This window comes from Amblyomma americanum, chromosome 1, assembly GCF_052857255.1.
Source record: "Amblyomma americanum isolate KBUSLIRL-KWMA chromosome 1, ASM5285725v1, whole genome shotgun sequence".
NCBI lineage: Eukaryota > Metazoa > Arthropoda > Arachnida > Ixodida > Ixodidae > Amblyomma > Amblyomma americanum.
Window position 1 is genome coordinate 215,820,670 of NC_135497.1, and position 70,914 is coordinate 215,891,583.

At 48.1% G+C, this 70,914-nt stretch overlaps 1 protein-coding gene and 2 non-coding genes across 3 annotated transcripts; 2 read left to right on the forward strand and 1 right to left on the reverse strand.

The window, feature by feature from the left end:
• Window positions 1-27,602: 27,602 nt before the first annotated feature.
• Window positions 27,603-51,277, forward strand: LOC144095111 (lysosomal aspartic protease-like). The gene is made up of 8 exons (XM_077628913.1): window positions 27,603-27,765; window positions 30,435-30,561; window positions 33,890-34,013; window positions 40,010-40,167; window positions 43,435-43,739; window positions 44,793-44,934; window positions 47,857-47,955; window positions 51,079-51,277. The coding sequence occupies exons 1-8, from the start codon at window positions 27,695-27,697 to the stop codon at window positions 51,238-51,240; spliced, it is 1,188 nt and encodes a 395-aa protein (XP_077485039.1). The 5' UTR covers window positions 27,603-27,694; the 3' UTR covers window positions 51,241-51,277.
• TRNAP-CGG (transfer RNA proline (anticodon CGG)) lies at window positions 38,880-38,953 on the reverse strand. The gene has a single exon. It is a non-coding gene; the product is annotated as a tRNA-Pro (tRNA).
• On the forward strand, window positions 39,215-39,288 carry TRNAP-CGG (transfer RNA proline (anticodon CGG)). The gene has a single exon. It is a non-coding gene; the product is annotated as a tRNA-Pro (tRNA).
• Window positions 51,278-70,914: the final 19,637 nt, after the last annotated feature.

Below are 70,914 nucleotides of genomic sequence, written 5' to 3' on the forward strand. Positions count from 1 at the left end.
ACACGTATACTTATGAAGTTTGCTCGTGAACAGAGTTCCGAACACAGATATCACAAGAGCTTCTGTTACAGTTTCGAACTGTTTAAAGCAAAGAAACCGATCCTGCATATACATTCACCGTCAGCTGTAACCTTATAGCAAAAATCAGAGCTGATGTGTGTTTTACTGTCTAATATTTTAATGTTTTTAGGAGCGTAGAAAAGCAAACTTGTTGTTATGTAACTATAGATGACTACTGCTGTAATTTTGAACGCTTTTGATTCGCAGAGGGCAAAATAATTCAAGTCAGACTTCAAAAAACGCCCTTTCGCAATCACTGCCCCCTCCGTGCTTTCTTTTATTTTCCCCGCTGTCAGAGACGCTAAGACAGGTATTTCTAAAACCTTTCTTTTTTCTTGCTTTCAATTCTTGGCCGTCGACAGTCCCAAAAACTGCCAAGGTAACTAAACCGGAAAAAGTGTCAACAGATCTCTGTAAAGTCATGGGCATTTGTACAAATGTGATTTGAGCAAATGAGTATGTTTTGCGCATACTTCATATTTCCTCCAAAAAGGCTTCAGATTACGCCACGACGTAGGCACTCCTTCGGAACACATACACTGGAAGGAAATGTTTTTTTAACCTGAAATTCATGGAGATACAGTTATGGGTCCACATAACTTTAATTCAAACCAAATATCGCTCAGGGAAGCGGCATAAACTCCAACTGGAAGGTCTAGCTATAGCCTCCTCTATTAGGAATTATTGCTTCACCTTTCAGCAGTGCCGTACTGTAGCCTCCTAATAGAGGAGGCTATAGTCCATACCTGCTGAAAGGTGAAGTAAGGTTTCTCTTGAGCGGAAAATAAAAAAACAAAAGTAAGGTTCTCGCGCAAGTTATACTTCTCTGTTGAAGCACCTTGCTGGTACACAGCATATGCGAGCAATCAAGAGCATGCATTGCTTTATTCATTGCAGTAACAAGCAGCTACAGCTCATCCCACATTGCGGCGCGCGCCTGTAAACACTCTTTGCAGCGCTGTAGGCGCGTTCGTGGATGATCCGCCCTTTGCTTACTTCTGCGATTAGGAATCCAAAGCCGAAGCCAGAAGCCAGCTGTGAATCGAAGGAACAAATGGGCCAATTAACCTGTTCGGGTGGGGCGCGCAGGCGCTGCATCTCCTCCGCATGTATACGACCCAGAAAACTCACAACCGAACGGCTAATTGTTACGACCCGCCCGCGATACCACGCCGCGGGTTGCCGTGGCACTAATTCGGTCATTACGTCTCATGCGGTTAATTAAGGGCACGTCCCTTTCAGATTCGCCTATGCAATTTCGACTTGGGCGGGCTCGAGCGCTGCCGGCCGCTCCCTGCGTGAGGCCAGTCTATAAAAGCGGGTGAGGTCCTCCGGTATCTCAATAACACGCGCTTTGACGGCTCGGCCTATTCCTAGTTGTTGTTGTTGTTGTTGTTGTTGTTGTTGTTGTATTATTGTAGTCACTGCCGTACCTAAAATTTTGTTTTCTTTGTTCAAAAACCAATGGCCAAAAGTTTATATATGTTGAGAGACGCAGAACTTCAAAGCTCAAGGGGTGTGTATATATATATATATATATATATATATATATATATATATATATATATATATATATATATATATATATATATATATATATATATATATATATATATATATATATATATATATATATATATATATATATATATTAGCAGACAAGGTAAAGTAAATGAGGGGCCGTTTGACAAACTTATGAAGGGAGCTAACAGTCACCGAAACCAAGGTCCATAGGGGAAATTTTTTTTATGTGTTGTGCTTATCAGTGGGATAATATTACTTAGATTAATAAATCGCTTAAAGAAAATTACTTATAAAGCAGCAGAAAAAACAACCATGCCGCCGGTGGGATCCGAACCCACGAGCTCCGAATATCGCGTCCGGTGCTCTGCATGGTTGTTTTTTCTGCTGCTTTATAAGTAATTTTCTTTAAGCGATTTATTAATCTAAGTAATATTATCCCACTGATAAGCACAACACATTAAAAAAAAAACGTTCCCCTATGCACCTTGGTTTCGGTGACTGTTAGCTCCCTTCATAAGCATATATATATATATATATATATATATATATATATATATATATATATATATATATATATATATATATATATATATATATATATATATATATATATATATATATATATATATATATATATATATATATATATATATATGGACAGCGGTCGTTCCGTAAAAAAAGCGTATATTGTGCGTTTGCATAGACGTATGACGAACAAAAAAAATTAACAGTAGGATTCAAGGTACAAAAATAAATAAAATATCCACTTTAATATGCTAAGCAATCTGGCAACATTCTTTTTCCAAGCATTTCACCCCAAAAAAGCCTAGCGCCAGGCCAGGGGAAATCTTGTATACCCGTTAGAAAATCGGTGCGTATCCGGCGGCACTGCAGATCGAATCCAGCACCTCCCGGATGCGAGGCGGATTCCTCTGACCACTAGGCCACCGCTTCGGTACTGAGAATGCCTGGGTACCCGCCGGTTTCCGTATATGTGTGCAAGCCATGGTACGGTGTGGTGCTCGGCTTTTCTGCATGCATGACTTGGAAAAGGAGCCTGCGCGTCTTCAACTCACAGCGACCGGTGGATCTCGCCGCATGTCTTAACTGAGCCGTAGCCCAGCTTCGCCATTTTTTCTTTAACGACTGTCGCGGATGCTTTGCGACATCAGTATCGGATTTTATTCCCACATTCTTCATGTACATTCTTATTTGCTTACGTAGTAGGGTGGCTTAATTGTAGTGGCCGGTTCGCAGGCGTAGCAGCAGCTTCAGCCCTGGTGCTCACCACTACATACACGCTACACGCTATACAGAAGGGAGTAAAAAGCGGAATAAGTTGACTTCTAGCACCCTACCTTTTATGAAATGGAGTGGGCTAGAGGACAGTTTACTCCCTTCTTACTCTTATATAGGCGTATTCATGTTTGTAACGCAGGAAGTCAACGCCGGTATGTACACGTTTGGTCAAAAGCATCCAGGACACGTTTTTAACTTTTGGGCCGTATTTTCGGGCATTTATGGCAGGCACCCTTGAAGCTAGAAGAGTTCCTTACGGTAAGGACAATTGTTTTCCTCGCCTTCTGGTAACTGGAGCACCTGGCGTGCTGTAGCTGCCCAACTGCGAGGCTAAAAAGGCAGTCCCTATGGCCTGAGAAATTTTGACCAAGGCTGTACGTCTCAGCGTTTCAGGCCAACGGCTGCCCACAGACTGAGGAAACGTAAGCGCTCGCAATGATGCTCTTGTTGTCGATTCCTCTTCTCATTTTCGTATAACATGTCTGCACGCCGTGACCATGAACGAAAAGAAAAAAAAAAAGCCTGCCCGTGCGCATCAACGACCTTGCAGTCGCAGTGCACGTGTTCTCGTCCGCTCGACTGCTCTTCAGAACCGATTTACAAAGCCGCAGACGGGTCCGAGGCCTGGCGCTGAATCAAGGAGGTAAGGGAGCGGCTCACAAAAGAGAGCCGGCGTCCTCGCACGTCACGAGGCGGCTGCCGCGATCGCGAAATGAACACGTCGCATTCACGCCTCATGTTCCGGGAGGCGCTTCGTGGCTGCGTCTTTGTTGCACGTCTTTGGCCGCCTCAGTCTCTTCCTGTTGCTGACCCGCTCGTGCTTTGAACAAACTAGTTCCGAGCGGACAGCGGGAAGCTGAATCCGAATCACCAGGCCGGACGCGTTACAACGGCGCGTCACTACGCTGCCGGCACCGGCCACACCCTGTTTCCAGTATATATCCGCTGTTTGCCCCATATTTTACAAAAGCTGCTAATCTTTCAAGTTGGGAGAAGCTCGAACAGGAGATTTGCGCTGAGAATCGGCAGTAGAAGGGCGCCAGCGTATTTAATGCTCAGGCGCAACTAAAGCTGAGTGCGCCAAATGCCCAGCAATGTGCTGAAAGGTTTCCTTCTCTTCACAGGCCCCACAGCCTGCATAGTGCCGGGCATTTCGCGGCTATAGGACGCTTTAATCATAGGCCGCTTTGTGCAGCGCCAAAGAAGCCGCTTGTTTATTTGTCGTTTTCTCTATTTACAGCACTCGCTTTTGATAGCGTTGCATGCAACAGCTGTTAGGCGCACCCGCAATGGTGCCGGGCAGACATTCAGTCTGGACGACGGGCTAACCCTGGCCGCCCCCTTCTCGCCCCTTTTCCTTGCCCCGTTCGTTTAGTGCAGTTGTGTTAACACGTTGTTGCTGTTCGCTGACCTCATTTCAGCCTCCCCTGTCTGTGCGTCTGCAAGCGTGCACGCCATCAATCATTCGCCCGGCGGGAGACCTCAATGCCACTAGGGCTTTGTCTTGAACCTCGAGCTCAGGCGAAACGGAGACCGTGCAGGAAATAAAAAAAAAAAAGATGGCGAAAACAACCGTACGAGACTGTGCAACCGTACCTTCAGTCCCATGTTTGCTACGCCAGCAAGCTCGCGACAATTTATTTACAATGGCGGTAGTGCTCATTAGAAGCATGGATTGATCGCCGCCGAGCACTGGTACGCGCAGACCTCTTTTCTCAAGGATTTTAAAGGGCGGGCGTGCTCAGACAATATGCTAGCTGATTCAATTCGTGATCGTGAGCTCTGGGAGTTCAGATGACGCGATACGCCTCACCTGAACCTTGGAGCAAAAAGGAAACAAACACAGCACTGAAAGGGCGAAACAGCATGGGGCAGGCAACGACAATGAGGGGGAAGTTGCTGGTGTGCACACAACCAACGTTGTCGAAAATATAATTTAACACAAGAGAGAGACTAAGTTGACTGGGTCACTGCCACTGGGAGCATAAAACAGACACCTTTCGAATTTCTGATGATGAAGGGCGCTTCTACGTTGCCGTGACTCTTCTTTCTATCCTTTTTTTTTTGTTCTTGCAGCTTCGCAGCTAGCTTACTATCTGGCACTACGCAGTTAGGCACGTCGCAGGTCGTATGCATTCCTAGAAATCCTACGGATGCTCTCATCCCTATTTCCTACTCTAGCATTTGCTTTCCTGCATGACGTGAACCTGCGAGGATAGGGTTGCATCGTGTGACCGCATTTGCAAAACATTTCTGCGTAAAGATGCTTCGTTATCCGTCTGCTCACTAAAGCAGAGAAAGCACGACAGAAAACGAGAGACAATCTGGACGCACTTTATAGGGGCACTTACGCAGGAAACGTTTTGTAGATGTCGCTTCTCGTTCTTACCGAGCTCAGGCAGTTCTACTTTAGATGAGTACTAGCGTCTTCCTCCTCTCATGCTGGTTCGACCTTTAATTCTCAATATTGTGCACGTTGACAGCACGGGCTCCAAAATCTCACGCTTCGTCATGCTGTACTATTCTGCTGAAGAGTCGGGGAAGTGCCAGTGCGTATCTGTGCACTGTTCTCCGATCGAGGTAAGTGACGAACCCTCGGATAGTACCGTTCGTGGTATCACGAAACTTCGTTTCTGTAGAGAACGACAGAGTATCTGAGTAGCGTCAATGCAATGGTGGCGTGGAAGTTGATAGAGAGATAGCAGACTGCATGACACTTCTGCTTTACCGACTGTGCAGTGCTTTACCGACTCTAACTCCATCAGCCTTTTGAACTGTTTTCTGCAGTGGCGATGGTGCATTAGCTGATAACCGCTCACGCGAAGCTGCACGCAGACACTGTTCGCACGCCTGCGTACAAAACATGCTCTGCTTGTTCGCTGTTCGCAGACAGCGGGTGCAGCTTCTTTGGCACTGGTCCGCGACACTAGCCATGGTGAGACCTCGACACCTCCGTACACCGTTCGGTCACTGCCAGGTTAGTCGTACGCACCCAGTGACGAAACTACAGCATCTGTGTCCATTCCGTAAGGATCACCTTAGGTTGAGAAGCACCTTGAAACAAAAATGCGTTGCGCTTCCTACAAGAGGTTGATGCGAGCTCATTTCGAACGTGATATCAAAATCGATTACCCAGTACAAGTACTAAATGCAGGAAGTTCAATTCAGTGGCATTACTGGTGTCTTTGTTTTTGTGGTCTTCCCTCGGTTCATTTTCACAGCGCCTGCTACTTTAAACACCGTCTCAGCCTTGCTTCCCCTTGTACTATCTTCTCATTAATCTACTCAGTGGCATGCTATCAGTTCCACGCAACCAGCGTTGAGTCGAAGAACGCAAGGGGATCAGCGCGAGCGCTAGCTTCCAATCACTCCTCAACGAGGCATCGAGAGCACGCCAGAGCCCACGGCGGGAAGCGCAAGCGAGCTGCTGCTGGCGCGTTCACTGCCGCCGAAACGAGGGCAGCCGTTTGCGCAGCTGTTGTTTTCAGAAGGGCTCGCGTATGTACTCGGAGAGTGGCTCAGGTCGGCGTCACTATTGACTTTGCCCGCTCTCCCTTTCGCGCTCTTTTTGTCTCTCAACTCTTTCCGGCGGAGTCCTTGAAAAACGATCGCTTCCCGTACGGCGGCATGCGACGGAGATGTGGTGCGGCTGTGCGTGCGCCAGGCGCGTTTGCCGGGTTCGCCGAGGGGTGGCGTCCGACCGGCGAAACCGCTCTTGCGGGGAAGACGAGGAAACCTTGGAGCTTATGGAAAATGTAATGTAAACATAACAGCCTTAAAGAGGCGATATAGTTACACCTGCCAAAAGGGTTTAAAAGTTAAGGTGTTCTGCAACGCGAAATGAGCACACTGAGACCGGAGAGGAGAAGCGCTACATGTTTGTGCCCCGCGGTAAGGATGTCAGGCTGAGGACAACTTGATGGATATTCAGAAATTAGCCCAACAAAGCGTGTTTCTTGACTGGGGTGCAAAAGTAATCTGCTCGCAATAAATAGTCCGCCAATCAAAATTAGAGGTGGTTTCAAAAAAGTGGCAATCTATAACTAGGCCGGGTATGGCAGATGTCTAGTGAACGCCTCCGGATTTTCGTTCCAAACCATCTGACCAGCTCCTGACCACCTGAGCTTCTTTAACATGAACTTAAATCTCGTCGCAAGGGTGCTTTTGCCTTTTGCTTCCATCGAACTGTGGTCAAGGTTCCAGGAGCATTGTGAGGTTAGGTACTTTTTTTGTAAACGTGACTACTCTTCCGCTACATTAAGCTACTAAACAGTCGACTATCCACTTCATTGCAAGAGCTGGTGTTCAGTTCCGTGTAGTGTTTCTCAGCGAAGCAACCTTTCCTTTTGTGTCATGTTATTCATTGACAACTCTCGCTCAAACATTTTTCTTTTAAAAAAAGAACACAAGTACAGGACGATGTCCAGATCCCTGAAAATGCTGAAAAACCTGGCACACTCAGCCCCGATACTACCAAAATCACATATTATCACTATGTCGCAGCCATCGGCACAGACAACAGCCAGTGTACTCATTTCAGAATCAGGTTCTTTTGAATTCAGCGTATTCATGATTATGAAATCGAAAACACTTCCTCCCGACCAGTAAGCTGGCGCTGTTACTTTTCACCACATCAGTAATATCAGTTTTTCCTCTTCCGTAAAGAAACCCCCTCTATCCTCTCATTTTAAAGCACTCTTGCTTCCTCATGCGGCCTAACCACAAACTGGCCCCATGTGCAAGCACTGTGTTCGCATGAACTCGGATACACTTCATAACCTAGGCACATAACCAGTTTATCGACCTCCAGGACGCCGGAACCTTCTCGCACCGAAGCTACTTGACGGCACCGTCGGCAATCTTAAGGCTACAACACACCGATAGCCATCTTCTAAGCCTCCGCTGCCAAAGCCTCACGTATCGAATAGCTGGTAACGGCCCCGCGCATAGTAATCTGTGCCACGTGTGGTCCCGGTGGTAGACGTTGCCGCCCACACGCACACCTCAGCTCGGACCGTGTGAAAGCACCGCGACACACACGCGCCACGGCCCAGCAGGGCTCCGCTACAACTCTTATCGCCAACGAAAATAGAGGCCGGCGTGTCCAGTGGGGTGTTGAACAGCGACACTGCGGCATTCAGACAGGGAGCCCGACACAGCAAAACGCGACTCAAACATGTCACTCTAAACGAACCAAGGAAAAAACTGAACAACGGCTAATTTCCCGCTTTTTCGAGGAATTATATCTGCCTCTAGCCGTCCAGAGACGCCGACATGCCACATCGTCAGAGAATGTGTTCGGTCACAGCGACCACAATCTTTTTCTTCTGCTGTCGGCACAAAAGAAAAAAAGAGATTCTGAGACCAACACCGTGGGCGCAAAAACACGCGCGATGAACATGGCTCTTGGACACCGGGCGCTATCTGTGCAAACCGGCCATCGCTGAAGACATGTTCTCGCATAGGCAAGCTTATTCTTAAACATCGGTTCTTTTTATACAGTTTGCAATTTTTTTTCGAGCCCAGCTGAGCACCGGGCACTGAAGAGTGCAGCAAACCACACAGACTAACGATAACCACTCGTACAAATATTCGCTTTATTCACAACGCACGGCCGTGGCTTGTATGCGCACCTGTATACTACCTGCGGTTAACGTGAACGTATGATTGCGGATGGCCGCTACGGAAGCGTCAAGCAGTAAACGTGCCAAGAGTCTGAAAAATTGTGGGATGGCCGCATCTTCCCTCTTGCAACGCATACAAGGGAAGAGCGAAGTTCGGCGCGAATGAATGGGTCAAATGAGAGACGGTTACAACGCCAGGTGTGCACCGACTCTTGCTCATAATGAAAAATAACACAATGGTAAGACGAGCAGAAACGTGTGAAACCCTCTCGCTATACTTTATACAATGAACGTTTATTAGCTCGCCTAGCCTTCCGTATTAATCAACGTTTCTTTTTCATGGCCCCCCTTCGCTTTTCGCTGAGAAAAACCTTGTCGTGACACACTGCTCTGCAGCGGGAGCATTGGAGCAAGATGCCTCCGAAAACCAGCATTCTAGGCGGGGCTGCTTTTCACGGCACTTGAAAGCGCCTTCTTGGTGGTTATGCCACGTTCTTGTACAATGCAAGTTGGGAGATGCTGCTGTCTGACGCCAGGGGAGAAGCCGTACGCAGCGAAATCAGCAGGTTACTCTGCGAAAGCCCGTCCTATGAGCCGGCATGGAGTAGCCTGATTGCACCACACTGTCTAGCCGGTCGGCAGGCGTGGATGCCTGAAATTCTGCAACAGCCCCAATTTGAGAAACTGTGGGCGTCAGTCTGCACTGAGTGTGGGAGCTTTTGTCGGGGCATAACGTACATTCGCAACGGTGACCTAAATCTAGCTAATTGCCGCGTGGGACCGAAGGGAACCAAGCAGCGGCTAGAAGACTAGAGAGTCCAATTTTTTTTAAAAAGATTTAGCGAAAGGAGGAATTGTGACCAAAAAAAAACTGCGCCATATTTTTTACCGTTATTGTTAGCCTTTTTTTCGCATACAGTTTTTTTCCCAGATAGTGACACCACCCAGTGCATTTCATATTTCACCCGTTAAACAATCGTCGCATTGTGTATCGCTCAGCACATGATAGCATATGTATAGCACGCGACGCGAAAATAAAAAGCTGAAGCTGTAGTGTGGGGAATTAGAAGTTGACCGATCATGCTGTTCTGCTCGACTGTACATAGACGCGATTAAATAACTGTGCGAAAATGCACGCACTTTGGCCTCGTTGATCCCTACAATGGCCATGCTCAGAGGCCATTGGGCAGGACCTGTGCGATGCACGAAGCGCGGGCCGTTCACCCTCACCTCATGCAACAGGCTGCGCAATTTGCCCTGATCTCACCATGTGAGAACACTGGCGCCGGACATTACTAAGCTTTTTTTTCGTATAATTTCGAAGGTTGGCTCGGTAACTGGTCAAGTAATTTTATGGTAATCATGGAAACATCTTTTAGCGCAAACATATTTCTAATGCTGTCAGGGCGAAAGTCGGACGCGTCAATAACCGCGGTATTTATTCAGAGACCGCTATAAACCGCCTTCCGCATAAACCTGTAAGCGAAATAGCGAAACGGATCGAATAGGTGAAATCAATGATGGCGATCGTACGTCAAAAACAAGCGAATAATGAAATAGCAAGGAAGTGTATGCTAATTAAGCTTCAATCGATGGGCCTTAAGCAAAAGTTGTAAACGCCCTCATTTGACGATCTCCTGGTGGGCCTAAAAAAAAAAACGAGGTAACAGCCCGCGAATATGTCCCTCGAAACGCGGGCAGCTGCATTCACTAGCAACCAATATTTATTGTTTCGGGCTAGGCAGCAATAACGTAGGAGAAAGAAAGGTATAAAAAAAGGCCGCACTAAAGTTCGCCGCAGGTCACTTTTAATACAGGTATGCATTAAACGTCTCCGCCCGATTGTTCTCGTTCGTGCGCTCGGGTCAGCGATGGCGCCATTTTCACGCGACTTCGCGAGGCTTCTGCGTCCGTCCACGTCGCTCCTAATGAAATCGACCAGTAGAAAAATCTACGAGAACTTCGGCCTCACAACGGGACTCGAACCCACGCCACTCCGAGGCGCAATCGGAAACATATGCTTCCCTGACGCCCTAAGAGGGTCACGCGCCAAATAAAATGGAAAATTTGGTCAGTTTTTTTTAAATTTTTCAGTTGTTTTCTCGTGGTCCTCATATCTCCATCTGTGACGTAGCAGAAATTAACAGCGAGATATAGCCGCCGCGGTGGCTCAGTGGTTATGGCGCTCGGCTGCTGAGCCGAAAGACGCGGGTCCGGTCCCGGCCGCGGCGGTCGAATTTCGATGGAGGCGAAATTCTACAGGCCCGTGTACTGTGCGATGTCAGTGCACTTTAAAGAACCCCAGGGGGTCGAAATTTCAGCTCTTCACTACGGCGTCCCCCATAGCCTGAGTTGCTTTTGGACGCTAAGCCGAAAAAAAAAAAAACAGAATAGGGAGATATGAGGCAGAAATTTAGAAGTCAATTTTTTTTACATGCGGTTGTCGAATCCCGCTACTGGTGTTTTTATTTTTATATCGGATACCTCAGGCCTTTGGATGAGGGCTTTACATGAGGGGCGCATAGCGGAGCGCCGACATTTTAGCATCGCTATGCATGAGCGTGAAAAGTAGAGATCAGAGCTTCCGCTGGTCTCGATGTCGCATTTCTCTGACCAAAAGCAAAAGAGCGAACGAGACGATAAACGAGGCAAACGACGGAATGAACTTAATATAAGGTTGACTTTTCTCAGCTGTCACTTTTCTTGCGTTTGCTACTGCTCATCCCTTCGGCATTTCGTAACCAACGACAGTTGAATGATTGTTCTTGTTCCGCATCAATGCTGAGACGTTGAGGAGTGCAATAAAGCTCTCGATTTTTCCGCGTCTACGTTTAATAGCTTTTGCAGGTTATTTTTTAAAGAAACGTTTACATGTAAATATGCATGTAAGAGATTAACTTTTTTATTTTCATGAGTATTGTCTGCGTAAAACAAAAGCAAACTAGGAGATTGATTGCACACAGCAGGGCTTTGTAAAGATACAGATCTCAAAAAAACTTCTGCGATATCTTATTGGTAATTACCGCCCTGGGGATGGCTTTACGAGAATGCTAATTGTAATTAAAGTTATACTGCTGCATTAAATTTGGTTACATTTCATATGTATATAGCGAAAATAGTTTTAATTACCGCGTCCCTTTAAACAACTCGGTCTTCGCCTCAACGTTGCGACCATCGTTTCTAATTAGTATTGTGTCCGAGCGCAGGCTGCAAGCGATGTTGCTGATCGGTGTCTCGTCCAAGCCTAGCAACAAACATAGGCCCAAACTTGCAGGCAATAAAAATATGTCCGCGACTGGCGAACGAGACGAGACAACGTATGTTCTGCATACACTAACCAAAAGCAACCATCTCTACTGTTCACGGAATAGAGAGAGATTGACACAGCGCAAAGGAACGATGACGAGAAGAAGAAACACAAGACAGCGCCCGTCCTGTGTTTCGTGTTTTTTCTCGTCCTCGTTCATTTGCGCTGTGTCAATCTGTTTCGCAGAAAGTATGAACCAACTGGCCCACACCAGAATCCTCTTAGCACGGAATAGAGAAGGCATACTGGTGTCATATGTTGCAAGCAGGTATGAACTCGACCATTGTGAGCGAATAGAGCGGCCGATATTCGACGGCGTGCAGCTGAGAGCACCACGTGGGCGATGGGGCAGCACATTCCCCTACAGCATTGACAGGCAGCCCTGAAATTTCTCCCGGCGTTGGCTGCGACAGCGAGAGCGGTCGCCATCATGCGATAAGCAAAAAAGTTGCTCGCGGCGTACCAAGCTAAAGAACGCCCAACCTTCTGCCACCGCACGCGACGCCCGCGGAACGGGCGTGCCCATCGGCGCGGCGACCGGACCATCGCGACCAGACCGGTGAGAAACTTGAATCGCTGCGAACCCGCGGCGCGCCTAATTCTCGAAAAGCTCGGCACAACGGCACACCACGGTGCAGCGCCCCCGTTGGTGCATGCGTGCACGCACGCATCCGGTGCCAGCAGTGCACGCATTCCAGCTCCGCAGCACACACGCGCGCGCGGCGACTGCGGAAGCGGCGGCGGCCCGCAAAGCGCACTGTCGCCGCCCGCGCAGCCCTTCGTCCTTTTTTTCTTCCCTCTCTCAAAGTCCGCACGCGGCTGCTTTGTTCGCTCGAGCACTGCGGCCGCTTCCTTCCTGCTGCGGCGACGTCGCGGTCGTGAGCGCGCACTCGCGCTGCCGTCGTCCGAAACTAAAACTCGCAAAGGAACGAAAATGAAGAGGGGGCCAGCAGCCATCACCGCGAGGGCAGCGCCATGGCTGGCTTCCTCTTTTAAGTCGGCGGTCCTGTGCGCTCGACCGCCCCATACACCGCAGAGTACATGGCCGACGTCTTCTTCGCCCCCATCGTCATCACGGCGCTCGCTGAGAAGCAGAAATGGCTCCGGTCGCCACTCTCCCTCCGTTCTGGGCTCCCCACTCGAAGCGTCCGCCGACGCCAACAAGGGCAGCAGCAAGAACAACAAATCGCCGAGATTAACCGAGAGCAATACGGGGGGAAAAAGAATGGGAGGCGGAGAACAAGGATCGCTCTCGTCCCTCTTTTGTTTCGGCGATGTGTGTGCGCGCGCTCGACGTTCACGCATAGCGTGCGTCTTTCGTCCGAAACAGGACCGACGGCCGCTCTCGGCCAGATGCGCTGCGGAGAAGGCATTCTTCGAGCGTGCACTACTCTCGCTCTCTCCTTCACAGTTTATTTTCATTCAATGTTATGTCACTGCCCCCTACCTCGAGCATGCACACACCGGAGGGCGGTAACGTGCGGGGTCGCTTTAACTCGGCGTGTCACACGTATACGGAGAAAACCTACACGAGACAGATAAACATTTGCTGTCCGCCGATTGCCCACTCCCTCCCTCCCTCTGAACAGACAAGTAAATTGAAATTCCCGTGTGTTCTCGTTTAGGTGGGGGTGAAGCTGTGTTTCAGCCTTGCTCGAAGCATTAAAACGAGCAGCGCAATCAGCCCGCGCAGCATGAGCCTGATCGTTGTCAAGGCCTCTTGACGCTTCGTTGCGCTAACAAATTTTTTTTCCCGTCCTCAATCAAAAAGGCAAGCTCAATATATTGCATCCCTTAAGAATTCCGGGTGGCACGCACTCGCGCGCATGAAAATGACCCTTCACACTTGCTACACACGAGCCCGTGCGAGCGTTCTTGCGAACATGGAATGGCATTCCTCGGGCACGAAGAATGCCGCTTACACCGATCGACCGCGGACAAAAGGCGTGCTTGTTCTTTGTTAGTGTGAACCACGTCCCAATCTGCAGTGGTCTTCCCACACGCCAAGTGTATACAAGTACAGTATTGCTAGTGTCATCCGAAGATGAGAACATCCCACTTCGTGCGTTCAGATGAAAAAAAAATAAGAACACACCAAACGCTTCCACCCTTTTGTCTCGTCACTGTTCCGCCGCTCAACCAGACCGCTTTGAATACGTTTTAGACACGCGTCCATTCGGTAAGCTATAAGATGAGTGCTCATTTTGTGCTTATAGAGGATTGTCCAGCGCCCCTTGTTGTGACGGACGAAAGCCGGGTGATTCATGAACCGTTTCAGCAATGACGCCCGAATACAAACCTCAACATCCAAAGTACGGTGTGCGATATACTTCCCTGGCGTATTTTCTGCGTTCCTGTCATACATATTTCGTGGTTCAAAAGAAGGGCCAAAATTCACAGGCCTGCGCGTATGCCGCCACAGGATACACGCTGAAGGCGCTGGCGGATGGCCAGTGACTTCGGTGAGGCCCCCACGTATCGCGTGATTTGCTACCGCACGGGTGCTAGCCGACCACGAAATGACCATATGTACTGTGCTTAGCATAGACTCGAAGAGGGAACGGAAGAAGCTAGTGAAGAGGAAGACCATCAACGAGTTAGCCGCAAAAGGGAAAGTACAGGAGTTTAGGATAGCGCTGCAAAACAGATATTCGGCTTTAACTGAGGAAGACGATCTTGATGTTCATTCAATGCACGATAATCTGACATCAATAATTACGGAGTGCGCAGTAGAAGTAGGCGGTAGGACAGTTCGACAGGATACCGGCAAGCTATCTCAGGTGACGAAAGATCTGATTAAGAAGCGCCAAAGCATGAGGGCGTCTAACCCTACCGACAGAATAGAACTAACAGTGCTATCAAAGTTAATAAATAAGAGCAAGGTAGCCGACATAAGGAAGTTTAATATGGAGAGAATCGAGCATGCTATAAAGAACGGAGGTAGCCTAAAAACAGTGAAGAGGAAACTAGGCATAGGTAAAAACCAGATGTATGCATTAAGAGACAAGCAGGGCAATGTCATTAGCAATATGGATAAGATAGTTAACGTAGCCGAAGAGTTCTCCACAGACCTGTACAGTAGCCAATGTAATCAGAGCGTTAATGAGAAAGACAGCAGTGCACAGCAATGCGTCATCCCGCCAGTAACGAAAGATGAAGTAAAAAAAGCCTTAGAAGCAATGAAAAGGGGAAAAGCAGCTGGGGAGGATCAGGTAACAGCAGATCTGTTGAAGGATGGAGGGGACATCGTGCTAGAAAAACTAGCCACCCTGTATACGCAATACCTTATGACCTCGACTGTACCAGAATGCTTGGAAGAATGCAAACATTATCTTAATTCATAAGAAGGGAGACGTCAAGGACCTGAAAAATTACAGGCCGATTAGCTTACTATCCGTTGCCTACAAAGTATTTACTAAGGTAATCGCTAATAGAGCCAGGACAACCTCAGACTTTAAGCAACCAAATGATCAGGCAGGCTTTCGTAAAGGATATTCCACAATAGATCATATTCACACTATCAATCAGGTGATAGAAAAATTCGCAGAATATAACCAACCTCTATATATAGCTTTCATTGATTAAGAAAAAGGATTCGACTCAGTGGAAGCCTCAGCAGTCATACAGGCATTGCGTAATCAGGGGGTAGAAGAGCCCTATGTCAAAATACTGGAAGATATATATAGCAACTGCACAGCTACTATAGTCCTCCATAAAGTCAGCAATAAAATTCCAATAAGGAAGGGCGTCAGGCAAGGAGACACGATCTCGCCAATGCTATTCGCCGCCTGTTTACAGTAGGTATTCCGAGGCCTGAATTGGGAACAGTTGGGAATAAGAATAAATGGCGAATACCTAAATAATCTGCGATTCGCTGATGACATCGCCTTGCTGAGTCACTCCGGAGGTGAACTGCAAACCATGATCAATGAGTTAGGCAGGCAGAGCAGAACGCTGGGTCTAAAAATTAACATGCAGAAAACTAAGGTAATGTTCAACACCCTAGCAAGGGAACAACAGTTCACAATTGGCAGCGAGAGCCTGGAAGTTGTGAAGGAATACGTCTACTTAGGGCAGGTAGTGACAGCTGATCCGGATCATAAAAGGGAGATAACTAGAAGGATAAGAATTGGGTGGAGCGCATATGGCAGGTTCTTGCTGATCATGAGTGGCAGTTTACCAATTTCCCTCAAGAGAAAAGTGTACAACAGCTTTATCTCATCTTACCGGTACTCACCTACGGGGCAGAAGCGTGGAGGCTAACGAAAAGAGTTCAGGTTAAGTTAAGGACAACGCAGCGAGCCATGGAAAGAAAAATTATAGGTGCAACGTTAAGAGATCGGAAGCGGGCAGAGTGGGTGAGGGAACAAACGCGGGCTAATGACATCCTAGTCGAAATCAAGAAAAAGAAATGGGCTTGGGCAGGGCATGTAATGCGAAGGCAAGATAACCGCTGGCCCTTAAGGGTAACGTAGTGGATTCCAAGAGAAAGTAAGCGTAGCAGGGGGCAGCAGAAGATTAGGTGGGCGGATGAGATTAAGAAGTTTGCAGGCAAAGGGTGGATGCAGCTGGCAAAGGACAGGGTTAATTGGAGAGACATGGGAGAGGCCTTTGCCCTGCAGTGGGTGTAGTAAGGCTGATGATGATGATTATGATGATGATGATGACTGTGCTTTACGAGTCCGGGCGCAGAAGGGGCATATATCCGTCAGAAATTAGGAAGTACGATTCAGCATGACGTCGCGCTAAACCACGCACCTCCATAAAACGACTTCTCAATCCGGAACCAGATTCGGCTGTTCATGCTATGCACGATGCAAATACAGTCGTCTCTAACTTACCGATAAAATTCTGAATCCAGCTCCCTCCCCTCCCAAATGAAAGTTGATGCGGCCTCTCATGCTCATTCCTCCAGCCTGCAGTTTTCGCCGCAGCAAGGGCCATGTCCTCGTTCAGCTGGGCTGTCCCTGGCGGCTTGCACTACGCTTTACAGTGCGTTTGATTATGACAACATTCTGTGCATAAACTTTCTTTGGCAAAATTGTGGCAGATAGCTTTAGCTTTGTCTAGCTATAGTGCGACATGTCCAAGGCACATGAATTGCATGCATTCCTTCCGTTTATGAAGAAACCTTCTACACCGATGCTTGCACAGTCGCATAGCTCGCCATGCTGGGTTATAGGCACCTCGGGCCGGAGGCCGCACACCCCGCAATAGAGAAATGGATAATGTACAGCGCAGGAGCTCTTTAAAAATATCGCATTCAGAGAAAAGGAGAGAAGAACGAGTGACCGCGCAAAAGGAATCGAGGAGAAACGCTTTCGCCAGCGGAGAGCGATTCCGGGCAGCAGGGCAATGCCGGAAGAAGAAGCCGCGCGTACGCTCACGAACTGCACCGGACGAGGCGGAATTCCTTCGCAACGACCCCCCCTCCCTTTAGGCAGAAGCGGAGCGCGCGCGTAGTGAAAGCCGCGGGCGGGAGGATGCGGCCACGGCACGGAAGGAAGTGACAGCCCGGCCCGTCACGATGCCGGCGTGCCGCGAGCTGTCGCTGATCGGCCACAGGAAGGCTATTTCGGCGGTGCCTTTGCCGCTTGCGTCGCCCGCGCAATACCGCCCAACGAATTTCGGCCGCTTTCTTCTTTACACCGACTCTCCCTGCCGCGGCTCCGTGGTCTCTGTTGACTGTTGCCACTCGCGAGTCCTCATTGTTTCTTTTTTCCTTTTTGTGTCCCGCACTTGATGCTCTAGTTTCCCTTTTTTCCATACTGTGGCTCGGTAGGCAGCTCTTAACGATGCGGCCTAACGGTTCCCGGGTGAAAGTTGGCTAAATGATGTCCGCGCCAGGGCAATATCTTTCCCGCGGCCATTCAGCCCTTGATCACGTCCGCGCTCTCCGTGATTTTTATTTCCGGGAACGCGCACGACCGCTTTTTGAACGGGGCGTGCGCCGAACGAGAAAACGCTTACCGGAGCCACTCTATCAGTTCTCTGTTCTTTTTATACTCCGCAGCTGAAAGAAGAAAGTATTGTTCGCTGGTTGCTTGCCCTTGACCATACTTGCGAGCCTTTGATGTGCTTGGCGTAGGTGCAAATAATATCTTGACGGAGATTGCTTCGCGTTTCTCAGTTTCGGCGTCGTCCACCTGGAGTAAGATCATTCCGGACACTATTTTAGTCTTTCGCCAACGTTTGGGAGGCAGTGTTGTCTAAAGCAATGAAATATATGAGTACCTACAGACAATCGCACACAAGAACCGACTAGCGGCGGTAGTTTTCCTGGGAACCTTCTATGACAGAGGTATTGAACCGCGACATAACACTTTTTTTTCCCCCATAGGCTGGGAAGAAGGAGCAGAAAAGCAGGAACTGTTAGCAACCGACCCGTCACGATAAAAGGTTCGGCAATATGAAATAAGCCATCGCTTCCAACTCCTAGCAGCGCTGAAAAAAATGCGCATCCATCAGATGAAACTATATTCTAAAGCGTTCCCACCGAATTCGTGTCGGCATTTCTTCGCACAAGCAGTATGGAAAGTCTTTGTGCTCGTTCATTTCTACTGTCTTGAAAACAAGTGACTCATTATTACATTATCCTGATCTTAAAAATTAAGTAACAAGAGTTTAATTATTTTAATTTACAGAGCTATATCCAAGCTCTAGCCACAATTATGAAATGAACTTGCCTGTGAAAACTAATTATGCGTTGGTTACAGCAATATTGAATTAAAAAAAAGCTGCCTCTGAGGAAAAGTATTTCTACTCTGGTTTTTCTGGTTTACGGTCCACATAACCTGACGGTTTCCACAAGCCTCCCTATCAGCCTACAGTGCTGACTTCCCGGGGAGTTTTTGGCAGGACATATCTATAAGTTAATGAACATTACCACTGATGTTGGATTCGATTTCCCGAATCTTGCACAAATTTCTCAAATTTAGAGGAGCTATTTCTTCCGGCAGGCCGATACACTGAAGCATGAGCTCTCTACTCGAGCCACCATCATCGCTGCACGCTTGCCATGAACTCCTTCACTTCATACTAAGAGACCAGACAACCTGGTTGGGGCACTGTCGACTATGCGCCATTGGAACGCTGCTGCGTTCCCAACAGTGAGCTTCAGAATAGCATACACACGCTTATGCGCGCTATACGCAATCACTCTGGGGAACGTACGGGTTACATTACCCTAGAATTTTGAGTTTAACGTATGCGAACGCAAACGCATGATAACGCAAGCTACAGGGATAGCATAAGGCCTTTAAAACAGAAAACATCACTCAATCTTACGAACGGCTCATTCACCAAAGGAAACAAAAAAGTGAAAATTTATCGGTCACTCATTGTGTTACAGGTGAGATTAGATGAAGCGAAAAGCCAGTGCGTAATTTACTGGCAATAAACTGGCAGAAAAAATCCGTTTTGGAGCGAGCGGCCATCGCTCTAAAGGGTGTTGTGATGTTGGCAACGCATCTTTTTTTGCGTACGCTATACTGGCAAAATAAAGCTCGCAACCCGAACGTTCGCAACAGCAGAACTTTCGCAACAACAGAACGTTGTTTCTTAAGCTTCACAATCGTGTTGACAGATGTTGTTTTTTAAGCTTCACAATCGTGTTGCTTGCCCCTGTGTACGCTAAACGACAACTGCATAACGCTGCTGTGAGCTTTGTTGTGGGCGGCCGACAGGTTCTCAGATCCCACGGTCCAGAATAACAGTTGTGTTTGCTGACACTATGCGATAAGGAATAAAATTGGTTTTATGATTGTTGAAATTCTTGTTGAATGACTTTCAACACTCCGTCTGTGTTTACATCAATATATCTTTATGACTTCGCCAAAACCAAGCTTAGGCTCTAAGGCGTCTAGTGATATTGTTGTAGCACCCCTGTAAGTCCAATTTCTGAAGCGGTGTTGCGTAGAATTTCTCCCACGTTAGAGCAGAAGCAAACATGGTGGGTTGTGTATTTTGGCAAAGGCTGTGCAACAACGTTCCGTCCAGGCGTGGATAGGTCAGGAAGTTTCGAGCATGACCTAACGAGAGCTCAATTAACAGCTCGGTTATGCAAATACTCAGGACCGCGTTTATCCAGCGCAACACGCCAAGAGTGGCCCATGCGATAAAAACAAGGGACCAGAAAAACCTATGTTGGTTTGGTGATGATCATGTTTTACGGATCAGTATCTTTTACATCAGTTGCAAGAAACAGGCCCGCGCTCCTTCATCCAGTCAACATCTAATATGCAAACAGTTCAGCGGCAATCAGTTCAGATTAAAGAAATCCGGACAGGCGCGCGAAACGCTGGTACAACTGATGCACAGATATAAGTACTGGTTGCCCAGATAAGGTCATGTATTCTATCGAGGGTTTGCTGCTCGCTATTACGTTTGCCTCATCTTCCAACCTCCCGTACTGGATAACGTGGACAGCCTATACGCTCCTACATCTGTGCGGCTATGTATGCAGTGTGCGCCACAAGTGGTCAAATACAAATACCACGCTTATGAAGGCATGGGAGCTCTTCAGTGTCAGCTATAGTGAGGTTGGGCCTGGACTGTTACTCAGGCGAGCTTTGCAGTGCGGGCGAAAGAACTATATGTGTGAAAATTGGACGTGCAAACCCGAGAAGGCGTCTCTGCATCGAAAGCAGGGATTGGCCTGCGCGCGCATTTTTGGCGATTCCCGCGTTTCATGAGGACGCAGATAAATGAATGGCTCCCTCGAGTAGTACCGAACTCCGCGCCTCGGAAATCACGCAAGCACGAGGATTATTAGCGTCCATCCACCTGACGACAGCGGACGAGGGGACCACGCGACGAGCAGCGCCGTCGCCCAGAAGCCGCTCCTGGCTGCCACCCCTCCCTCCTCCGCACAAACGGCAGCGGCGAGGAGCGGACGCGGGCCACGACTGTCCGGACGGGGGGCGCGCCGGGCCTGCGCGCTTTCGCACGCCTCTGCGAGTGTCTGGGCCGCTCAGTGGGAAAACGGGCGGCCGGGTCGGCTCTGCTGACCACCGCAGCGGAGTCACCGACAGTGGCGGCTGCTGCCGGGAGGTTGAACGACCCGCCGGGCGCCGGCCGGAAAAGCGTTCCAGACGCGCGCCGTGCATGTTATGTAACGCTGTTCACAGCGATGGATGTTTGCTCGAGAGCGCGCTCTATGAATCGCCATCACTGGTGTAGTAGGCGCTGTGCCTGAAACAGCAATGAAACTGCGAGAGGCCGTCCGAATCCGCCACTGCAGGGCGCATATACAGTCGTACCTCACTATTACGGACACTTTTGTTCATGAATCAAGAGTTGGACGAAAACTCGTCTCGTCGGGGTGAATCATGAAACGTGACATTAAAGGCGCCGACCACAGCAAAGAAAAGAAAGTGGTCGGCGTCTTCAATGTCACGTTTTACCCTTAGGTTCCCGAGCAAGGCTACATGTTCATGAGGCGAGTCATCCATAATGACGAAGTGCAAACGAAAACAAACCAAAGCATTCCGAAAAAAATTACGGAGCACGCTTAAGACTACTTACGTACTTTGAAAGTGAAAGCATCAATTTTTAATTTATATTTTTTCCTTCCTTTCTAATGACACACCTACTCATTAGCAAGTCGTAACGCAACGCATACACTAAATTCACCTTTATCCGCCTGAAAGCAAAGCGTTTTGGTGGCAAAAGGGCTGCGTGTTAGCCTCGCAATCTGGAGTTGTTAGGCTTAATTGATTCCCCGCACCTACGGAATCATTTTTGTTCTTTGCTGATGATGTCATTGGGAGGTTTTGTGGACCACGTTTCTTGGACGCCGGCAACGACGCGGGGATTCGTTGCTAATGGGCCTTATAAGGCTTTCTGAATGCGGTTTTCAAAATATCGCCAGCTGCAGAGTTCTTTTTTTAGCATTTCATGCAATACAGAAAATAGTAAGGCGCGTCGACTGGGCACCTTAGCATTGTAAAGCATGAAATCTCAAGAAAAAGAACCGCACTAAGGCATTTTCACTTTCGCGCTGCCTTTCGCTGGTGCCTGCACTCAAAATACAGCAATGGAAACGTTTGGCTGAGCCGGTCGAGATTTTGTTCCAACGCGACAAATATACATGTGTTTCAATGGGCTCTTTGCATTTTAACCCGGTCAGGCGTCCGAACAGCGAGTTTCTATATTAACGAGACGTGAAAATATTAAGAAAATTTGGTTCACAGAAAAACTGTCAGTAATTCAAGTCGCCTACATAATAAGGGTCGTGTAGACGGGGCACGACTGTAGTACATGCATAGATGACTGTAGGTGGATTAAGCTGTACGGCGTAGAGTGGACAAACCGTCAAGTAAATCAGCTTCTGCGCTAGCCTGACGCTAGTCCTGCAGTTTTATTGGGGAGAATGTAAAGGTCTAACTAGCGCAACAATGTGTGCCTGTCTCTGGGCAGGAAGCTGACTCAAAACTATTCTACTCCGCGCCACAAGCTACGTATTACCATGCCCACTCGTCTTTTCTTTGGTGATGCGGGACGCCCGTTTTGCAGGCCCGTTTGGTTCGCCCGCGTGAAATTTATAGTTACGTAGGCTCTACTTTTTTTTTACGTGAAGTGTGCCATGAGGCATAAGTTGAGAAAGAAAGAAAGAATACAGGAGATAGAAAGCTAAAAGAAGGAGTGAAGACCAGCCCACTGAGGTAGTCGCAGAGGTTGCCTGACACAATCTGTCCGTCATCGGCGGCGTGAAAAAGATCTGCCAGCAACTGACAGATGCCCTCATTGTAGCGCTGCACCGGACATTTGTGATGTGCGGCACTTGTTGTGGACGTGCCCAGCGACGGCTCCTATTAGAAAGCGGCTTCTCAGCGAGGTGGGCCTGCGTTGGAACCGCGAATGTGACTATGAGAAGTAGGTTCTACTTAGACGCGTGACAGCTTCGTGATAATGGATCCCAACTCTGTAAGAGCAGGCACAGCCTGTCAATGGTGCGGGCGTTGTGCAGAGCCTCTTGCTTTGGGTAGCGGGAGTCGTTGCTTCGAAACTGGTGCAGCACATACGACTTTTCTCTTTCATTGTGCTTTGATCTCAATCACGCTGCTATAAGAGCAAACACGGAGAAAGTCGCTCCAGCAACACCACCGTGAAAACAGGCTTCAGTTGAAACTGTATTATTGCGTAAAGGCTATTTGGAAGCGCCATTGCAGTACTGCGGGGCAACATATGTGATAAAATGTAGCGGAGGAAAACCGGGGTGGGTAAGCCTGTTCACAGTGGCTTCTTCTGGATAGCCCCCACTGCAAAATATGATGAGCGCACTACGTGGTTACGATTAAATTTACATGCCGACAGCTTAGATAGTCCCTAGTGGCCTTCAGCAACAAGGCGACCGAAGGCCAGTGCACCAGAAACTTTGAGACCATAGTTATTTGTGCAGCCCACGTATTGTGTGCATGACAGGGGGAAAGGGAGCGGATGTTGAGGGTTCACGCCTACATTTGATGCAGGATGTACTGTCGGTGTCAACCAGCAAGAGAGAGGGCGGGAACGATATCCAGTAGAGCCCACTTGTAACGAACCTGACCGTCGCGCGGATTGCGTCCGTTGTATCCGAGGTTCGTACTCAGTGGACATTCCATGTCACAGCCAAAAATGCAGTCACAGTGTGTTTATTCAGACTACACCCTACTGCGGCTCTTTCCAAGCTCCCTATAGCAGTCACATGCCCCACAAGCTGCTTTAGAGACGCGATATTATGTAACTAATGGCAGTGGAAGCCTCCACGACCGTCGCTGGTTGGTCGGCCTCCTCGTCATCGTCAGTAGATTCCTGCAAATGGGAGAGTGTTCGTACTTCGCGTGCTAATATTTTCGACAGTGCATGGCTCTCCAATGTAGGCGCCCTCACCTGCACAAAAGAAGTCAACCCAGGCGACATCAGGTTGGGCTAGCTGGGCACTGACGACGCGTTGCCACAGATATAGATGCTTTCGATAACGGGGGTGTTCGACAGCGTACTCCATCGTTCCTTGGATCACAAACTATGCCTTACGGAAGCAACTGCTGATGCATGCCTCACTCAGTTCTATCCACGCAAATTTATCCCATGGCGGGGAACAGAGCCACCTGAACTGGAACGTCGGCACCTTATCAGTCAATAGCTGTCAGTATGCACTGGTGACGGGGTTCCTATATAATACCTTGAGTACGCGAATTATGTCGATGTCAAGTGGCGGGTCTGGCTTGCTGCGCTCGTTGGCAAAAGAGCGTGGTCACCGCAGTCAGAGAAGGCAGCGCGTGGTGCGCCTCATAGTTGTCGAGCACGAATAGGATGTTCCAAATTTTTTTTCAAGCCACTCTGCGAACAAGTCGCTAATCGATGCCAAGTGGTACACTCGTAGAACAAAATGCCGCGCATCGTCCAGCCCTTTCTGTCATGCGCACGAGACTGTAGCTTCTAAAGCACTGCGCCTTGCTAGTCTTTCCGAGGACACACGGCGGCCGCTGGTCGCTGTCTGCCATGCTCGGGCATTGAACGATGCTAACTCGGAGCTTACTGCACTTTTCACCAGCCCCCTTCATGGCATGCGTTTTAGACGGTCGCATCTGGCAAAAAGCTTCTCCGGCGTTTCATACAGACCGTTTTTTTTTTATTGGGGGGTTGCGTTGTTTTCGTAGAAAAGGGAGGAGGTGGCGTCACGGCGGCTTGGAGGTGCTCGCCGCTCTCCGCTCCTGAGAGAAACGGGGGCTTTTTACTCGAGGGCCGAGTTCACGGCGCCTCCTCGTTCGCTGTAGCCGAGTTGCGCAGCCGCGCTTCTGCGCTGTATCTGAGGTGCAGTGAGAGCTAAACACATACTTTCGCATGACTACTCGCTTTAACTAAGTCAGAAAACTACCGCTTTCTTTTTTTTTTTTTGTGGCGGGTTCACATATCAATGTCGTTCGATTTACTATGTCCCAAAGGGTTTTTTTTTATTTTCGCCAATATTCATTCGCTTTTCCTCATTTACTTAATTTCCTTTTCGATAAATGCGAAATCATCATTCTGAGCCCTGCCCTCTTCTACACGCAGCACCAGCTAATACGCCGTAACGCGGGACAACTAAGCCCGACTAAGCTAGACTGAGCTTTGCGTTGTCTCGCTCTAGAGACAAGCGTCAGGCCGTAATGTCACGGAGCAGCGGCGGCGATGGCATCAGCAGTGACTTTCCTTGTGTTGGCAAAAGGCGGGACCGTCCGCATTCGGTGTGCCACGCCTTCCTGTTTTTGAGCATAATTGGGGACATGTCGACAAATTGTGGTGTGGTTGCCTGAGCCGCGGAAAAAAAAGTGGCATAAGTTTGCACAAGTTTATTGCGGTCAGACAAGGATGAAAGCGACGGGCAGTTGCCGTGGAGTGGGACAAGTTCGGCGACTGATCGGCTTCGCCGCTATAGCACTGCATTTCTGCATAGAAATAGGATCAGTTAGTTTGCGCCTATCAATCCGTATGGTTGCTCTTCACTTGCGCGGCGAACAGTGCAAGAATCAACGCCTGCAACTCGTTCGCCTTCTGTCGTGCTTTTAGCATGAGAAGTTTAGACGCGATATTCCGTGTTCGCGTGGTCGTAGGTTGAACGCAGGGGGGCCGTTTTCAGATACCAGTCACCCGGGCTATGAGCCGAGGATTTCTTCGCGCAAAAAAAAAAGACAAAACAGTTGCTGCCAGCCTCCCTGGGCGTTCACAGCAAGCCGCTAGGAGCGACGTTTGAAGCAATGCCTGACTGGAGTAGTAGTCCGTATGACACGTACTTTTTTCTAAGTTTTCACTTTCGCGAGCTTCAACCAGTGTGTCTTTGCAACACCCGTCCTAGAAAGTGAATGAACGTGGCTGGGATCTCGGCAAAGTGACGCAGTGTTATTTCCTAGATTATCTTAATTTTCCAATCACAGGTCGATCAAACCCTGGCAAACACAGCAGACACCACACAAAAAGCCACACTGGTCAAGCAGAAGGCACGCACTTGTATGCAAATTATTGAATATGAGGCAGAATGACTTGAGAGATATTCAGCTCAGCAGAGTGAACATGAATTTCGCTTTAATTTCGGATCAAACGTCTATGTATGCGCTTGTACGGCTCTCGCAACGAAAAGACAGCAAAAAGAGAGCATTCTTGCGGATTTTACTGGGGGCGTGAGACCTCGGCTCCTGCCACAGATGTCGTTTCATCAAGCAAAACAAAGCAGTTAAGTTCGCTGCTCACTCTACAAAGTTCTAAAGACAAAAGAGATCACATTTTCCTCATTAAAAGGTTCTGTATGACTTAAGCGTCCAGTATTTTCCCCGTTCTCCGGAGTGAAGTGGCTCGGAGGAAATCGAAAGTGCCTCATAACGTTCGTCATGCGAAAATGCTGCTTCGCGCCGTCCTACTTCTTGCACTAGCAATCGAGTACGCTGTATCGGCCTGGAAGTTGAGAACTGCACACGAGTAGTTTTTCTCCGTACCTGATGCTTTCTCGGTTTCATTTAACTCGTCTTTGACACGTAGTCGCCCGCCGCAGCCGCGCTGTTACCTGCTACCAACAATGCAGCTGAGAATAAAGCCGATGCAGCGCTCCGCCTGGTAATTCCGTCTCGCGAACACGTTGAAAGTGCAGAACTACTGCCCCGGCATAAACAAAAGTGTTCACAACCACACACGACGCGCACGATTTTCAATATTCGCACAGGCGAGTTGGTTCCGAAGGCAGTGCTGCTTGGCGCAGTGTAGGCATGCTGCATTTTTGGGTGCACCCCGCGTCGCTGCTGATAGCAGCGCAGGCTTTGTTTATAAACATGACGCTTGTCTATACGCAGAACACAACGTGGTTCCGCTCACGAAGATACTATTTCGAGTGGTTGCGTTCACTTCGGGAAAATCGTGAACACTTTCGAATTATACTCTAGCCACTAACTTCGAACAAGTCATTGTCCCGTTGCGGTGTCTCAGGACCTATAGGCGCCCTGCTGTCGAGCGGCAGTTCACTGGTCGGATTGCTAGCGACAATTACGAATGCATTTGCGCTGGTATTTTGGCGCGCTTGCAGAACTACCCAAGATCGCGAAATCAATTTGGAGCCCTACACTGCAGCTAGCCTCATAGCTTGCATAGTTGCATAGCTTCGACGCATAAAACGCTCTGGATTAATTTAGACCACTCGGGATTTCTAAGCGTTGTGCGTTGGGCGTCTTTGTATTTCGCGCCCCTGCAAATACGGCTCCGCTGCATGTGGTCGAACTTGAGACTTTGGGATGAGTAGTCGAACGTCTAAGCCACTGACCAACCGCGACGGGGAAAACTACATAACTTGTCTGTCCATCCGTATATACTCTGTGTAAAACTAAATGCAAGTTCCCAATGGTGTGCAAATTTCTTCTAAAAGTAGTTAAGGTTGTTGGTAGGAAAATGGCTGAAATCGTACGCCTGCTGAATGGGCTTCTGTAGTTCTGGTTACTGATAAAGTAAGAATCTGTCCTCGAAATCATCTGCGTGACCTTGGGAAGTGTGCTTGTATGACGTGTGTCCCTTCTAACATGAAGTTCATTTACTGCTGTCGTATCAGCACGGAGAGAAAATAATTGCTCGGCCCAATTCAAGACTGCGCATGACGTCGATGAAGATTCTGCGCAGCGACTTCAGGGGCCTATCTCAAGTTGGAGGTATTGCTATCAGTGCCGAAAAAAAAAACTGCAGACCCTTGACGCAAGTTCAGCGCTGAGCCACTGAGCCTGAAGCGGCAAAGGTGGTTGACACGTCGGCATGCCGCTGAAGCAGCACCGATACCGAGTACGCCGTTCCCTGGCACTCTTCAGTGCTGCCGTATAGTGTCACGCGCAGAGTGAACGGTGTCGGATCGGGATACTTCTCCGGGGAAGCCTCGCGTTGCTCTTGTATAATGACACAGCCACAATTAGCGGCACTCACTTTATTGCTCGCCCTGCCGGTGTCGACGCTAGCCCAAGTAAGGTGAGGCGACTCGCTTGTTTCAAGAGTAAGACATGAGAGAAGGAATACGGCGGAGTGAATACTTGATCTGGTCAGAAGGATAGTCCATCAGACTTCCAAGCTGTGTAACAGCTCGAGTTTTCTTACCAAGTGTAACATGTGAAGTTTTTGGGATCAAAAGCACAGCCGGGACTTTTTGTACTATTTTCTTTTTCCTTCCGAAGGTGTTTAGATATCGCCGGCGTGCTTCTCCAGCGGTGTATACGCTGCCTTTCTCTGCAAAGCGGTCCCTTGCGATGAGGGTGGTGCTGGCTGTCTTTCCTGTCATAATCATTTTTTTTTCAATCAATACGCTTTGCAACGGCTTAGGTGATAACTAAGGTTTGGCCTTTTCAGTTTTTGTTTTTTTTTTAAATTCGGCTGTTTTCTTTTTTTATTTCCTAATACGTTTTTTCGTTGTTGTTTTTTCGGCGAATGTTATTTTCTACGGATGAACTACCGCGTTTTTTTTCGGTGCGGTCAAAGATCACTTAAAGTTTGTTTTTTTTTTGCTTTTTTGACAACATTAGCATTCGATTGGCAGTAATTAACGCACTAGTGATCGTTATACCTATAGGAGTGCCTGATTGCACGCGGAAATGCTGTCTCAAGTAAAATATGAAACAAAATTTAAATGACAGACCCGTCGAACAAAAACGAAAGTGGAAGATGATTTCTACAAAATGGGCTGCCATGTTATCGCTGGCTTGTTGAGCAAGACCAAGATAGCCTGTGGACTCACGTGGCCTCCATATTGACAACAGCGATGGAACTGCCGCTGAATCAGTGCGGTAACCAGGAAATGGCATCTTTTCGTGGCTTTTATGCATGACTTCGAGCAGCCTTATAAGAAATAGAGAACCGTGCTTAACCAAGACTGTTGTAAGCGGGTGATGGCAGTTAATACGGCTACGCTAGCAGAGGATGTTTGGCGACGAGGTAGAACCTCCCAGTTTGCAGAGGCGTGGAAGACAGCGGAACGATACCTAAAGATGCACAATTGCGCTAATTAATCAAACGGCACACCGTCTCACTACGCCCCTGTCTTCCGCACATTGTTATTTCTTGCGTTTCGCTGAGTGCAACTTCTACTCGATAGCCTGTTCGCTGCTGCGCCTATGTCAAGAATTCTGACCTTTTTAGATTAAAACCGATTTTTAAAAATTGTATTCGGTGTACTTTTAGCGTTTTGTTTTTCCATTTGAACCGAAAAGTCTAACCATCCTGGTGATAACTGGCTACATGTCTTACGGCTGCTATATCATCTGTTGCTAAGGCAGCTGCGTGCTTCTGGGATGGAAGTATTTGAGGCATAAATGTTTTCAAGGAGCCACAAACCCCTTGACGATCCGTTGTTTTCTACTGCTGCTTTCCGCCATACATTCACGAAATGTACGAAAAAAGGACTGTGGGCCGAAAAATGTAGGCGCGGTTGAGGTGTCCAACGATATATGAGACAGATACTGCGCCATTTTCTTTCCCCAAAAACCAATTTAAAAATTTTAAAAAATGAAAGCATATTCGCAGGAAGCAGGTAGCAGTGACGAATGTTACCTTCATTTTAAGAATGGAAAATGGCGACTCACCAGGCAACCTTTCATGGATTACTTCTGTAAGATATGCCAAAATTATCATATCTCAATTTATGATAAAAGTGTGGGTTTTTCTTCAAAAACTGCATCTTTGATTTCAATGCAGTTACCCACAGTTTCCCAAACCTCATCTGTGAACACAGAATTACAGCGCTTTTTCTCTCTTCTCGTTCTTGTACAAAACCGCAAGGTTGCATGTGCTGCATTCAGGTACTTCAACGACGCCATCTATACCACTATCCGTTGCCCCATGTGTCGTGGCAACTGCGGCCTGACGTAAAGCCAACTGAAACCAACGTTGCGTACCTATTGGTTAAGCGGTCATTTATGTGGACACGAGCGCACGAGGTACATGACGTCCTCGCCATTTATGCCATAAATTGAGCTGCTTGCGACACGCCTTAATTTTCACGCGTCAGTTTTTCTCACTGTCGTTATTAGAAGCACCAAGTCGCTCTCTTGAAGCTCGCGAATCAACCCCGCGATTTCCTTGCAAGCAAGCCCACCTTGCCTTCACGCTCCACCTCACTGCATAGCCACACAACTTCTAAAACTGTGCAGTGTTCTGCAATATATGACTGGGACGCAGCACTTGGCGATGCACAGAAAGCTGTCGAATAGTAATAGCCCAAATCCTTGGCTATAGTCGGATGCATTTAAAGAACGCAGCTCCGAATATCTTTCAAAGAAGGACCTCCAGCCAATGGTGTCGACCAGTTCTCATGACATCACCGTTAATCCCCTAGCGAGAAATCGCAGGTGACTGGCAAGTGCCTCCGTGAAATGGAATTAACCGCGACGTCATGAAAATCGATCGACGCCATTGGCTGGAAGACATGCTTGAGGGGCATTTGCCGCTGCCTTCTATTCTACTATGGTCGCTCATCACGATCGGGTTGCTCGCGGGAGCTGGTCATGATCGCGAAACACATACTTACGAAGGAAAAGCCCTGTGAATCGGTCCCCAAAAGCACTAAAGCACATCCGGATATTCAGAAATCAATGATGAGTGTGTGTAGGAATATGTGGCGTGCGCATTTAATTCGCTGCATATTTCAGAGTGCCCCTTCGACGAATGAGGTCCGTTCGGGAAACTTTCGAAGCATTTGGAATACCGTCCGCTACTCTCGAAAGTGGTGTTGGAAGAAGCGAGGTGTGTGTGCAACCACTGAAGGACTACATGGACGTAAGTATTGCACACTTCACAATAAAAGCTGGCTGGAAAAGAACTCTCACTTCGCAGGTATTAAAACGAGCAGGGAAAAACTCCGCTAAGCGAAAATTCGTGCGCATGTGCCTGATATAGTCGTGCCACGTGCAAATCATTGAATAGCAGGAAAAGTACACTCGTTAATAAATCCACAATGCGCCAGATGAGCTGCAAAAAAAAAACAGCCCATTCAGAGCACATTAAGCGATAATTGCTCTCTGAAGCCTGAAAGCACTCTTCCTGCTATGTATCGGCCGACTTTACTCTATGAGGTAAATAGTGCGCTAGAGTTTAGGTTTAAGGGGTTTAACCTCCCAAAGCGACTCAGGCTATGGGGTACGCAGTAGTAGAAGGCTCGAGATAGTTTCGACCGCCTGGGGCTCTTTGACGTGCACTGACATCTCACAGAACACGGCTCTTTAACATTTCGCCTCCATCCAAATTCGACCGCCGCGCTCGGGATCGAACCCGTGTCTTTCGGGTCAACAGCCAAGCGCCATAACCACCGAGCCACCGCGGCGGCTGATGTCTGTAATTTGTCAGTGTGCCTGCTCATTTAAGCTTAGACCGTATTTAAAGGACGTTTCTTCGTTGACGTAGAGCCCTGCACGGCGATTCAAAACTACGTGTCGTCGCGTGTCACGGCGGGCGGCAGCAAATATCAGGTGCTGAAGGCACCGCGAGTCAGGAGGCCATTAAATTCCTCAGAAAGTCTCTCACATCGCTATCGTAACTCCCCACTTTCGAAAAATACAGATAAGTTACGTTCTTCAGCTCTTTCCTCCATTTAGGTTAAGAACGTTTTGGGAACGTCGTCCAGAACTGAACTGTAGGAAAAAGCGATGGCATGTGAACAGAGAACAAAAACAGAAGAAAAAATTCAAAGACGCTCAGACTGTCCGATGCGATGGACTGCGTAAGCAGAATAAGCTTCTAGATGGATGCTTTTCCATTCGATGATTTTCCCTTTTGCCGCATCCAATTGCCTGAATATTGCGCCATGAATTTCGCTTTCCTCTTGCTGGCTTTTATGGCTTTGTTAAGATTTTATGCTCTACATTTGCTGCATTTACACTTGGCTTTACTTTGGCCGGCTTTGCGGCTCGCTAATGATTTTATGCTGTTAAATTTGTTCTATTATGCACATTTTTCTCACCTGGTGTGTCGGGTTGTATAGCCGATGACGCGCTCTCGCTTCGGCGCTGTTTTCCCTCTCTCCGCACACGTCGCTCGGTTGGGGGCATCGCTGAACCCGCCTCTCCTCCTCAACCGATGATGCATATTTCTCCTCTCGCCTCTGGTGGTGGTGGTGGGGGGGCTTGCTGCAGGTGCCGGAAGCTTCTATTGGCTGCGGCCACGAAGAGACACCTGCCGGCATTGTGCCTAATGACACTACTTTTTACGCAGTAAAATGTGGCTTCAAACATTTTTTTTTTGTAGACCAAAAACACGATGAGTGGTAAAGGTCTATGCTAAGACGCAAGAACAAAAAAAAGCGAGATATTCTGTCTTTTCGGAAAAGTGAGAGAGTACCACTCATGTGATTCGGACTCTAGATAACAGGACGAGGCCGAAGATTGAGCCGATTGGATCGTAAGCACTTTCATCTCTCACGTCTAGTGCTGCAGTCGTTCACATGTATTGACTGTAAAAATAAAACAAGGCTTGTTAGGTCGTAGCTGTCTGTTGAGGTTACTTTTTACTGTGTACAAGTGGGCAAAGACTGATGTGAGAAGCAGCATGTCGATTTTTTGTTTTGCGATACATATTCGGCTTTCCACTCCACGCATGCGTGGGTGTGCGAGGTTTTTTCATCATTGATATCGGTAAAAAAAAACTCACAGGACGAATACCACTGTATAACGCGAGATTCAGCGACCGTTGTCAGAGCACTTTGATTTCACGATATAATGAGGTCGAGAATTTAACAACGACTTCATATCTGTATAGCTATAGAGCACTATTTTCAGTTTTCCACACATACTCTTTCTTCGACTAATGCACCGCTTTAGGTGCGCGGCGTATACAGCCGTTAACCCTCTCCTCGGGAGGTGTGTCTCGCAGCAGCCGCCGCACATGGAACGTGCTACATTCCTCCCCTATCGCCACCCTCTCCCTCATCCTTGCAAGGAAACCACTCTTTGGATGCCCCCCGTGGCAACCACCCTCGAGTTGCTCACTCCTGGCTCTCACCATACCGTGTTCCTTTTATGGTAACTGCTCTCCGGGTGGTTCCCTTGGCAGCCGCTCTCCGGTTGCGCCTTCTTACACTCTCGCCATACCTTTCTCCTTCCACGGTAGCCTCCTTCTAGTTGCGCATTCATGCGCCCTCGCCATATGCTCTCCTCCTTCAATGGTAACCACCCCGCGGATGGTGTCCGTGGTAAGCACCCTCCAATTACGCATTCCTGCACTCTCCCCCTTCAACGATAACCACCCTCCAGAAGCTTCTCGTGGCAACTCCTCTCCGGTTACGCATTCCTATCTTTCGCCATGCCCTAATCCTTCCACGGTAAACACCCTCCGCTCACGCCGACTACTAGGAACGGGCACTTAACAAAACAGAAACATGTGCTGCATGGTTGTATGAACAAACGGGAACTGCAAGACAAAATAGAGTTATTTGTTATCACTCGCTGGCGACACCACGCGTCGATTTGAAAGTATTCCATTCAGTTCTTGTCTCATATCCCTGTCACACGGCCAATTTCAATGGCCATCGAGTCGAGGGCCTTCGAAATTCTCAATCGCCATCGAACTCGAAGGAGTTGTGTCGCTGCTACACGGCGAATCTCAGTGGGCAAATCGAAGGTGAGTACAGCAGCTTAGAGCTCGATATTGCTTTGGGGGATTAGCGACGAAGCTATTATCGCTGCGAAGCGGGCGGGCAGGGCGCCGCCGTGTTTTCAACGCTAAGTACGAAAGCAGTACAAAGACCGCAACGCAAAACGAATGCGCTTAATGCGCTTAAAACGAGTATGATGCAATTTTAAAATTATTGTACAGACTGCTTGCATTAAAGTTTAGGCGAATAATGTTTGTTCATCCTTTTGTACGTCAATGTGTCGTGTACGAAAGTGCGCTTGGCGCCGCTCGAAGCAACGCTAGCAACCTTGGGCAGCGCTCGAAGGCCCTCGAAATCTCGATGGCGTTCCGCGCTGCTCCGTTGACTCGATAGACTATTGACTCGATGGTCATTGAAACTGCCCGTATAACAGCGGTCGATCGCCTTTGAGTCGATAGGCTATCGGTTCGAGGGCCCTCGAAATGCCCGTGTGACAGGGGTATTAATCTCTCTCCTTAGGCGCAGTACTACGGGGACATCTCCATCGGCACCCCGCCGCAGTACTTCCGCGTGCTTTTCGACACGGGCTCCTCGGACCTTTGGGTTCCTTCTGTGAACTGCACCGAGCGGGACCGTATCTGTCGTGAGGACTCTTTTGCTATTGTTTCCCACATGTGAGCTCACAACAGCGTTTCATTAAGAACAAAATGATTGAACATGAAAAACAGGAGCGAAGTTAAGCGTTACATTCAAGAATTGTGTTTCGCACCCAGCTGGTGAGAACGATATGAGCTTGTGAGCTCATGCGACCGGTGACAACATTCATGTCACCCTCAGGATCACGACGTAGGGCGAAACTGAACCAAGGTTAACGGCTGCTTTCATGTTTCCTCCCTAAGATCAGTCATTTCAACTTGAACCTCAGAGATATTATGCTTGAATATCAGTCGATAAGTGTTGATCATGACGTAGCAGGCGATTACATACAGAAATTTATTTTATTTTCTCACATGCGTACGTTCCATTGTGAGGTATTTCCAGCATTAAAGATTAAAACAGCACGAAATTTGACATAGAATTTGTTAGTTTTCGTCAGTACTTTCATAATATGCCGTCCAATAACGTCATCAAATGACCACGTCAGTTAAGAAAAATTATTGAATTGTCCGCGCTGAAATGGCGTTATGACTGGCAAATGACCATCGATATCAATAATTTCGCTTATGTGGCAAGAACTTAAAGGTGCACTGAAGAGGAATCTGAACTCGTCGTTTTACCGCGGGAACTCGATCTACACGTTCCAAGCGTTCTCAAAAACTTCAAATTATTGTCCTGTGCAGTCGATTTCCCTAATTTCAAATTTAAATCGGATTAAACGTCCCGGCTCTCGCCTTTATTTTTTTTTTTTTTTGAACTCAACGCTGACGGTAGGAGGAGTCAACCAACGTCTGGAGTGCCTTTCAGCAAATCCAGTGGCGGCTTCGCTTTTGCTTTTATTTTGTTTTTTAGGTTTCTGTGAATAAATAGTTTCAGTCGCAGACAACATAGCCGCAAATTAGGTCCACGTAAATAAAAATACGCGTGGACTCTTTGATTTACTTATCACTCCGCCGATGGAAGTGCGGCAAGCCACCACGGGACTGGCTGAAAGGCACTCAACGCGTTGGTTGACTGCTCCTACCTTCAGCGTTGAGTTTCAAAAAATGGCGGGAGCCGGGACTTTTCATCCTATTTCAATTAGGCAAACCGGCCGCACAGTACAATAATTCGAAGTTTATAAGAATGCTCGGAACGTGTAGAGAGAGTTCCCAGGTAAAAAGACGAGTTCAGATTCCTCTTTAGTGCACCTTTAACTTCTCTTGGCCATTTACGCAGAATAGTACCAAAGAGAACTAAACAAGCGGCGAATCTCATTTGGATGGCATAAGCAAGCCAGTTAATCCAGTCAATAATTCTAGGCACAATCACAAAGCGTGGCGTTGGACTGGCTTACGTTACAGCCGACACCACCACCGTGCAAATCGTGATGCGCCTTTTACAAAACACATCAGAAGAAAGCTAAAATAAACTGAAAAAGCCGACAGCACTTTTTCTTAACAAATCCAAGTAAACTCATTCATCAACTAAAATACTAAGAAATTGGCATCCTTCCCGTAAAAGTCAGGTTAGCGCGATTAAGCTAATATTCAAGCTTCATTCCGAGAGAAAGAGTTACACTCCCAGATACATATATATTCTGATGAGTCAAGGCCTACACGCTACAGAAATTCTCTAACGTTTAGCGAATATTCATAGCGGTCTAGCTGCTTGAAATAACCGTGCTTTTCGATAGCAACAAGAGCAGTAAACAGCACCGACAACTCCGTTACTAGCGTTACATCTGCAACCATTTTCTCTCAATTGTAGAGAGTGAGCAAAACATATTCATTTCTAGGTCGGTGTGAAGCAATCTGCCGGGGAGGCCCCAGTAGTAGAAGAGAAGGGTGCGGGAAAGCGTGGTCGCTACTGCATCCGAGCTGTGCAAATAGTTTGTTGTTGATTGTTTCCTTTAATTGTTTAGGCATGAGATTGCTTTTCGTCCCAATATCTCGCCAAAGTAAGGCACACATCGTCTGGAAACCGTGGAGAATTGAAGCCAAGCATCAGGGCGGACTTGCAGCCGAAAGTCTCCAAAAGCTTCTGAACTTTACGTCATAATAGTATCAAACATAAAAAAAAGGGACGATCAGTGCAATTGGTCCTGTAGAAACGTGTTAGCGTTAGGCGCATGCCCTTTGCAATCTCTCATATGTGTTTATATGTTCTCTTTGTGTAGCGAATTACTGAGACAGAGACATTTATTAACGGTTAGTTGAGAAGAGTTTAGTGTTGTCTACCAATCACATGGTGACACACCTTGCCCTCTTTCAACCTACCCCCCCCCCCCCCCCCCCACCTCGACTACGATTGGCAACCTCAGTCTCCCTCTCGCCACCCGTCGCCTCCGATTCGCTCTTCTTTTTCCTCTGACAGATGGACGGACGGAGGGATTTTTCCAACATGGGGGTTATAATGCTAAACTATTAAAGAACATCACAATAATATTTCACCGAGTGGGATTCGAACAAGCGGCGGCGAAAACACAGCAGCTTCCCGCCGCCTCAGACCACTCAGCCAACGATGAAGCGCAGGCTCCGAGAGATTTCCCACATCTCAGGGTTCCCGCAGGGTCGCTGGCTCCTCGGGCAAGCGGGTATTTCCCCGCTCGATCTCCCCTCTGTCTTTCGCACCCCCTTTCCTTTCCTCAACCTAAATTTCGCACCCATACCGAGAACTGTCAGCAGCCTTTTCAATCAGGACCGGCATCGATCCCAGGCTGCACATCATTCCCCACTCGACCACCACGTGGCAGACTAACCCGCGTTTGTTGCCTCACCAATTCTGCCCGCTTCTGGTCTCTTAACGTTACACCTATCATTTTTTTCTTTCCATAGCTCTCTGCGTTGACCTTGATTTAAGCTTAACTCTTTTGGTTAGCCTCCCGGTTTCTGCCCCATAGGCGAGTGCCGCTAAAATGCAGCTGTTGTAAACTTTTCTCTTGAGGGATATTGGTACACTGTCAATCAGGATCTGAGAGAGCCTACCACATGTGCAGTACCCGATTATTATTATTCTAGTTAGTTCCCTCTTATGATCCGGATCAGCGGTCGCTAACTGCCCTAAGTATACGTATTCCCAGAATAACGGCCTGTGGGGCGAGTTGGTTCATGATGAAATGAACGGCGGCGCAACAAGGACACTAACAAAAAGAGACACCACATGCGCACACTACCAACTGTTTATTGCACGGAAAGGTGGCATATTTAAACATTCGGCTCAAGCATGAGACTCATCGCATTATCGCTACATCAGGAAAAACAGACAGGAAACTTTAACCACTGCAGATAAACTAACAGATTCTGATAAAAGGAATTAGAAACGAAAAGGAGGGGGCCATCTCTTAGCAAAAGCAGTGTCAAACAATCGTAGCAGCAGCAGAGTCAAGAGTCATACATGACGAGCAAAAGCAGTCAGAAAGTAAAAAACCAATAACAAATAACAATCGTAGCAAAAGCAGAGTCAAACATATGAAGCAAAAGCAGTCAGAAACCCAAAAACGACAAAAAAATAAAAATGAAACCAATAACAAAACATTAACAACCCACTTAAACAAAGAACAGACGGCTGCTAGTAATGTAGGGCTGGAAAGTCGCGCAGAACATGACGTCACAAAAAACTGTCAAGAAAGGAAACTTCATTACTACGGAGAGATACCGGAGCGTCGCTAACACAAGTGCTTCCCTTCTTTTTGATCATAAACGCCTCAAGAATTTCACGTGCCACCTGATCGCGACTCCTGCCCAGAATCCTTACTCTGTTAAGCACCGGCTCACACTTGCAATCTTTACAATGAGGAGGCAAATTCGACCCGCCTTTGTTTTCCAACGATTTCTCATGCTCCCGTGTTCTGTCGTTAATGCAGCGACCCGCCTGGCCTATATAAACCCTTCCACACGTCACTGGGATCTCATACACCACTCCGATAGCACAGGATGCGAAATGCTTCCCGTGCCTCTTTTCGCACAGGGCATTCTTCTTCTCATTCCGTAGTAATGAAGTTTCCTTAGATTAATAAGTGATTGGCTGTTCATGATATCACCCAAAAATTTTACTGGGCCCACCCCGATGTAATAAAAATCGCAGGGTGTAGGGTCATTTAATTCCATGGCTGCTGAAATGACTTCTGTTTCTGAAACAGTGTGTAAAAATATCGTATGCTCATATTCCTTCTTCAGGTATGCTTCATAGCCTCCTAAAAATTGGGGAGAAGTTATACTCGCTGCTAAACGCGTCTCCCAATACTCTTCTTTCAGTTTGACATTATTGATCATAATTTCCGTAATGAGTTTTTCTGTCTGATGACCCGAACAGCGCGGTGACTTTTTTCACATACCAGCACTGTCGTTTGATGATTTGGCCAATAAGTTGGTAATGTAGCTATCTCTGGCATGTTTACGCTGTTTTTAAGACGGTTACAGAGCTTGTTCTTCAAGAGTTAAGGTTCACGTTCTGAAGGAAAATGTTGATACACTTAACTTTTCGTTTTCATCTTTCCAAGAAATTCTTTAGTCATCCATGGTTCCCTGATTTTTCTTGGCGGGCAGTATGTCTTGAATAAGAAGTTCTCATCGTGTGTGTGTGTATATATATATATATATATATATATATATATATATATATATATATATATATATATATATATATATATATATATATATATATATATATATATATATATATATATATATATAGAGAGAGAGAGAGAGAGAGAGAGAGAGAGAATGAGGGGCTCGTATGACAAACATATTAAGCAAGCCAACAGTCACGGAAACCAAGGTGCATAGGGGAATGTTTTTAATTTTTTTAATTTGTAGTGCCAATCAATCGGTTTTAAAGAAGATTACTTATAAAGCAGCAGAAAAAACAACCATGTCGCCGGTGGAATCCGAACCCACGACCTCCGAATACCGCGTCCGGTGCTCTTACCAACTGAGCTACGGCGACGGCTGTCCAATCTGCTGCTCTCGTGGGTATTTATGTCTACTGGGTGTAAGCGAACCTAGAGAGTGTTCACCATAGGTAGCATAAGAGGGCTCTCGCACATTTTCCGCCCTCCCCGTTAAATGACGTTCTACGTCACACTCGCGGTATTACAGGACGTGCTACGTCCACCGCTATGGTCGAGGGTGGCGCTGGTGAACACTCTCAAGGCTCTCTTACACCCAGTAAACATAAATACCCACGAGAGCAGCAGATTGGACAGCCGTCGCCGTAGCTCAGTTGGTAAGAGCACCGGACGCGGTATTCGGAGGTCGTGGGTTCGGATCCCACCGGCGGCATGGTTGTTTTTTCTGCTGCTTTATAACTAATTTTCTTTAAAACCGATTGATTGGCACTACAAATTTAAAAAAATTAAAAACATTCCCCTATGCACCTTGGTTTCCGTGACTGTTGGGTTCCTTAATATATATATATATATATATATATATATATATATATATATATATATATATATATATATATATATATATATATATATATATATATATATATATATATATATATATATATATATATATATATATATATATATATATATATATATATATATAATTTGTCAACGAAACGTACTGAAGGCCGCACACTCGCATTATATGAGCATACTGCTTCTGTCCAACATACATTGATTATTTTTCTGCCGAAAGTTATTCATATTTTCAGAGGAAATATGGCGTGTCGATATACAGTTTTTTTGGTTGTTTGATGGATAAATATGCGTGGAAATGGTCACTGAGGGGATTAGAAATTTATTCAGTTTTAATGTCATTATTACTAATGTTATTAATAAATACGTCTATTAAGGTTGTTGAGTTTACGGTAAGTCTGTTTGGTAGGCTGATAACATTAATCAGGACGAAACACTCGAACAAACATGTCATTTTTCGTGCGGCATTGTTATTAGCCAGCATATAAGATTAAAATCACACCGCCGCATACAATTTTTATTTAATCAATGCTATTGTTGTGAATGTTTCTCGATATATTTCGTTCCGTACCCAGGTCTCCACCAGCTCTACAATCCTGCGAAGTCATGCACACACGTGCGCAACGGCACGCGCGTGGAACTGGTCTACGGAAGCGGGCCCGTCCACGGCGAGGTCACCGTTGACGTTATCACCATCGGCAAGCACACCGTGAAAGGCCAAAGTTTCGTTCAGGTCAGATGCCTATAGGCGATCAATCGATCTCCCCATTGCAGTCAGTCAGCCGATCAGGGAACCAATAATCAATGACACTTTTTTCCATTATTAAAGATGTACCGTTTTTGTCAGAAGTAACCCTGCAGTCTGCTATGACCGCAGGAAAAGCGGGCTGGTGGAGGACCGGCGATGCTGCGGTCGCCAGCCCTCGTCGGCTGCGGCGGTAATTTATTTATTTACATATACTGAAGACGCATCTCAGGCCTATGCAGGAGTGGGAATAGTACAAAAAAATACAAAAGCAAGCGTATTAATTACTTGGAAAATGTATGACACGAAGATTCATTTCCAGCCAGGACAAGTTACCGTGCCACGTGTGCAAAATAAAAACAAAATGCATCATATGTGCCAAACAACTACGAAAAGCCAAAGCGCTTAAGTTTATTAACAAACATTTCTAGAGAAGTAGTCCTAACTACGTCATCCGAGAGTTTGTTATAATCAGAAATCACAAATGGGAACAATGAGAGCTTACGTATGTTAATATGGAGATTTGGCTGATGTACCGTATTGCTATAATTTACTCGTCATATGAGCGCCAGAAAGGCTCCTTAAGATGACGCATTGGGTTTAAAGTGACCGCTATACAGGGGGTAAATAAACTGCAATGTGAAGTTTAATCTGCGTTGCTAAAGCGTCTGCAAGTTTGCCTTGATCCTGGAGCAACGGGTGTAGTCTAAATATATGAAGCGTAGATCCAAATTCTGTGTCTGTTCATTTTAGTTAGTTTATCTTGGTTCAGGTTCCAGTAAGATCCACATAATCTAATTTAGGCCTTACAAGTGATTTACATGCATGAAGTTTTTCAGCAGGACGGGGGGGGGGGGGGGCAATGCGGGGTTTTCTTCTCAGGAAGCGCAATTTTCTCTTCGCGTTAGCACAGATAGCATCAACGTGAGGCTCCCAACTCGTGTTACTGGTTAGTTTTGCACGTTAATATTTATTTATTTAGTCTTAGCAACCGAAATGTTGCCTGAAGTGTAAATAAATTCCGGTGGCCTTTTCTTATCAGTTAAAGTGATACTAGCGGTCTTCTATGCGTTTAACCTAGACCCGCAACTTGAAAGCCATGCATGGAGTGACCGAAGCGAGACTTATCTTAATCTTGCCTGGTATTTATGGTTGAGTAAATAACGCAATAGTCCGCAAAAAGACTAATCCGGACTGCGCATTCAACACAGAAATGAGTATCGCTTACAAAAACCAGAAACAAGAGGGTCCCGAGCTTAAGCCCTGCGGAACCCCCGAAAAAACTGCCAAATTGTTAGAAATATGCACATTCATGGCAACACATTGCTTCCTATTCTTCGGATAGCAGGTTATCCGGCACGATACTAATTGTTAGTCTATTCCAAAAGCTTTAAGCTTGGTTACTAAATCCTCATAGAAAACGATGTCAACCGCTTTTGAAAAAATCCTGGAATATAGCATCTATTTGGCCCCCTGTGTTAAATGCGTCAGCAAGATCTGTAGGTATTTCAGCAAGTTGAGTTTGTCAAGTTAGACCTAAATCCGCGCGCGCTCTCGGTCATAAAGCAGATTCCTATACTTTCCAGGTGTGATATGGTCGCTTTAAAAATTGTGGTCCTACACTTTGCAACAAGTACTTGCTAACTAAACTGGCCTGTAACTGTTTATGTCAAAGAGTGAGCATGACTTATGTAAGGGAATAATTTTTTTCCGTGCGCCAATCACCGGGATAACTGAGAGTGAGCATGATTTATGTAAGGGAATAATTTTTTTCCATGCGCCAGTTATAAAATTTATGTAAATATTTCACAAACACGAGCACGTCTCTTTTGGAAAAAGCATTTTATATATTGTCGAGACCAGAACATTTTTTTTAATACATCCAGACTGCTCAAACGGAAGATGACACCGGCTTCACTTTTGGTCACATGAGACATCGGGCGGTCAAAAACTTGTGATTGCAACGGCGCACGCGATGCTAGACGAGTAAAGACAGATTGGAAAAATGCGCTGAACTTGACGAAGGTAACAGTGTCGTCAGTAATGCTCTCGCCTGAAATCTTTGCCTCGTCAAGCTGGCAATAGCAGGTTTTAGCCCAGCTGACTCACCAGAATATTTCTTTTAAAAAATAGCTGCTGTTTAACTACTGCTGAACCTGGTTAGAGAGCGAAAGCTGTGGTGTATCGGGCAAGTAGACGCTGCTTGGCGTCTGTAACGTTGAGAGCGCGTTTCGCACACTGAATAGGCAGCGCGCCCACCCTGCCACCCTGGCAGGTGGCAGTTAAATTAATGGCTCACCGCGAGAAGTTGGTCACCCAATGAACGCTGCGGCCTATTCTACCGCCCTCTACCGGTGAATCGAAAGGTCAAAGGTCAAGTGGTGCGACACCATGGTGGGCCACATATGGTAAGAATGGTAAGGCCTATAGCCATACTTGACCTCTGGCTCACTTGAAGGTCAACCGGCAACGCACGGCGAGATCGGCTTTACCTAGTGTATAGTGAAGCTTTCGCTTTCGCTTCAAAATAACGGATATTGTGATCTCAGCGTGGCGTGAACCGGTCCCATCGCTGTTGTCTTCTAGATAATAGACGTTTTACCGTACCGGAGACGTACTAGCAGAGACGTATGTGTACGGGTTTGCCTGCCCCCCCCCCCCCCCCCCCTCCCGCGCAAGCGCAAAGGCATTGTTGGGGTCAGGCGTGGCCACTGCGCGTGCACAGGAGGGGTCCGCTAAACCGGTAGGTCTACGCTAGTACGTCTCCGGTAGGCTAAAAACGTCTAATGATTATCCTGACAGCATGAGGAGCCGTAAGGGCAGCCTGGTTACCTTTGGCAAAGGCAGCACGAAATAATGATTTTTTGGCAGTGTCGTTCGATGTTTCTAAGAGTTTCGTATCGGTGAAAGTCCGATTGATTGATTGATTGATTGATTGATTGATTGATTGATTGATTGATTGATTGATTGATTGATTGATTGATTGATTGATTGGTTGGTTGATTGATTGGTTGGTTGGTTGGTTGGTTGGTTGGTTGGTTGGTTGGTTGATTGATTTGTTGGTTGGTTGGTTGGTTGGTTGGTTGGTTGGTTGGTTGGTTGGTTGGTTGGTTGGTTGGTTGGTTGGTTGGTTGGTTGGTTGGTTGGTTGGTTGGTTGGTTGGTTGGTTGGTTGGTTGGTTGGTTGGTTGGTTGGTTGGTTGGTTGGTTGGTTGGTTGGTTGGTTGATTGATTGACTTTGACTCCAATGATTCAGTCGGACAACAGGCGCGGCACAGCGTTCGCCTATGCAAAGTTCGACGGCATCCTTGGTCTGGCTTACCCGGAGCAGTCAGTGCTGGGAGCGACACCGGTCTTTGACAACATGATTCAGCAGGGCGTCGTTCAGAACCCTGTGTTCTCGGTGTTCCTCAAGCGTGGCGGCGCCGGCCCTGCGGGGCAGCCGACAGGCATCGAGGGTGGAGAGGTGTACTTCGGAGGCATTGACGCAGCCCACTACTCCGGCGAGATATTGTACGTGCCCGTCTCTAAGAAGGGCTACTGGCAGCTCACTGTCGGCAGGTACGTATGGGACTTCCAGTCGCTATCTGCAGGTTAAAACTAGTCTCGTGATTGGCATATCATGCACGGCTCAGCGTATTAGTTTAAAACTGAAAAGTACCGAAAAAGCACGCCCAACGTTTTGTTTTTTTTTTGAAGAATTCTACTTCGCTTGAAAACACATCGTCCAAACATGCAAGGCGATCACTGCACAGATAGCGAGTTATGTGCGTTCGACGGCGATTTGTTCATCGCCCTCGGGTGCAGTAATATGCGTGGAGACTTTCGGCACAGTTGCAAACTAAAAAGGAAGTGAAGAAATAAAAAAAAAAGTCGCGTGTTGCCTCACTAACGTTTTCTCCGACGAAATACAGAGGAAAAAAGAAACAGGAAAACGGCGAAAGAAGTGTGCTCAACAATGTTCTCGGCAGAGGTCTTTGCTCCACTGTGATGGACGCCAGCACGTCATTACTAGAACAATGGGGAACGTGTAGGGCATATATAGTTCAATCTGCGCATCGATATCTGCGAATGCAGGAAGAACATTGCAGCTTTATCTAAGGAGCACAATGAGATTGATTTCTTGGCAGTCAAGTATAGAGAGTTGGCTTCAAAGTGCGGCGAAATGGTGCTGGCACCTCGGGTGCAGTAATGGTGCTGGCACAACGCGCTTGCTCAAATTTCCGCAACCACAAGGTCACCGCGGCGGGACATGAATAAACCGATTCACTGTTTGCGTTATCCTCTATTACTCGTGGTGAATTCATTGCGATGACCTTGTCATTGAGACCCTCTTCGATCATCCATGTGAATGCCATTGTAATGGTTTGTTTGCTTCATACAATGCGTTTTCATCAAACTCTCTGAATTTTGGTACTTGTCTTCAACTAAATCAGCGACTTTCGATTTCCGTTTTTTTTTCTTGCTTTATTACGCGTTGCAAATGCAATGATAGAGCCAGCACTCCTTGTTTTCGTTTTCTCTCGAGTAATGCTGAAACGATGCAGTTCCTTCTCGAAATCTGCTTTACTGAACTATGTCAGCAGTGAGTCCCTCTTCTGCCTTACTGAACAGCGTCAAGCTGGGCACCGACCAGTTCTGCCCGACAGGCTGCGAGGCGATCGTCGACACTGGCAGTTCGGTCATCACTGGACCTGCGGAAGAAGTCAACCGCATCAACAGGCTGCTCGGCGCCGCGCCCTTTTCTTTGGAATTGGTACTGCGTGATTTGGCGTCGAGAGCGCTAGCCTGATTTATCGATTATACTAGTGCGCTTACAAACGCCATTGCATAGACGAAGATGACTGCTGAAAGAAACTAATTAATCCTGCAACTAAGGACGTCGACTGAATCTGCGTGCTCGATCCCCCTTGAAGGGACGGTTAGGACAGCTCGGTCCAATAATTGTCCCCAGTTGAAAACGATTATCTGCCTTTTTTCTGGCTACGCTGGCGCTTGCTCGGCAGTAAAAGACGAGTTTATCGCCGAGAAAATTCGATTTAAAAATCTCCTCGTCAGTCGATTCAGACTCGTGACCTCTTTACCGAAAAGGGCTGGTTGCCACCGCTTTGAAGTGAATGGCGCTGCAGCACGTATTTTACTTGTGAAATCTGTCAATGGTGGCCACACCTGTATTTCGTGTTTTCTTCTTTTCTAACTTATAACAGCTCAGTTTTCAGTGAGAGTGGTCTCTTTGTGATCTGAAGACGGTACCCTAACAATATAGGCTGGCTTCAGTTCGTCCTCGGTGTCCCTGCTCAAATTTGCCTGCCGGATCTTACGCCGCGTGTCAGCTCTTCCACTCTCAATCCTTTACACGGCTCTAACCAACTAGTTTCTTCGGGACGTCTAAACCGCCGACCAACGGCAGGCGTGTGCCCGTGTCGACGATAGCCTCGCAGGCTGTCGGGCAGAACTCGTTGGTGCCCAGCTTGACGCTGTTCAGTAAGGCAGAAGAGGGACTCACTGCTGACATAGTTCAGTAAAGCAGATTTATGCATTTCTGAGGCGGTATGAATAGCGCAGAGTGGAGTTAGAATCGCACGCAAAATCTGGCGACGTCAGAAACAAAGCGGTAGCGGTGGGCTGAATCGTCTGGCTTTGCACCCCACTTTGGGCCCCGCCGCGGCGGCTCAGTGATTAGGCCGCTCTACTACTGATCCGGAGTTCCCGGGTTCGAACCCGACCGCGGCGGCTGCGTTTTTATGGAGGCGAAACGCTTAGGCGCCCGTGTGCTGTGCGATGTCAGTGCACGTTAAAGATCCCCAGGTGGTCGAAATTATTCCGGAGCCCTCCACTACGGCACCTATTCTTCCTTTCTTCTTTCACTCCCTCCTTTACCCTTCCCTTACGGCGCGGCTCAGGTGTCCAACGATATATGAGACATAAACTGCGCCATTTCCTTTCCCCAAAAAAACCAACCACCCCACTTTGCAAATTCACACGATTAGCTCCGGTCAGGGACAAGCTAATCTGCAATGCAGCGACGACCACACAACACCAGTGGCTCTGTGCAGCCGCGAGAGCAAAAACCAACAAAGAGATAACGAGACAGCGAAATGAGGCGTTTGTCTGCACTCTTGTGCCGGAGCTTCGCCCGTTATTGGTCCACTTTCTCGCCGCTGCACGGCACCACTCGTAGTTGTTGGCCCTCGCTCCGTCTCAGGTTAAGTTGTCAGTGACTGTATGCTCTCTTTCATCATGAAGATTCTCGCGCTGCAAACGCCCACGCCTGCCGTTGGTCGGCGGCTTAGACGTCCCGAAAAAACTAGTTGCTTAGAGCCGTGTAAAGGATCGAGAGCGCAAGAGCTGACACGCGGCGTAAGATCCGGCCGGCAAATTTGAGCAGGAGGAGAAAACAAAAAAATGGGTTTGCTTTTGGCATGTATTTTGTAAACAGGCAGTAGGTCTAGGTTCTTCAAAGTCCCAAATAAGAGAACAAATGGCTAAAAAATTTTTAGATTGTTACAGCTGTGTTCAGAAGCCTCACATTGTCTGGAAGTTCCGTACGCATTTTTTAAAAGTTTTTATATATGTCACGAAAAAAGAAAAAAATGTCGCCAAGTGTTCAAGTTCTACTGCAAACTCTGCGAAAGCTGCCGCTGTGCTGCTGCCTATCTTTTGCTAATGACTAAGACCTCCAGTCTAAAACTTACAGACTTTGAGGCAAAGTGGGCTACCACAACGGTTGCAACGGACGCATGGCAACGTGCTTGGCGGTAATCACGTGAGTGACACCGGTCACGTGGCCACAGATCCGAGAATGTCAAGTCACCGTATGTTGGCGATCTACGCTCTGAATCCACCGGGGAGAGCTCCGTATAACAGCTTTCGCTGCAAAACAAACAAACTTTAAGAACACTTCAAAACAAAAAAAAACAAGGTCAGGTTAAATTTTTCCTTCAGCAGCATCTTCTCTTTTAATATATCCCCTGTTCGTTCATCAAGTTCAGTGTCTGTAAGGAAAAAGACATGCATCGCATCGCAAAGGCTGTGTGTGTGTGTTCCCTGTTCTTATTTTTAAATAAGGCATCTAAATTCGTTTAGTAAATACCGAATTTTATCAGCAGTGGCCATGATCTGCGAGTGGTACTAATAACGTGATAACGCTTGGAAGCGTGCAGATTGTTCGTTTGTAATACGCTGCCAGCAGCAACACCGACGTCTCTGAAAAGTGCGTCCGCTGTTAGTGGATGTGCCTCATGAAAATTAAGGCAAAAAAAAAGGCGTATCTGGATTTACCTGTTACGAACCTCCTGTGTTCACAGCCTGTGAAGGCAGCGCCCTAGAGCTCCGCATTAAATTATCTTCTGGCGCTTCCTAAACAGAAATTCAGTGCGCACTTATAACAAGTCTTCTTTCACTCCCTCCTTTATCCCTTCCCTTACGGCGCGGTTCAGGTGTCCAACGATATATAAGACAGATACTGCGCCACTTCCTTCCCAAAAAAACAATAATTATAATTATTATTATTATTATAACAAGTTGTGATAACGGGCGACAAAATGGCGAATAGAGCAACGCAGACTAGCTTTTCCATACAGTTCGATATGCAGATAAAAAGACTCCTATATCATTATTTCCCTTTCTCTATCGAAACCTACTGAGTGCATGTTTCTTCTGTGTTGGTCTTTTCCAGAGCCAGGTTGACTGTAGTCGTGTGAGCAAACTCCCAGACCTTACCTTCACAGTGGGAGGAAAGCCGCTGACTGTACGTCCACAAGATTACATCGTCAAGGTATGCGTCGAACTGGTTCCAGTCATACTTACACCTAAATTTCATAGGTACATACCTCGCAGCACGGCAAAAGGATGCAGTGTCCTTAATTTCAACGCGAACAATTATATACCATTTTGCCGACATAAAAAAATCAAGCGCTCATAATAGGTTTCCATAGTACGCCAGCGACCACTCTCCCTCGTGCATGAACTATCCTTGTAAGGGCACACAGACCTAAATTATTCACTAAGAAACTCTTTGTCCAGTTCAAGGTAATCCTTTCACGCTTTGGATGCCATTTGCCCCGCGGCCGCCTTCTCCACTTATATCTCTGTGGCGTCTTTCCATACTAAGGGCATTCATTGATCCAACATTGACGGCTCCGTAACTACAGCAGGAGCCAGGTATTTTAACAGTTCTTCCTAATGCCACTCTATCATTGGTATACCACTAGGTGTGGCACCATGGTTGTCAGCTATCAAGAAATGTCATTCTTCGGCTACGTTTTGAAAGGCTGTGCTGACTTTTAAAAAAATAGAAGCAAAAGAATGGCTCAGGAAAAATATCATTACAAAACAGGGCCCAAGTATTATGCATGCACAAGTTTGTGTATAAATGGCAGGCTAGCTGTTAATATATGGCGCATTAGGCCACAAATGTATTCGCAAGCTAAACTCTTGTGTTCCGCTTCTTTACACAGTACCTCTGCACTGTTTCGTTAAAATTGTCAGACGTCTGGATGTCTCTTTCCTTTCAAATGTTGATACCAAACCTGCATATTGCGATAAGAAGTTTGACAAAAAGTACAAAAAGAGCAGAAGCAGCTCGGCTGCTTTTCGCCCGTGCTACGTAGGCGTTTCAAGTGACACCGAACCGAATGTCATTCGACTGAACTGCCGGTCTTGTGCAGCTACACGTGGTTTTTCAACGGCATTTGGTAGGAATATTCATACAGCTTGCATGGAAAGCCTCAGAGACATTCGAGAGCTTCAAATGCCTTCGAAGCGCCAACACATGTAGACTCGTTGATGTGTCTTCAAGCCATCGTTTTGAAAACAAATAACTGTAGGTAATTAAGCGCTGTCATTTAAGAACTTTTGGCACATATTACATGAAATACCATTTATGTTTTCATTTACCGTACCCTACGTACCCCCACAACATGTCAGCTGTGGTGGTCACACTCTATCCCGTTTTTTTCGTCCTCAGTTTCGGAGTCCAAATGCTTAATAGCAGCAGAAACTAGTACTATTGCAAAAACAAGAAGAGAAAAAGAAAAAATATATTCTATACACAAATTAAACCACGACGACGTCACTGCCGCAGCCATCTGCAAGGAGAACACGTCTTCGGGAAGTTCATTCATAATTCTAGAACAAAATATTATGAAAGTGGTTTCTGTCGAATTCAACTGTAGCAGTTCAGTTACTTTTACATCAAAAAGCAGTGTTCTTTAACTCAATGCATGTTTATTTTATCTATTAGGCGTCTTCAACAGTTATCCTGAGTAAATATTCTCGTATCACCCGCGTAAAGTATACAACTGATGTTAGTGAGGCACGAAGGTAAGTTATTTCTGTAAATGAGAAAAAGAAGCGGACCTAAAATGGAGCCTTGCGCCACTTCTAAATTAATAGTTAAGGGGTGTCGCCGTGGTGGCTCAGTGGTTATGGCGCTCGGCTGCTAACCCGAAGGACCCGGCTTCGATCCTGGCCTCAGCGGTCACATTTCAATGGAGGCGAAATGCTAGAAGCCCGAGTACTGTGCGATGTCAAAGCACGTTAAAGAACCCCTAGGTAGTCGAAATTTTTGCGGAGTTCTCCACTACAGCATCGGCGAATTAATTCTGCCCGTGAATTAATTAAAGCAAGCTCTTTGGAGTAATTAGCGCGGAATGCAAATTTCTGATCTGCTACCACTTTTAATTTAATGAAATAATTCATTATGCGATAAACGATTTGCTTCTCTATTACTTTACTAAAAAAAGGTGATACGGTTATTGAACAGCAGTTATTTAAGCTTTCTTTGTTGACTTTCTACAACATAGCTATCAACTTACCCTGTTTAATCCACAAGTAAAAGCACCAGTCCTAAATACTAAATTAACTAATGTGCGTGAGAACATTTGAAGGCTCACTACTATCTTTATTTACATGGTTCACAAGTACATGGTTCATAGATTCACCTAAAGTTACTAAACTAAACTTGACGGCCGCAGCGCCACTGCAATGCAGCTAGAGAACTTTGAAGCTTCAGACTGTATTTGGCAATCGTCGCGGAGCACAGCGAAGCTTCGTCGAGTCCGAATGCCGTTCGGAGTCTGGGATGCCATTCGACTCGAACGGCTGTTGGACTTGGCGATGTAGCACGGGTGTTTGACTCGGTGCACTCCGAGAGCTCGCCAGGGTGCAACGACGTCGAACGCCTTCAGAGCGCGCCATACACTCTACTACACGGTAAACACCGATAATCCGATTAGGGAGTAAAAAGGGAGGAAACTGTCCTCCAGCGCTCTCCCCTTTTAGGGGCACGGTATGCTGCCAAAGTTCCGGAGTAGATTTCGAACCCTAAATGTACGGAATGCTTACTCTTGGCAGCGGAGGTATATTCCCTCCGCAAAGCATAGTAACTTGATGCAGTTAGCTATGGTAGGAGGCTTTTAAACGCGGCAATAAAAGTCCTGAGGTTACCATGTAGAGAAGATTAAAACATCTGTTGAAATCTTAGTAACTGCTAGAACTTCGCTTATTTTGAAGAGGTAATTTGTCGCCAACCGCAACCGCTGCCAGCCGCAAGTATTCCGTATTTTTAGTGATGGAAATCTGCGCCTGGGCTTGGGCAGCACACCCTGTTCATTAAGGGGAGTGCGCTGGTGGACGCTTACTCTCTTTTTACTCCTTTCGTGTGTAAAGTGCAGTTTTCAGCGGAAAGCCAGTGAGCACTAGTAGAAGCTGCTGTGTCCTTGGCATCTAGAGCCCGGCTCACTAAACTATTCGAAAGTCGGTTCGCTACTTTATTGGCCGAAATCCAGATCGCCAAAGCTGTTCGTACGCATCTACGAACGCACAGTCCGTCTGTGGTTGGCAGGCGCCCTGTGTATGCTGCTGTGAACGCCCCTGCCTTGTCTTTCGTGCTTTTCAGCTGAGGCAAAGCTACAAGACCTGTTGTGTGGTCTTCATCAAGCCCAACGACTTTGACTCTGGACACGGACCAGTGTGGAACCTCGGTGACCCTTTCATCGGTCGCTACTTCACCGTCTTTGACCGCGGCAACGATCGCCTCGGTTTCGCAGAGGCCCGCTAAGGTCCTCCTCTAACCTCGAATAAAAGAGTCATTTTTAGAGCTGCTGCACTTTCCCACAGGATGTCGTACTTGGGATGCGGAAATTGTTTTCTTTAACATGCTGCGGTTTCGTGAGGATAATCAGCTAACCTAATTAACCTGTTCTGACAGGCAGTAAATTCCGTTTCTCGCAGTTTTCACAGATTATTTTTGTTAGATTTTGGTTCGCACGTAATGCGGTACACTTTGCATGGATGCATAATTGGTCCATGAATTATGCATAACGCCATTTCGCGGTGCGGAAATTCCCACGAAATAGTAATTAAATTACACATCGTGCGGGCAGAAAGCTCAGGCATCACTCGTCAGGCATGTGAGTGCAGGCAGTTTAGTAGAATGAGCATGCCGTTGCCCTCTGTAACGGTTTCACGCGTTAGGTAAGGCGTGACTGCACTTGGAGCAAGTTACCGGGCTCCGTTTACCCATGTCCGCACCTGTACGCGAGCGTCGACACCGGCGTGACTAAAAGCTGATGCAAAAATTATACACGATGGAAAACGACAAACAGTATTTGCTAGCCAGTGAGTAGTAAATGCGATATATCGTTTCCGAGCGAAAGCAAGTATCATGGTAAACATTCTTGCATTTAGAGCTGTGAAGACAAGTTACTTTCCCCGAGTTCGGTAAAGAACGCCCGGTGGAAAATGGTCGCTTTCAGCTACACGGTTGTGTGCAGATGTTTTACTCAGTCCTATGTACAGGGACAGCTTAAAATTGTGTGCAGGCTCGTCGTGAGTAGTTTAAGGCGTCTAATTATCATTCGTGTCGACCTTCTTCTCGGGCAGCGCTGGCTCCTCACTCCTAACGTTCCCATTCTCTCGGAGTGCACAGAAATTGAGAGTAACCTGTAAGCATCAGGCTTCCGCGCTTCGCTCTCACCAGGAAATCTCCTAAAGTTGCCATTCCTTCCACGCACGCTCGGAAAGGAGAGATAGAGGAAACTTTATTCAGGTTATTGGACTTCATTTCGCCGCATTAAGAAGCAAGTCAGGGCTAAAGCTAATTTTATTTGTGACTGGCCAGGATTTGACCGGCGGCCAGTCAGGACAACCAACAAAGAAGGAAGCCCTCAACGGGCACTACGCAGCCGCGACGAAGTAAGCGACCTTAGCTCAAGTTGTGTTCTCTGCATGTATTTTGCCTCGTACTGAAACAGCGCCCACATACACATGCATCTTAGTGGTCTAGGAAGGAAACTAGTTGCCGTATACCCAGATTCCATTCTTCACGGATTAAATATCCGCTTCTTGATTTAGTCAGAAGCCTCGCATTGCAATCTCCGTCGCGGCTGTTCCTTGACCTCGTTCGGCACGCAGTGTAACACTCTGGTTTATCAATATCGTGCCGGACTTCCATGCGTTAAGGAAATTTTTTATCGTTATTAGTTAAAAATATAAACAATTAACCTGAATGCGACGTGTCCCGCTGGTTTCAGACATCTTCTTTTCTCTCGTTGGCGTTAACACGTTCTCCTGCTTGAAACGCGGAACAAGGCGGTCCTTTTTTTATATATATTTATAGCTCCGCTTGGCGGCGACTAGTGGCAGCCTGCTGATCCAAAACAGCCGGGCACAGGGCAACCGGCGTTTTCGCCGCTAAGAGCTTCTTCCACATGCGTAGCATGCGCGTGCACCCAAAGACCTGGCCGAGATCGTGAAGCGCCTCTCGCGGGGTTCCCTAAACTAATGGCATCGCGCTCGCGTTAACGCTTAACCTCTGAGGTGAGCCCCCACAGCTCCGGCGGGCGCCTCGTTTTTGCTCGCAGCATTTCCGCCTCTTTAGCTCGAGCGCACTGTCCTAAAACTGTCGCCTAGAAAGATGTGCTCGCGGAAATGCACATAAACCACGGGAACCAGCGCATCTCACGATTTCCCCCAGCCAAAAAAAAAAAATCAAAAGGTACGTTTCAGCTATTACCATTTCAAATTGAGAAGCTGCAATGCGACTGCCATCACGCCAGCCGCTCGCGGAAGTTGTGTCGGAGCGAGAGAAATAAAAGCAGCAGCTTCGTCGAACAGAGAAAAGAATGAAGAGCCGGTCGCCAGAATTTTAATTCAATGGAGTAGAAAAAAAAGAAAGGCCCCACGAAGCAGCGACAAGACGAGAAGTGAAGTGAATACGAGGCACGGGGAATAAAAATGCATCCTTGCCAGGAAGGCCGCTTTCGACCCGGAATTACGCGCGGGCGAAATTCCCAGCGAGCGCTGTCATAATTGGAACGGTCATGTCGAGTCGATTCGGAGCCAGTGACCCGTCGGAGCGGTTTGCGGCGCTTTTGACTGCGACCACCAGGAAGAGAAATGAACCCAACGCGAGCGACGCGGGGGTGACTGGAAGAGGCACGAGGGAGCAGGACGACCGACGCCATTAGAGAGCGCTCAGAGAAGCGCACTTCGTTCGGGAAAAATGAAGGGAGCGCGCCAGTTTTCGGCCCGAGAGAATCGGGCGAAATACCAGTGTACGCAATATGGGGGCCCCAAAAAGAGGAGGAGAAACAACTAACAAAGGTTTTTCAAAAAAAAAATCGAGAAAACAGACAAGGAACACAGAACGGCCCAGACGCAATTAAAGAACGTTCAAAGAAGAATTTCACGGACAAGGAAGAGCAAGCAGAGGTGAGTTGGAGGCCCAGCGGTGCAACAAAGAAGCAAGCACCAGTTTCCCATCACGGGGCGTTCCAAACGAGTTGAACTCGTGACGCGGGGGGTACTGCGCATCCCAGTACGGACCTGGGAAGCTGTCGCTCGTCTATAAGCTCGCCGGCGCGCACAGTACATACCAGAAACGTTGTTGGTTCCGTCTTTTGAGCGTTTTATATATTTCACTTTAAAGCGCTGGCGCTCGCGTGTGGTTCCCCCTGCCCACTCCCACCTCTTTCTCTCTCCCATTTCGTCTTTATGTATTCATTTATGTTTTTTTTTCATTTTTCGAGCGGCTTTAACTCGAGCGCATTCCGCGTGAGCCCGCCTCACGCAGAGCGGGCTGCGTGGCTTCCCTGCCGCGGTGTCGAAGCAAGAAGGCTCAAGCAACGTCGGAACGGGCGCGTCGTGAGCGTCCATCAAACCTGGGTGGGAGCAATGCGCGACCTGCCGCTGCTGCCGCCTCGATCGCAGCCCGCCGAAGGTCACGTGCAGGCGACTGCGCAGCGGCAGAAGCGGCTTTCGTTCGTGCAGGACTAACGCACGTCCAGCCCTGCTGGTCAGAAGAGAACCCGCACCGCTCTTCAGCTGAATCACATTGTGGTCGCCACCGAAACTACAGGTGTACTATATACCGGCCCCAATTTAAACGCGAACACGACCATACGCTGTTCGTCGACTGTGTAGCGCTACATCGATGCGCAGCAGGCTGATCTGTAACTTCCTTCCTCCATGTAGTATGTACACTTCGCTCGGGAAGTAGAAGTGCACGTTGCCGGACTGGCTGGTACAAGCGATACAGTGTTAACTTGTTACACCATATTTTTTTTTTCCACAATACTGCAGACCCTCATTTGAGTCCAGGCAGGGAGGGCAGAAAAATACATTCACTCAACACAAAAACAGTTACATCGTAAAACACAGAACAATAAAATTGTGTAATGTAGTACATATATTTAAAATAGCTCACAGAGTGCCTTGTCAAAATCAAAAGCCGACATCACCTGTAGAGGCAGGGCGTTCCATTCGTCAATCGTTTGTGGAAAAAAAGAAAATTTAAAAGTGTTAGTATGCGCGAAGTATGGTGCTAAGGTGTGATCATGATGACGACGAGTGTACGCGTTTCTGAAAACTGCACATATGGGACTGGAGAAATGCCTAGTTTTCCATGGATTAGCTGGTGAAGGAAGGATAGGCGGGCTATCTTGCGTCTGACGTGGAGTGGTTTAATATAATTTGCTGCCATTAACGAAGATGGGGAATCAGTTCTCTTGTATCTATTAAATATGAAACGTACTGCGCGTCTCTGTATTTTTTTCTAATTCTGCTATGTCTTTTTTTGCATGGGGGTCCCAAACGATGGCGGCATATTCAAGTTTTGGTCTTATAAGCGTATTATAGGCTAATAGCTTGCAGCTGCTAGGTGCGCCCCTAATATCCTCCTTTACAGGTTGGGAGTTGACTTGTGCGAAGATACTAGGAAACATTACCATCTAGTGCTGTACGATGCATCCTCTTAACTATCCAGATGTTGTGAAGTAACAAGGCATCATCGCTGAAGAGATCATACGCAAACTGTCAGATGCTTGCACGTCACTTCATACCCTACCAGCTCTGCACTGATGGTGGTCCCAAATTCCCAGCCAAGGAATTCATAGACTTTAGAAGACATTTGACTTGCCACGCTCGCAGGGGCTGGCTGAAATAGTTGACTGCCACAAATAACCTCTGGACCTCTTTTTTGGTAAGTGGTGCTCCAATTGGCTAGGCATTCTACTAATTGTGGGTTTGTTTCGTTGCCTTGTGCACTTATTCTGTCTCCTAGGAAGTCAATGGGTTGCACTCCAAACTTGCCCGCATTTGTCCTCGTTAAGTGTGAGGCCTGTCGCACTGGCTGTTTACAAGGTCTCGTAGCTTCTTACCTGATTCTTTTCCCACGACGCACCCCAAACCAAAATGTTTCCAAAGGGCATCCTCAAGAACCGCTAACGTACAAATGCACTGCTTGCCGACTGCGCAAATGCGCGAGGTCTTTTCGTCAAAGGGGTTGTGATGAAAGCAACTGTTGGCGCCCAGCGTCCTGACATGCTCCGCTCCCTCCAGTTCGCCTTCGACCTCCTCACTGCGCAGTTGTGGCAAGTGTTCTCTCTCCAAAGTCTCGTTCATTTTTCTAGGATCCATGCAAACGCGTAGTTGCCCGTTCTTCTTTCGAGAAATAACGAGCCGGCTTACCCTATCAGAGGGTTCTTGCACCTTGGCAATGACGCCCGCGACATCCTCAGCTCCTCTTTCAGCTGGCATGCGGTGCACCCTCCGCGCCTGCTTGGCGGCTGGGCCGGCGCCATCTTGGAGCGCCATGCTGTACTCTCGTTTTAGCTGTCCGATGGCATTTAACGACTGTATAGAGATGATTGCCCTTTAACAAACCATTTCCAGCCGCTTTTCCCCGAGATTTAGTGGGCTGGCGGTGAAAGGCATGCTTATTTCAAAAGGCTGCTCAATAAAGCAGGATCGTCAATCGGCGCGTTCTGATTTAGCCTCCTCAACTGCCGTGCGTCCCCGCTGGAAGACGGTGTCACTCCATTCCTCTTCAAAATGTATAAACATGAAACCGGCATGCACGGCTGTCATGTGACGACACTGTCTATTGGCCGCGCTCCGGAAGTCGCCGATCATGTGGCAAGATTCGGTGACGCGCTCGATACGGTTATAGCCTGCTACAAGATAAAGAAATGTTGTAATTATGATTTACTGCATTGAAATGGAAGTTTGTAGTGTCCTCTTTCCAAGCAGCACAATACTTTTAGTTGTAGCCCGCTGTAGCAGCGATCCACTTCCGAAACCGCTGCGCTAGTCTCTTGACGCCTTCCCCCACCCACCCTACCGTTCGGACTTCGCGCCATGTAATTTCTTGCCGCGTTTATAAGCAAACTAACGGCCAAAGGCTGCGCGCAGCGTGCGCAAAGAAGAGGTCACTTGTGAGATGCGTTGCCGCCGTTGATGACTGTGTCGAAAATTCATGCGATGCTGGGAAAAACGTTATTCCAGACATTGATTTCAACGTAACGTCTTTCGGTTCTATCGCTTAATAGCAAAACTACAGCCCAGGGAGAAAAACCTGTGAACCATATCCAGTATAACCTGAAGACGAGTTTGCTGACGGCGCTTAAACCATGCCGTCATGTACCTACAAACCCGGGCTCAAAGTTGATTGACCTACAATGAATTACCGGCAGGTGTAAGTACGTACATCGCATACTACAAGAAATTCTGCGCTTAGCCAGAGGCCGAGGGGAGGAAAAGCAGGAGGAGGCGCAGTCATCTGTTCCTGCTGCGCGGCGACTGCTGTGCCCGGTTCTAAGTTGTAGATGTCCCCAGCCGCTACACCTAGCTTTGAAGCAGAAAGCATCCTGGCAAAGCGCGCACTGACATTTTCAGCTCGCAATAGCATTCTCTTCTGCCTCCAGAAAGGGCATGCTGCGAATGCGAGGCGCCCCCGAAGGCACTCTCCACAACAATTCGGCGTGTCTCCCTTTCCCGAGCATTTTCGGAAGAAGAGAAAAGAAAAAAAAGGAAATGCCCTCCGCGACGCGTCCCCTTCGCGCCTAATCAATCCCCTCGTGTTATCGATGGGCACTGTCGAGTCGTCCACGCAAAACCGCAGCGCGCGAACTGGGGCGGTCACGAATTTCGGCCGGGCCACCTACCAGCTCGTACACCGTTTCTTGATCTTTTCTCTCTCTGCCCTTTGTCCGCTTCTCTGTTTGTTTCCCGAGGAGAAAAACAAGGCAACCGCTAATCATTCGCCACTGTTTTTAGCGGGCGGGGATAGCCTTTGATCCTTCCCGCAGCAGGGGCAGTGTCCATCCCGTCGCGCGCTTTCGACGTCCCGAACCGCCTCGAGCCTGACCGTGTCGCTGTTGTTTCGGCTGTTCCGCGGTCACAGTGTTGTGCGCGCGCGGAAGACAGATTGGGGCTAAGTGCGGAGAAACGAGTTTACGTGCACCACTACGCGGCAAGAACGAGTCGGTCCCAGCGATGCGGCGGGGCTCCGTCGGGGGGCAGCGAGCGGCCAGACAACCGAGACCCGAGGCTCGTGATGCGCGCCGTTTCTGACGCGCCCGTGCCATGACCCGATCTCGTCAACCGCGCCAATCGCGTGCACGGCTGCGAGTACGCGTGTACATGGCGGCCGAGCGATATCTATAGAATGCCTCGTGCGTCGCCCTCCCTCCGATAGCGCAGGAGAGGTGTGCGTGAAAGCTCCGTAACGCGCCGTTTTGCCGCGGACTCTTTCTTCGACGTACGCGAGCGCACGCGAGCTGAGCAGGGAATGCAGGGTGGAGGCCTCGTGTGGCGCACCGCCGCAGCGGAGGACCGTCAGTGTCCGCTGCTCAGTAATAACGGGTTGAAGCGCCGCGGTCTTGATGAGAAAATGATTTATTTCGCCAACGCTCGATTATAGTGCTCCGAGCCGTCGGGCGGCAGTCGTGTGGGTGCGCTCGCGCGCCTGCTCGGTGTTTGGAACTCGCGGCGTTCGCTTCCTTCAGCTTCTTCTTATTTGGGTTTGTTTTTTTGTTTTTTTTGTCTCCTTTCGTTTAACGAATCGAGTCGCACGGTTTTTTTTGCTTTTATTTTCTGCACCGAGCGCGTGTGTGCACAGCGTGCGGAAGAGAAAAGGCGCGTAAGTCACGACGCGTGCCCGCGTAATTTGCGGCCACAGCGCGCGATGCCTTCGCCGCGGGTCGCTCACGGAATCAGCCGCGCGGCGAATACCGCGACTTGGGCTGCCTGCCCTCGTTCTTCGACGGGCGACGTCAGCCGTGAGCCGTGAGTGATCAGTGGCGGTCACCGCTGTAGATCGCGGCGATTATATCCGGGAATGCAAAGGAGATGCCATGAGTACACGGAAGGCGGCGTCGTTGGGGTTGCAGAGCCCAAAGTTCGCCGATATCCCCACAGGTAAGAGGTATGGACCTTGCGGTTTCAAGCACCGTGCTTCTTGCACTGCGCGTGCAGTACGAAGTTCATCGAAGGTGATTGCAGGATCTAGCTACCATACTTAGAAGTGAGGACCGAGCACGTAGCTATTTGGGAGCGATAGAAGGCCCGGGTCCCCCCAGGATCATACCATGTACCTCCCTCCTCCCTTCCCCCTGTCCCTCCTGACACGAAGCTACATTGAGCACCCCACCCCCCACCCCTCCTCCGGAAAAAAAAATTCTGGCTACGTGCCTGGTGAAAACGCTATGCATGGTTTATAAGTGTTTAACGTTACAAAGCGACTCAGGCTGTGAGGGACACCGCAGTGAAGGGCTCCAGAAATTTCGACCACCTGAGGTTCTTTAACGTGCACTAACATCGTACAGTGCGCGGTCCTCTAAAATTTCGCCTCCATCGAAATTCGACCGCCGCGGCTGGGATCGAACCCGCGTCTGTCGGCTCAGCAGCGGAGCGCCATAACCACTGAGCCACCGCGGCGGCAGTACGCTGTACACTTGAGAAGGGCAAGGCCGTTCATTTTGCACTGAATCCCCTTTGCCTCGCACGCGCCGCGTAGAACTAACTCTAGGATATCGCACATTTATCATCTATATATCACCGCCACATTTCTCAGTCCGTAAACAAGTATAGAGAGGTCACTCGCCAGCTTCATGAGAAGAATTGACGTTTCGTGGGCGCTTCGGCTCTCTTGTTGACTGGGAAGCGACCAACTTGACGCGTCCGGTTTATGGAGCGCTTAGCTTTGTTCTTGATGGCTAAGAATTGATAGGATGTAAGCTACCATCGGTCCTGTTTAATGCGTCATGCGTTGTCTGTGTGATTACTGGACCCATTTTCAGGCGGGCTAATTCATTCCGTACCGTTGTCAATATCTTGGTGTTTTCCTCGCACACTAATAATAATAATAATAATAATAATAATAATAATAATAATAATAATAATAATAATAATAATAATAATAATAATAATAATAATAATAATTGGTTTTTGGGGAAGGAAATGGCGAAGTATCTGTCTCATATATCTTTGGACACCTGATCCGCGCCGTAAGGGAAGGGATAAAGGAGGGAGTGAAAAACGAAAGGAAGGAGAGGTGCCGTAGTGGAGGGCTCCGGAATAATTTCGACCACCTGGGGATCTTTAACGTGCACTGACATCGCACAGCACACGGGCGCCTTAGCGTTTTTCCTCCATAAAAACGCAGCCGCCGCGGTCGGGTTCGAACCCGGGGACTCCGGATCAGTAGTCGAGCGCCCTAACCACTGAGCCACCGCGGCGGGGCGCACACTAATGCCTGTCCAGAAATCTTCCTCCTTCGCCTGCGTATACTGACGTGCACTGACGTACATTCGGTGCAAGAAATCCCGTTGGCAGCGGCAGGAAGCTCGCCTCCAGGGAGCCGGTCTTTCGCAATTACAAGAACAGGCAGAAATTTTTTTTTTGCGAAGAAAGACAGAGGGGTCGGCCAGAGCTATAATCATCTGATCTGCTACCCTGCACTGGGGATGGCACAGTATTCATCTTTTTGTCGCAAACACGACAGGACACAGAAAGAAATAAAGGCGAATCGACTTGAAACCTAAGCATTTACCAAATAGGTAAAGGCTGCGCGTAGACACCAAAGGTAAGCACGACTGGGTTCTGCGTCCAAGAACGAAAGTGAGCCGTCGGTCTCTTCATCTGTGGAGTTAATTGCCGATTCAGTGTCGCTGAGATGTTTCGGAAAAAGACATATGCTTCCAGCCTAGGACACGGAAGCTAATGCTATGGTGGGACTAATAAAAAAAAAAACTGAAAGAATAAAAGCGTCCCGTCCCGTACCGCTCAGCATAACGGGCTAGGACAAGGAAGCTGTCAGTCGCACACTCTAGTGTATTCCTAAGGTATGTGGTGACACGCAAGCTGTCAACAGCATAGCTTAGAAATACACTCGATCGCGACTGGAAGGTGTCCAAAAATTTACTTTTGATAGCCTCTGTCGTAATGTTCACCACTGTTACCGAATCGAAAGTAAGCTGGTAAAAGTTGTTGTTATAAGCAAAAATACGTGTTGCTGAGACGAAAACGCAGAAGTTGGCACAGCTCAACTGCATCGAAAGGCGTCTCACTTTGCCATGAGGAACATTTTGTGAGACGTTGATTGCAAGCTTCACTAGAAAGGTCAACGTTTGCTCTCGTAAACAAGCGAGCATGCATCAAAAGCCACGATCATGTCGGTGCAACAACGGCAGGTTTTGATGATGAAGTCGGACGTGTTCTTGATGTGCGTATCTGTGCGTACTGTGGCAATGCGTAAAGTGGATAGCTAAAAAAATGCGCAGTTGGGCGCTGAGGCATTCCTAGTTTGTGTGCCTCTGGCAGTCTGTACATGGCGGGGCCTGATGCATTGGTGCATAAACTTCATCAACTCCTGATTAAACGGCATACTGCCAGACCATCGACTACATCAGTCCTGAAACGTATACTTGGAGGCAGTGCGCAAATCCGTCCGTTATATTCCGATATTTTTTTACATTATTCTTAATTCCTCCAGCAGCTACCTAGATTAACCCTGGAAAACGACGATCTGCACCGAGTATTCCTTGCGAAATCGCGGCGCCTCAGCGATGGCGCGTCCGGAAGGCCACCTACCGTGTGAACTCCCGCTGACTGACGCCAGTAAGGCTGTTTATACCGCACTCTATAGTTTGTGCCAAACGAAACGGCACCCTTAAATACCTAGAGGCCTCGAAAGTTGATGACAAGGTTCCTCCATACCTGACACAAATTTACAGTTTAAGGGGTGCCATAAGTACTCTGCTACGTGGCTAAGAAACAAACCCCGTTGCCTGGTTACTTTCGGAACATGCAATACGTGAAACATACGGAGTTGTATCGCGCTTCTCACAAATGCACAATCCAATGCTGCGAAAGCAAGAATGTTCCTTCATGACATGCGAATGTGATGTAGTTAGGCATAAATAATATAGTTTCCTCTAGCACGGCAAATAGAAGCGGGCTTTGCTATATACACGCTCGCGCGCACACGTATCGAGCTTGGCAAAGCCAAACTCAGAACACTAGATGGAGAGGGGACTATAGGTCGCTCCGCTCGCGCGGTAAAAAAAAAAAAGATAATGCAAAGGCAGTTATTTTATGATTAAAGGAAAAGCGCAGTAACTTTAACACTCTTAATGGGCACGTGAACAGTTCCGCAAGGCTAATCATGAGGGACTGAAAGTAGGCCGGAAAAGCAAGGAGACACTTAAGCTCGCCGTAAGGGTATGACGCGATACATTTAATGGTTTATTGTCCAGATATGTGGAATTGATTATTCTCAACTTTATGTTCATAGATCCCTGCCAGTCATCACACCACTCCTGGCGCAGTGCTGCAGCAGTTAAGCGATGCGCCACAGTCCTGCGATGGCAGGTACTGCCACCGGTGGGGCTTGTGGGACCCAGGTTGCTTGTCCCCAGCAGGCTCTCGCGTCCAGTCAATAATTCAACTGCCACCTGCCACGGCGGTCAGTTTGATCATAATCAGGTGGGCATGTCGTGATGATTCCACAAGGTCACGTGACCTATAGGGGGCCCGCCTTGGCTGCTTGCTTATCCGGGGATTTTTCGCTCTCAGCGCCGACGGCGACGAATTTTCTGCAGAAAGGGAGCCTTAACGCTGTCGCGTTAAAACAAGGTGCCGTATAGGGAAAGGCTTCGCAGTAATTTCGATTAGCTCAGACTCTTTAACGTGCTGACATCGCCTCCAATGAATTGCGGCCACAGTGGTTGGAAGGCGATGCCACGGCCTCGTGCTCACTAGCCGAACGTCATAACTAACGAGTGCCAGCGGCAATGATTCTCAATTTCTTGCAACATTACCCTTAGACTGTGCACGAAACTCGCTTTCTGTATAGTCGAACACGCTTGTCGTGCTGCACTATGGAGTGCATGGGGCTTCTTGAAATTGATACACTTCCAGCACTCATATTTTCCGAAAGCAAAAATTAGGAAAACGAATTTCTTCTAAGTTACCGTGCCTGAAAGGCGTTCCTCTGCGACGAACTGCGGAATGGGAGGTTGGAGAAAATTAGTCTCTGCGCTGGCTTACATCATCTGGACACAATAGCGAGAGTGACTACACACGAGTTGGAGGATGCATTCTGCGTACATCAGTTTGGAATGTGGGCGTTGCAGAACCCGCAGGAAGGATAAGTCTGATACTTGTGAACATCTCTGGATTAGACGGCAACTAACTCACAGAGTTTAACCGATGGTCCCCTAGGAAAGGAGTGCAACAGTTTGACCCCGAGAGCAGCCACTTAAAGAAAAAATGCAAACTAAACCTGCATTCCGGATAATTTGTAGCGGGATAGTTTCCGGCAGCGTCGATCATACATATTACAGCAATGGAAACAGAAAAAAAAGCACGCATGAAATACACGCGGACTCGAACCCACGACCTTTAGAACGGGAACCGAGCGCGGATATGACTAGGCTACCACAGCTTTTTTTCTTGATTGACCGGGCCACCACACCTTTTTTTTTTCTCTATTATACCGGGCCACCACAGCAGACGGCCGAGAGCAGGAAATAACAGCCTTATAGATAGGCAGCACACAGATTGCTTGGGTTAGCTCGCAGTTTTCTCGAACTTATTGCTGTTTAGAGAAACCCATAGTGATTTTGCCGTCCTGTGCTTTTGCAACAAGCTGCGGTAATCCTTAAAACATACGCACAGTGGCCTAAATCGCGTTTTTGGACAAAAAAGAAGTGGCGAACCGTATATGTTTTACGCTCGGCACTCCGTAACCCCAAATCGTTGTACTTTTCTTTGTTTTGTAAGCATAAAGTGGTTTTATTTGTATCAGCTAGTAGCTGCCCATTTTACGGCCTGCTGAAAACATATATCGAAGCCCCTGTTTCATTTATTTATTTTTTGTAGGGGGGGGGGGGGGGGGGGCAGCGGCGTCGGGGAAGTGACGGTTTGCCACTCATCGTTTCGGTAAGTGCCGCCGATGCTTGCACAACCGATCACATAAACTTGTAAACAAACGGCAACGAATTTAAATTACATACACCTGCTTAACGCTAACTCTTACAACTCACATTCGACACATATTGAAGAGCGTAGCACATGTTTATGCACTTTCCCATCTGCCGATCACTTCGGTTCCGCGAAGCATTTTTCTCGTGCAGAAGAGTCTATCCGCTGCACGGGCAGCGGCGGTGCTCTCAGTGGTCTTATGCAACAACCTGCGCTTTGGGAAATCGAGTACCATATACTACTGTCGAGGTCTTCTGGCGCGATTATCGTGTGCTGCTATGCTGCGATTCGTCCTTCAGTTAGTCGCTTTCTCATCGGTTAGTCTGTAGAACTTGCGCACGCTCACATCTATGGCAAGAGGCGTGCCGTGTGCATACTTATGGACTAACGGCAGGTATTGAGGACCATAGTTGTCTTTGCTCTGCACTAGGAAGGTTTTTTTTTCCCTAGTAGATGACAGGCACTGCCATGATTTGATGATAAATGTTGCAATATGATCTCACTTATGTTAATCTGGAAAGCATTCCATGCCTTCCTAACGCGCTTAAAGGAAGCCGTGCATTCCCAAGCGAAAAAAGACGCGCGCTTTCTGCGACAGCGCGTGGATTACGGTCTTGCTTTGAGCTTCTTCCGCGAGTTATCGGTCGCTTTTGCTGTTTTTCCGATGAATGGAATAATTCAGTCTGTCGAAAAATATACGCGTTTATGTCGGGTAAACGTTCACACATGCCACCTAATACATTCAGTATCTGCTAGGTGGGTACATTGGACTGTGTTCTTAAAAAGCGGCCTTGGGGACAAACAAATTAACTTCGAACGGAGCCGCGAGGCACGGTTACATGGGAAAAGGTCCCCGCGGCTCGACGAAGACGCTGCTCATACAGGCGCACCGAAACCGCGCGATGCGATAACGAGACGGGCGCCGTGTGCGATCCTATACGTTGCGGCGAAGTCGGCATCGTGAGGGCGAAACGCGGAGCAGCCAGCTCACCAAGAGACCGCTCACGCCTGCACATATACATACCCACTAATTCTTGAAAAACGTATTTTTAAACCGGAAAGAGTTTATGAGCACATGTTTTTTTTTTCATATATTGCAAGGCTTGATTACAGCAATCATTATATCTGCAGATCTCCCGTCGGCAGGCTTGCATTTTTTTTTTCCCCTACTAACGTTTTTGTTATCGTCGAAAGCGTTCCCCGTTGATTTTTTTTATGGCAGTCTTAACTGCTCGGTACGAGCGAGGGAAAAACTTTAAACTAATGATTTTGCTGCACATCGGAAGAACGGACCATTTCCTTCAATATTTCCATAAGAGTATCTTATAGTTCTCTAATATTCATAATTTTTATCCGGAAATGTTGGACGTGAGTAGTGGGACGCGCAGACACCGAGCTCAAAGCCCGTGGCGGCTCGGAGCCTCGCTCAAAGAGGCCGGGACATTGTTCAGCTGAAAAGGAAAAACAATAAGATGGGGCTCCGAAACTAAAGCAGAACCGTATAATCGATGCGGTCGCTGTCTGCGCTTGTGGAAGTAAAGCGCAAACGTGATCTTCGCGTATCGCGTTCTCCACTGACATGCAGGGCGCACGTCTCTTCATCCATGCAGACTGACGCAGAGTAAAGACGCTGCTTTGTTTTGTTTTGTTTTTTACGTCCAATTACGCGAACCAAGCGCTTTCCGTTAGCCTTATGGCATGCATGGCGGCTAAAGCGAATCGTTGTTTACATAAAACGCGCGCACGCATCAAGTCGTTCCTGTTACATGCCTCTTACGCACGCCAAACGTGCGTGAAAACAAACGTAGCGACCGCCTGGCCAAGATGTTCATTTGACAGACGAACCAACTAGAAGAAAGCAGACGGACAGGAGCGAGGGATAAACGACCGCGTGCGAAAGAGATGAAGATCGCGGCATTTGCAACGCGGAACACATCAGTCCATAGCGGCCGCGCTGTCCGTTTCTCATCGCGCGGAGTTCCTTGACCTCATAAGCTCTCGTCACCGGCGTAAAGCGCACGGGGCGACGTCGCTGTCTTTCCGACTCACGTATGCGGAGGAGCATCTCGAGCGTTAACCGCTCCGGTGAGCCGGTCCCGCATGCGCGCGCGGGGCTCGAGACAGCTTCGTTCCTCGCGTCATCGCGTGCAGAACACGCGCGCCCGGACGCCATCGACGCCGTACTCCGCAGCGGCGGCAGGGGCGTCTCCGTTCGGCCCGAAGCCATTAGCAGCGGGAGATCATGGCATGAAGAGCGCGCGAACAACTTTCCGCTGTCAGCCCGCGCGCGGGGAATACGAACTGGTGAATGCGGTCTCGGCGCTTTGCATATATATTGAAGGGGTGGAAATGTAGGCGTTGGCCGGTCGCTCGCGCGCTTTGCTTTGCGAAGCGGCGGCGGGGGGTGGCGCGTGAACCGACTGCCTGAGCGAAAGCTGCGCTGCGTGCTGTATGCCCGCCCGTGGTCGCGCTGGACTTGCGCGCTCATATTTACGCGGCCAGTGGCAGCGCGTGCGTTTGCCGGTGGCGTCTGTCGACTCGTCGACCGCTGGGTGGGTCGCCGCGGCGGTGGCTGCGAAGCTGTGACTCAATCAACGAATCTGTGCCCTGTGGGAATGGGAACGCGCGCCCCCCGCGCTGTAGCTGAGCCAGAAGTCACTCGGAGACCGTCTCCAGACGTCACCCGCACAGACTCACGAGCTGAAGAACTGCGAATCCAGAGGGAGCGGTAGCTTCAAATACGCTTACAAACGATACTTCACCAGAGTGTGCTGAGGTCAGTTTGTTATGAAAGGAACGACTCGGGCACGTTGGCACCGAACTCAAGCTGCTCACGCGTACGTAACATGGAAATCGTGGTAATAAGGTGTTATTCTTTCCACTTTATGCCAAACCGTGGTCTGTGTAGACCAAAGCAAAGCGTTTTCGACAGGCTTAAAACTTCCATCTCTTTTAGTTGCAGATATGTTTTCTAAACTATCCAGATGAAACCAACTGTCTAAAGAAACCTGATAAAATGTATGTGTGCCCAATTGTTGAGCAATGTAAGGCAAGACAGATTTCAAAGACTACGCTTTGTTACACCGCATCAGGGGCACAGTGAGTGCCCCACAATGTTCCTGCTCCACAATCACTCGCACGCCATACTGGGTGCTCGACGACGGTCTTGTATAACGATAACAGTCCCTATAAAAAAAAAACTGTAATGCCGAAGGTTAGAGGAATATACTCGAAATTACTGAGATGGTTACCTAGAAATTAGCAGCGTGCGTGTTGCAAGTAAAGACACCTGCATGCATAACCCCTATCTATTACTGGAATTCAAATGTTGCCTGCACAAGCCCCGCCTCTGTTCTGCCTCCATGATATCCGAAGCGACGACCACCGGTTCCTGCACACGTTTTCAGAGATTTTGCACTTCCAATGTTGCGCACTTTGATCCTAGAAACCTGCCTTAAAAAAGCTCAATTATGGCACCATGTCAGGTGTGGTAAGCTATGATGAAGACTTGTTAGGTATGCCTCTTGTGAAAGTTTCCGGGCCGATTGCACCTAGGGCCGGAGCGCAATCGTTGGCAGAAAAATTAGCGAGTGACGGCCTCGTGTTTTGTGTACTGTCGAGCGCGCCTTGGCCCGGAAACTCTTGCAGCAGATGGTACTATCGAGGATAAAAGTGCCCAGGACACGTAAACAGCATCCAAAGCGTATAGCTCTGGTATCAACCGATGGTTGCAAACCATACTTCTGGAGGCGAAATTCATTCTTGGGTTCTTTGATGTGTGCTAGTGATATCAGCCGAACATTGGCACACTTCGCACCTAGAAGCCAAGATCGTCAGTCACACGTGCTGGAGACTTTTGTCCCTGATAGTGCATGCAACAGCAGAACATGTTTCTCCTGTTCCACATTTTTCTACCGCAACGTTTCTCTTTGCATCGGGTTTCAGAGGATTTCGTAGGCGCATTCCGAGTTCCATGCCGCCACTTTGTGTACAGCCAAAGTGCTGCTGCAGCAAGTTTCGCAGTAGCTGTCCGCAGCAAGTTGTACATTTATATTCATGACTGCACTCCCTCCAGGACCATCAACGTTTCCTTTAGACTAACAAAATATGGTAAAAACGAAAATGAGTAGCATAAGCAGCGTTCAAACGTACGCGGGGGCCCCTATTCAGGACATTGCATGCGAAAGTAAAATAATTATGGGGCCGCTTAAGTCAAATTAAGAGGACACTTCGATAGCGACGTGTTATGGATCCATTGCGCGCGGATTGAAGTTGATGAAGACATACACAGCACAGCGCGAGAGATTAGCAGTTACATAAGTGGGAAGTTCGGCTGCCGCGATTGCATAGGTTTAATGCTGGAGCCACCGAAGCTGGTCTGTTCGCACCATCGCGGGCACGAATCCCGCTCGCGGCTATAAAGCGTTTTATTTATTTATTTATTTATTTATTTATTTATTTATTTATTTATTTATTTATTTATTTATTTATTTATTACGCCACCAGTCACCTGACAATCGGACGCCCCCTGCTGCATTTGCCCTTTCCGTATAGCGATGTCGATATTGTCGCAGCCTCCCAGATCCTCCAGTGTGATGGATTTTCAGATTTTCCGGGGCATAGTTATTGATCCACGGAGGTCGAGTGACACCTGTGACGTCATCACTGTCTTAACCAATCAGGGAATTCCCTGACATCTGGCTGGTTTTGCTGTGACGACAGCTCTAACGCTATCGCAGTAATACTTGCATCATAACGGCAGAGGGGACCTTAGTGCCGCTGCGACAACGAGAAACGCCATAAACGTAGAGAAAACCGCCTCCCTTCCACGGGAAACCTTCTCCCAGACCCACCTTGAATACGTGACCTCAGACGGGCCATTATCATTGGGGCAGCATTCTCAACAGGACGTGACCGCAGATTAGGATCCCATTCATTGGTCGGAGTAGATATCGCTTAGTTCTCAGTCGATGGATGCACGCATATACCACAACAACTGTGGCGTAATGAAGCTATGCTCGCGCAAAAGCGCGCAACAGAATTGGTCGTCGGCGCCATCGTCAAAGGCCTCCATCACCTGAAACTGCGCACCGACCGGCAACACCTGCTTCGACGCATGCGGCGAACGGCTGCAAGCATGCGTCACACAGATGTAGAGAGCGCGCTCTTTCCCCAGCAGTGTAGACGCAACGCCACGCAGTTTGTCTTATGTGCTTACGCCGCTGTTATGCCGCTGAATCGAGCCAGAAAATCTTCGTGCCGACTGCGTGAAACCGCTTTGTTTCTTCTTTCATCGGTGCTTTCTGCCTTAAAAGAGGTCAGCGCGATACGGCAGTAGAACCACCTATTTTCGGCCGAGCCGCTTACACGCGCTTACACACGCGAGGAGCGAGCCTCAGCACAAGGGGCACAAGGGCAGCAATATCGAATCGCCCTTGTTTAATGGGCGACAGCTTGAGTAGTGGTCGTTGATAGAGAGCACGGCACACAGATCGGGAGATAGAAGTCAGCGTCGGAGGGAAAGCCGCGGAGGCGAACGGATCAGCAGCGCCAGGGCCCTGTCACTCGCGAATCGGTGTCGATGGCAGGCGCGTGAGCTCGCGGCCGCGCAGGAGGTTGTTTTCAACGAAGGAAACTCGGCGTCAGCGACGCGCTATCGCGCCGCTCGCCCAAGCGAGCACGTTTCAGCCGCGCGTCTGTGAGTTTGATAGCGCGGTCGGAGTGGCCGCCCGGGTATACCGTATCCCATCTCCACGCGACAAGCAAGAAAGCGAAGTTTTAAACATAGCTTTGCCGCATCAAAAAAATGTTCTACATCTGGGCGATGACGTTGGTTCTCAAATTGCGTGCTCACCGCTTTCAGTTCATGTCCATTCGAGCTGGTGCCTAGGAAAAGGCCGATCGTCGATATATTCTTGTGACGCCCGTGACAGCACCTCCGCGATTGTTAGGGGAATCTTGGTACCTTCAGGGACGGAGCAAGGGGCTAATTTGCTCCGAGGAAATGGTGTGAAGTTCTGTGCCATCACGTTAATAATTCTGTCCAAGTCACTGTCCAAATATGGGTCGCAGTCTAAACTTTTTTTTTCGCGTTAACCTCAATCATGCGCATTTAATACGGCAAACGTTAACGAACCCCGAGCTCCTAAAGCGCAGCTGCATTGCTGCGATCAGTTCATTAGAGGTCGGCCACGGTTCTCCCACCGTTGTTCGCGTGATCTGGGTCAATCAAAGAAGCACAGAAAGCTTGCATAGGGATTATTACACATGACACCAAGTAGTTTCCTGTGTCCGCCTCACTTTCGATTATGGCATCAAGGGTTTTTGTGGCGCATCCCGTTTCTGGCCACGACACTCTCCGGCGTGACTATGCGGCCAGGCCCGAGGTGAAGGAAAAACTCCGGGACTCTTTGCGGTCATCGCTGCAAATAAGCCGGGCAGCAAGTAGGGCGTTCAGTTATTGGTGGCGCCCTGCAGCTTTGCTTTCTGAAGGTCGGGGCAGTTCCAGATGCGTGCAAATTAAGCAGGCGAGCGGCGCGACAGTTGGCTGACCTTCGCGCTTTGAACCAGCCAGAACGGTGGATTTCGATACACGGGCCTGGTGCAGAGCTTTCGCAACTGCTACGATGGCAGAACTCCGGCGCTCAGCAGCCGAGCGTCGTAGCCACTGAGCAATACCAGTAGGTGGTTAAGAATACGCTATAAATATGGGTGCAAGCCTATCGAGAGACGCGCTATACAATAATGTTCTCCCTCTTTCTGTTTTATTTTTCCTGCCATGTTGAAAGAGGAATAGAAATGCATAAAGACCTCCATCCATATACGAGCTTCCTTCTGGAGGGAAAACGTATTATTTAACGTGAAAAGGGCACAGTTGGGGGGGGGGGGGGGGGGGAGGTGCAGCAAGCGCAGAGCCCTTTTTGACGCGTCATCGCTCCTTGCTCTCTTCGCACGTCGCTATGTTTGG

Coding starts and splice junctions, on each gene's coding strand:
- LOC144095111 (XM_077628913.1), top strand. CDS start 27,695: ATGACACAGCCACAATTAGCGGCACTCACTTTATTGCTCGCCCTGCCG. Junction 40,168..43,434: donor AAGGCCAAAGTTTCGTTCAG/GTCAGATGCCTA, acceptor CCAATGATTCAG/TCGGACAACAGGCGCGGCAC. Junction 44,935..47,856: donor CGCCCTTTTCTTTGGAATTG/GTACTGCGTGAT, acceptor GGTCTTTTCCAG/AGCCAGGTTGACTGTAGTCG.